Source organism: Nicotiana tabacum, chromosome 9, assembly GCF_000715075.1.
Source record: "Nicotiana tabacum cultivar K326 chromosome 9, ASM71507v2, whole genome shotgun sequence".
NCBI classification, from domain to species: Eukaryota; Viridiplantae; Streptophyta; class Magnoliopsida; order Solanales; family Solanaceae; genus Nicotiana; species Nicotiana tabacum.
The window spans coordinates 77,286,054-77,358,142 of NC_134088.1; the positions used below are offsets into that span (position 1 = coordinate 77,286,054).

The 72,089-nt window shown below is 38.1% G+C and overlaps 1 non-coding gene across 1 annotated transcript; it reads right to left on the minus strand.

The window, feature by feature from the left end:
• Positions 1 to 34,856: 34,856 nt before the first annotated feature.
• On the minus strand, positions 34,857 to 34,963 carry LOC142164425 (small nucleolar RNA R71). Its single transcript, XR_012695196.1, has one exon. It is a non-coding gene; the product is annotated as a small nucleolar RNA R71 (small nucleolar RNA).
• Positions 34,964 to 72,089: the final 37,126 nt, after the last annotated feature.

A 72,089-nucleotide genomic window follows, 5' to 3' on the forward strand; every position in this document is an offset into this window, starting at 1 on the left:
TGCCGCAAATCTTGATACATTTTGGCGATACCTGGATGAATAGAATACCTGGAACTGTGTGCCTCTTCAAGAATTAATTCACAAAGCCCATCCACATTAGGCACACAAATACGATCCTGCATTTGCAGAACTCCATCTTTCCCCACAGCAACCTGTTTGGAATCAACGTGCCACACCATGTCCTTAAGGACAAGTAAACAAGGATCATCATACTGCCTCTCTCTGATGCGCTCATATAAAGAAGACCGAGCGACTGTGCAAGCTAGAACCCGACTGGGTTCTGAAACATCTAACCTCACAAACTGATTAGCCAAAGTCTGAACATCTGCAGCTAATGGCCTCTCACCAACCGGGATATACGCAAGACTACTCATACTCACAACCTTTCTACTCAAAACATCGGCCACCACATTGGCCTTTCTGGGGTGATACAAAATGTTGATATCATAGTCTTTCAACAACTCCAACCATCTTCTCTGCCTCGAATTAAGATCCTTTTGTTTGAACAGATACTGAAGGCTACGATGATTAGTAAATACCTCGCACGAGACAATTGTAGAGGTAATGCCTCCAAATTTTCAGTGCATGAACAATGTCTGCCAATTCTAAGTCATGAACAGGATAATTCTTCTCGTGAACTTTCAATTGCCGCAACGCATATGCAATTACCTTGCCATCTTGCATTAATACTGCACCAAGACCAATGTGAGAGGTGTCACAATATACCGTATACGATCATGAACCTGTGGGTAATATCAACACTAGCGTTATAGTCAAAGCGGTCTTGAGCTTCTGAAAGCTCAACTCATACTCGTCTAACCATCTAAATAGGGCACCCTTCTGGGTCAATCTGGTCTTAATAGTTGTTCATAATCAATTACAGAATCGTCAATTAACTTCATGTTAACAAAAATCTCATTTCAAACCTTCCCAATACTAATAACGAGATGCGAGGCAAGAAGACCTCATAATTATTTACCCAAATTAACGAGTCACATTTAACGCCACCTGGGCGGGCACTACCTCGTAGGTTACAACTCAATATTACAACACGAATTTGGCAAGTGTGGACAGAGAATTTCATAGAAATATTTTTAAATACGCCTAGCAGGCATGACTCCCTATTAGTACTATCGTACAAATTTAATTTCACAAGGGAGAATTTAAACACAAGAATTTTTTATCATAAGGATCCCATCCTTATATAACTTCCACCGCAGCTCATAGCCCGGTTTAAACATATCAATTTATTTTAAAATACGAGGACCTCAGCCTCAGTTCTGAATCACGAGTAATATGCACATCTTGCCAATAGAAACTTTCCATTTTCTCCTTTTAAAAAACTTTCGTTAAACGAAATCATAACACATAATGAACCCCATACTGGTAGGGCATATAATTCACAATTTGTAATTAATTATCTGGAAATACATTAAAACATACCGAAATAAGTACGAGAAAGGCACCTTTAGCCTCACAGATCTTATTAGAGAGTCCATCATGGAATGATAGGTGTAGTTATCTCCATAAAACCTCCCAACAGAAGTAAACACATAAGTAGATTATAGAATTACGAAGCTCACTCATAAGTGGAGCACAATAGGAGAACTCATCTTGATACTCAGAACCGAATCAAGTTAAGGAAATTATTCCTTTATTTTAAATCGAGGTCGTACCTATAACGACACCATCTGATGTAACGACCTCCACCATACCATAAAACAAATATAACAAAGGTTGGGTCTCCACCTCTATGATGCCTTCTACCCACATGTCCTCCACCCTTAACTGATCGTGTAGGTGGTGTAGTAACTGCAATGGGGCACGTAGCCTGAGTGCTTTGATGAAATATGCCTCTCCCAAGTTTGGGACAATTTTCTCATGATGTGCCTATTATCGATGTATTCATAACAACCCCTTTGCGGATTTGGCTGCTCATATTGAGTATGTGTCAGATAACTGGAATAATCATTGTAGGAAACTCATGTCAGTGGTGCATTAAAAGAACTTACTGGAGCACCTCGATTAATCCGATGTGCGAACTGGGCTGGCCGACTACCCGAGCCCCCACCATAATGATTTATACTCACAGAGTAGAATCCACTGAATCCCCAGAACATCAAGACGTCTTTGTCTCCTTAGTTTCCTTCCTCACCCCGAACACGTTCTAATATCTTGGCAATTTCTACCACTAGTGGAAATGAAGTATCAGTCTGTAGCTCCCGAGTCATACAAAATTTTACGATCATAATTAAGTCCTTTAATGAGTCTGTGGACTCGCTCTCTGGCTGTAGGAAGCAAAGTAGGAATATGACGGGCTAACTTATTGAACCTGATGGCATATTATGACACCGTCATGGTGACCTGACGCAATCGTTCAAACCCTATGCGCCATGCATTACGGAGAGTCCGGGAAACAAACTCTTTCAAAAGTATTTCTGAGAACCGAGCCTAGTGGGTAGTGTTGTATTGACTGGTCTGCCCTCTTCATAGGCTTGCCACGGACACCTGTGGAGAATTATCTCTCCCAAGGCCAATTTCTTCTTTTGTTATGATGACTCAACACTGTTGAGCTGACCCATTTCTTAACATACTCTTCGATTCTTCTCAGAGGTAACCCTTACCCCTATTTATACACAACGATTACAAAAGTAGAGCTCCATACAGACAAATCTTGGCACAAACCACATAGTCTAGAATCTCGTCAACCACTGTACTTCCTCAAAAGCATACCAAAATCTGGAACCATGACGTCCACGCTGAGTAGACCTTCTGTAAATTTAATGTTGTTTCTCTAACTCATTTGGTACTGAAGTATAAGATTATTAAGTAGGCGGACATACCGTAAGTACCAACCTTATCCTCTATAAAATCTCAGGCCTTAAACATGTGTAAATCCTTGGGGAACCTTTCAGTACCACATATATACATTTCAGGCAAAAACTTATATAACACATGACTCGCAATCCATTCATTGATAGTGGACTCCCCCGCTCGGCGCGAAGTCATAGTTCACCACGTCCAATGGTCCACAATACTAACCTTCACAACTCATAAAAATCAACCAGATGCCAAGGTACGTTGTACCCCTCACATTACTCACTGGGTGATCTCTTTATATGTCCGCATCTTCAGTCGGAATCACACGTTGAGGCATTGTTTAAGCATATCTGGCTCCCTCGTAGTTCACTTGCGACATCACGAACCGTCGACGTACAACTGATACTGAGTGCACAATGTTATACATGAGTAGATACAAAGGAATACGAAATATAGGTTTCAAGCAAAAAGCAATGCCACACGATAAGGAATGAAAGAAGTGATATTGTTCCTAAACTTCATAGCCTCTGAGAGATAAGTACAGACGTCTCCGTACCGATCTTTCAGACTCTACTAAGCTTGCTCGTGACTCGTGTGACCTATGTAACCTAGTACTCTGATACCAACTGTCACGACCCGAAATTTCCCACTGACGGGACTGTGATGGCGCCTAACATTTCACTTGCTAGGCAAGCTAATGTTAGAAAATCGTTAAACCAATTCCTTATTTCCATTCAGTAAATAACAATGATTAACTAAGATGAAGTATAAGAGGTGCGGAGTTTTATAAAACTGTATTAATTACTACCACACGGATCTGGAGTCACGATTCACGAGCATTCTAGAATTTACTACAAGTAATAGTTTGAAAGAAATACAACTGTCTAAATGAAAGAAAACAACAGTGACATAAAAGGAAGACGGGGACTTCAAAGTTTGTGAATGCCGACAGATCTACCTTGAGTCTCCGGACGGCAGACCAATAGAAAAATATCGATCAACCTGAGCCGGTATCGAAGTCTGCACAGAAAGTGCAGAGTGCAGCATCAGTACAACCGACCCCATGTACTGGTAAGTGTCGAGCCTAACCTCGGTGAAGTAGTGACGAGGCTAGGACAAGACACCCACATATAACCTGAACAGTATAATCATGCTAGTGGCAACAACAGTAAATAAAGAAATAACGCCGAAATAATGGGAAGGGAACAAACAGTGGGGGAATACAACTTAAAGAGTGAGAACAATGAAAAGACACAATTAAACCGAAAATCCTTAAGTGAATTGAGCAATTAAAACAACAAGGAAAACTGCACGGCATCACCCTTCGTGCTTTTACTCTCAACCTCACCAAATAAAGAAATAGAACGGCACGGCATCACCCTTCGTGCATTTACTCTCAACCTCACCGTATAAATAAATAGAACGGCACGGCATCACCCATCGTGCATTAAACCTCTCATAACATACACGGCATCACCCTTCGTGCTTTAAATCTCTCATAATATACACGGCATCACCCTTCGTGCTTTACACTCTTTGTCACAATATAAATAATGCATGCACGGCATCACCCTTCGTTCTTTACACTCCTCCTCACCAATCACAGAATCAATAACAATGGATAGAGAGAAGTTTCACAAAGAAATTAATATTTCATCACTGATTACTTTCACAATTTAACATCTCAAACTTGAATCAATATTCATAATTTTATCAACCTTGGTAAAACCGGATACAAGTCTCCCAACATTTTAACAACAACAATAAGTATGGATAACAAGATTTAAGACTACAAATTCGCAAGAATGGAATTTCACTCGCATGCTATGACTCGACCACAACGCATAGATGCTCGTCACCTCCACTATACATTGTATTCAACAACGAAACACGTAGAAAATACTCACACAATACCTATTCCCTCAAGCCAAAGTTAAACACGACACTTACCTTGCTCCGAAGGCCACTTAATTCTCAATCACAGCTTTTCCTTTGGAATTCACCTCCAAACCGCTCGTATCTATTCAAAAATGACTCAATAATATCAAATATTGCTAAAGGAATCAAATATATTTCATAAATTAAATTTCCCAAATTCTTCCTCCAAAAAGTCGAAAATTCGACCCAGGCCCGCTTGGTCAAAACCCGAGTTTCGAACCAAAATCCTCTTACCCAATCATCCCCGATCCCAAATATATAATTAGTTTTGGAATCTGACCACAAATCGAGGTCTAAATCCCTAAATTCCCGAAATCCCTAGTTTCTACCCTAACCCCTAATTCTACCATGAAAACTCTAGCTTTTAGGTTGAAAATTCAAGAAATCTAATGGGTAATTGAAAGAAAATTGTTTAGAATCACTTACCAACAATTTAGGGAAGAAATGTCTCTTGAAAAATCGCCTCTCACCATTTGGTTTTTGAGAAAATGAATTTTTAGCTAAAATTCCGTTTTTGGATTCTGTTAGTGCTGGGAGACAGTGTTCATCGCGTTCGCGAGAGCTCTATCACGTTCAAGAAGGGTACTGGCTGCCAAACCTACGCGTTCACGAGACCCAGCTCGCGTTCGCGATGGTTACTCCCCCCTGGCCTTCGCGTTCGCGAGGCATTGCTCGCTTTCGCGATGAAGCAATGGCTGACTCCCCCTCCCCAATGCCTAACACTATGCGTTCGCAATGGACATGTCGCGTTCGCGATGGGGCTCTTCGCGTTCGCGAGAGTACCTTCGCGAACGCGAAGAAGGACATACCAGAACAGTTGTTGCAGCAAAATACCAGATTTTCAAAGTCCGAAACATCCTGTGGCCTATTCGAAACTCACCCGAACCCTCGGGGCTCCAAACCAAACATGAACACAAGTCTAAAAACATCATACGAGCTTACTCGCGCGATCAAATCACCAAAAAAATATCTAGAACTACGAATTTAGCACCAAATCAAATAAAATTCTCAAGAACACTTTAAAAATTCTATCTTCCCAACTGGACGTCTGAATCACGTCAAATCAACTTCGTTTCTCACCAAATTTCACAGACAAGTCTTAAATATCATAATGAACCTGTACCTTGCTCCGGTACCAGAATACGGACCCGGCACTAACAATGCCAAACATCAATCAATTCTTAAAAATAATTAATTTTCAGACTTTTAAATTTCATAAAAAAATTTATAACTTGAGTTAGGGACCTCCAAATTTGATTTCGGGCATACGCCCAGGTCCCATAATTCGATACGGACCCACCGGGACAGTCAAAATACGGATTCGGTCCCGTTTACCAAAAATGTTGCCCGACGTCAACTAAAATCAATTTTTAAGGTAAATATTCTTATTTTCATTAGTTTTCAACATAAAAGCTTTTCAGAAACCTGTCCGGATTGTGCACGCAAATCAAGGAGGGTAAAAATGAGATTTTTAAGGCTTAAGAGTGCAAATTCGAGTTCTAAAATATAAGATGACCTTTTGGGTCATCACAATTCTACTTATCTCACGGCAGCCTTCCGGCTCAGTTATCTATCATAGTATGACATGAAAAGATACGTTATGTTAGTACTCGGTTGGGTAAGGTACCGGGTGCCCGTCGCGGCCCATCGGTTTGGGTCGTGACAACAAGTATATAAAAGTATGGGGGGTCCTAAGTTTTTTAGCCTAAAGGATCACCCCATGCAACATAAATAATACTTTGCAACTCCCTTAGGGTAGGGGTTGCTCATATTATTCAGCGGGTGCAGACTATCATCTCCTGCTACCTAATTACTATGTTGAAGTTATTACTTAAGGCGTTCTAATTCAATTTTAAATCGTATACTATGCGTGCACTGCCCGTCCCATGCCTATGGTCCATGAGGCTTTTGACCTACTATTAGGTGGTTCTATACTTTACTTAGGCTTCTTAAAATGATAAAACTAGGAGACATTCAAAACAGATAGGACTGCACATAATAGCAATGAAAGGCTCCAGTTGACCTCCACACATAAGCACAAAAAGCAAGCGATCAGATTTTCTGCTTATGTAGTAGGAAGAATTAAGACGTATTAGAATCATTAGGTCCTATAGGCACGATTTCTATATGATTCCAATGTTACACAGGCGATGCTGCATTTTCTGGACTAACGTATATATGGATTGAAGCGTTACAAATCCTATAGGCATAATTTCTAATTTGTTTGCATAATAAGGCAGGTGACAATACCCATTGGCATGATCTCTAATAGTTGCATAATTAGGCAATGAAGTCGCTTGAAAGCATATGATTAACAACGTCGATAAAAATCCTATAGGCATTATTTCTAACACTTGACAATTAGACTTGATGTTATAACACTTTATCCCTATAGGCATGCTATCTAAGTGAGGCAGTACAAAAGCAGCATAAAGCAGTTGATCAATTATTAAACCTTATAGACATGGTATCTAGATTAGCAAAGGTATTGTATTATTGTAACCTATAGGCATATTATCTAAAAGCGTTGAATAGTAGACATGGAAACAAGTGTATCATATTTGACAAGTTAAGTGAAGCGTGTGCGTGATTCCTATTGGCATGATTTCTATGAGGGTGAAGAATAGGAGCATGTAGGATAAAGTAGAAAACAAATCATGTAAACCCCTATAGGCATGCTCTCTACCCGTTTATATGAAGATTAAAGGATACATGTTCCCCATTCCACTAATTCCCGAACTGCCTTCTTTACAAATTATTACAGGCCCAAAATAATGAATATGAGTATAAATGTTACACACTGAACAACTGTTGGCCCAAGGGCAGGCCCAAATAAAGGTAACCCAAAACTGCCTGGGCCTTCAACGGGTTGATTCCCACTCGAATAGTAGAGCCAGATCCAAATGCATCTAGAATAGGAGAGTGTGTCATTTGTACAACCAAGGGCCACGCATGAATTCATACCAAACCCAGTAATAGAGATAAACCACTTACCCATATAAGCTAACGAATCACACATAGCAATCAATTGAATAGCCTTGACGTAATACCTCATATGATATTGAACAGGATTCACATGAAAGCATATTGGCATTTGCATTTTAGAAGATAGGGTGACAGGATTGGTCAAACAAGGGCTTAAACATGAAACTAGGAGAACTAGTAAAACTTAGTCTCCACATGACATGAAAAAAACTAACAACATAGGTTCATAACAAGTGAAAGAGTATAGCATGGGCAACATTAGTAGAGTTGGAGAGGCATATCACTTAGGTTAACATGGTAAGCATATATACATACTTAGTTTTTCAGAACAACAAGTTTATAGTAAAGCATGAGCCAAAGTTATCCTAAAGAGGACTCAGAAACTAAGAGTCTAAGGAATGAAGGTCTGATAGAGTCATAGTCAGAGAATGGAAATTACACATAATAAACATACAAGTGCACATGGTCTACGATAGTCAACAGGCAGCCTAACATGCTGAGTATAACACAAAGATTCCAAGGTCTAAAGAATTCATGGTGAATATGAAAGTCAAGTGACACTTGAGAGGGTTAGAATTCACAAAACGCAAAGATTAGATTGTCACATAAAGGCTAGATGCTGCATTTAATTTTATAGACTATAAGTAGTATCAAACAACATAGGATTGAACCAAACATGGAATACACATTAAGCTCACAATTGGATGTCACCACAATTAGGAATTGGTCACTTTTAAAGTAATGGGACACATGAGTTGTTCTGTCGTAAGAATGCAGAACAAAGTAGGGAGAAATTCAATGTGTATAGCATGTAAAGTGCATTCGAACACACATTGGGGTAAACATGCTTGAGAGTCAGAATCAAAGTTAAAGTTAGGCAAGTTCAACTACCCGGGAAAGATAGAGCTTTGAGAATAACATCAAAACAGACAAGGATAGAAGTAACAACATGCTGATTCACATAAGTTTCAAGGATATAAAATACAAAACAAGACTTCAAGCAAACAAGGAATGAAATTGCGAGGGCTAAAGATACTTACCACTTACTAATTGCCAAGCGAGTAAACAAAGAACAATTTCAGCAATATTTCGAATGTTAATAGTAAATGAATAGTAGAACCCAGAATCTTAGTGCGTCAAGTTCCCAAGGGTTTAGGATAAACCCCGGGCAGTGCTCGTACTGACAAAGGTCGAATAATCTAATTTTAGTGGCCTTGGCTTTCAACCGGCCAAGAGCTTAAGTTTCAAAATAGTATAGGACGAGTGAGAGTAAAAATACTGTGATTAAGGTCTGTCCAAAGGGAATTTGGGGAGGAGTTTATATAGTAGTAAAATTTAAACGAACAAATAAGGAAACACGGTCAACCAAACATAATAAAGGAAATAATAGTATACAGAATCGACTTAGAATCGGATTAAGAGAAAAATTAGGAAAACCCTAGTCAAGATGGAGAACCAAATAGTTAAAAAATTCTCACTAAATCGAACCCATATAACCTGGTGGTGAATTTATCATGTCAAGAACATGGCGATAATACAGAATCGGAGTCGAAAGAACGCATGTCGATGAACTTCCATAAATAACTCAGTACCAAACATATTGTAATGTTTAGGAGATGGTAAGAATCTCCGTGTGTGCAAGAAAGGAAAGGAAACATGGAAGATTTCCATGTGATATTGGATTGGGGTTGTTATTTGAGTGAGGCGGCTGGGGTTTGTGAAGTGAGGGGAGGGTTTGAGAGAGTATAGAGGCTATTGTTGAGGGGAAATGGGATTAGGTTTTGGGTGAGAGGATATAAGGAAAGGGGTTGGTTTATGGGCCATTGATCATTTGAGATCAACGGTCAAGATAAAAAGGGAGCAGTGTGGTTCGTTTAAACAGGTCGCGACCGGGTTGGTCACATGGGTTGTTTGGATTGGGCTAGCATTACTGGGCCAAGGGTTTTGGGGTATTTGGGCTGCCTGTTCGGTCCGAAAATTGGCTTGAGGATTGGGCTACAAATTAAATACACAAAATTGTTTAAATAAAAATAACTATTAAATAATAACATATTACTTATGCAATAAAACGATTGAAAATAATAACTTAACATTATAAAAATATAAAAATACTATTTTAGCATGAATAATGTAAATAAAATGTAGTTATGTATAGCATATAGGCTATTATTACAAAATTATGTAAATAGCTTAAAATGCAAATATAATTATATGAAATGAAGTAAAATATTATGAAACATATATATGGATGCAAATAATAAATTTGGATGTTGACTTATGTGTAAATGACTTCGAAATGGAGTTTTGATGGTTTTATTAGTTCTGTTGGGTGATTTTGGACTTAGGAGCGTATCCGACCAGTGATTCGGAGGTCCATAGTTGATTTAGGCTTGAAATGGCAAAAGTTATAAATTTAGAAGTTTGACCGAGAGTGAACTTTGTGGTTACCGGGCTCAGATTGGGGTTCCGGGAGTTAGAGTAGGTCTGTTGTGTTATTTGTGACTTATGTGCAAAATTTGAGGTCAATCAGATGTGATTTGATAGGTTTCGGCATCGAATGTAGAAGTTAGAAGTTCAAAAGTTCATTAGGCTTCAATCGATGCGCGAATTGTGGTTTTAGCGATGTTTGATGTGATTTGAAGGCTCGACTAAGTTCATATCGTGTTTTAGGACTTGTGGTTGAGATCCTGGGGTCCTCAAGTTAATTTCGGATGGTTAACGGATCGAATTTGGAGTTTGAAAGATTGCTGAAGCACCAGGTCTGGTGCAATCGCACCTGCGAAGGTTTTGATCGCAGGTGCAAAGCCGCCTGTGCACACCAGCCATTGCAGAAGCGGTCAAGAGTGGAGCTGGGCAGTGCTCGCAAGTGCGAAAAGTTTTCCCGCATATACGAGGTCACAGGTGCAAAGTGATGAACGCAGAAGCGGAAATGGGAAAGGGAGTTGGCTCCGCAGGACTTAGTATTTTCTTATGGAATTGATTCTTTTAGCTCATGTTGATTGTATCGAACTATTTGTGTTAAGATTCGAGGCATTCAGGGGTCGTTTTGCGAGGCAAGGGCATGTTTGATTAGATATTTGCATGGTTTGAGGTAAGTAACACTTCTAAACTTGGTCCTGAGGGTATGAAACCCCGAATTATGTGCTATGTGCTTGATGTTGAGGTGGCGCGCATGCTTGGCGATGAGTGTGTGGGTGTGCACCATAGAAATTGTGATTTAGTCGTTCCCCTGAAAGTGCGTAGGCATTTTATCTGAACATTTTTTTTGTACTCTATGTGTTAGAGCACTTGAGCTGTGATTAATGCTAAGAATCATGTTTAGGCTATATGTTGGTACTATTGGGACCCCCGGTGATCGTTCTTTACTGTTGAGTTTTCTGTTTAATTGTAGTTGTGTATTCTGTCAGATTCATCATTTCGTGTTATATCTCAGTCTCTGTTATATATATAGTCACATCTCGTATCATTGATTAGGGCTGCGTAGCATAAGTGTGGTGAGCCCGAGAGACTAGAGATATTGGTGACTAAGTTGGGGCCTGAGTGCCGTACTGTGAGTAATATCTATATATATGTGGATCGAGTTATATGCTGCAACGAGCCTTATGTCTATATATATGTGGATCGGGTTGCACACTGCAACGAGCCTTATGGCTATATATATGTGGATCGGGTTGCACGCCACAAAAAGCCTTATGGCTATATATTTGTGGATTAGGTTGCACTTCGCAACGAGCCTTATGGCTATATGTATATGTGGATAGGGTTGCACACCGCAACAAGCCTTATGGCTATATACTGTGCTGAGTTACTAAGCGTGGCGAGCGAGGATAGAGATGGGTAGATTGAGTGCTCTGAGAGTGTGAGTACTTGGGATTTCACTGTGTTGTATCACATATGATATTCATCTTGGCATGTAGATATAGAGATGACATACTCTTCTTATCAGTCACACTTGTCCTATTTTACCTGTGCTGAACTTAATTGTTGAACCTAGAAGCATGTCTACTTTTCTGTATGTTAAACTCTGTATTTTTACTGTATTGTTTCAGCTCGTCACTACTTTCAGACCATGGGTTAGACTTGTTACTTTTTGAGTTAGTTGTACTCACGCTACACCCTGCACTTCGTGTGCAGATCCAGGTATTTCTTGGCACGGCGGTTGCTGATTCCTGGCGTACATCAGTTCGGAGATCATCGAGGTAATTGCCTTGGCATCCGCAGACCTTGACTCTCCTCTTTTGTCTTTTAGTCTTGTTTATACTATTCTACTTTCCTAGCCAGTGTTCCATTGGTTAGACCGTGTTATTATGTAGATGCTCATGTACTCTGTGACACCCAGATCTTTTGGGAGAACTTTTGTACTGAGTTTCGATGTTTATCCAGTTTTTACGAGATTCTTAATTATTTAAACTTATTTCCGCATATTTGGGCTTTAAAATTTTGGTATGTGTGAGATGTCGGCTTGCCTAGTACCATGATAGGCGCCATCACGATAGGTCAAGTTTTGGGTCGTGATAAGTTGGTATCAGATCCTAGGTTACATAGGTCTCACGATTCATGAGAAGGTTTAGTAGAGTCTTGCGGATCGGTACAGAGACGTCTGTACTTATTTTCGAAAGGATGCTGAACCTTTAGGAAAACTTCACATTCTTGTATTCTTGTCGTGCACATTTGTTGATTTCATGAACTAAACTTTTGTATTCGATTCTCTCATAGATGGTAAGGGCACGTGCTACCGGATAGGACATACAGCCACCAGTACGACTGGCTAAGGCCATGAGAGTCCTGGGTCGCGGTAGTGGCCGTGGTAGGGGCAAAGGTACAACTCGTACAGAGGCTAGAGCAGCACCTGTAGATCCACCAGTTTCCCCATCTTAGGAGCAGGTTTAAGATGTGGTTTAGCCGGTGGAACCTGCAAAGGCACCAGCTGTGCCTATTGTGATTCCAGGCCTACAGGAGTTTGTGGCCCAGATATTGACTGTTTGCACTAGCCTTGCTCAAGTAGTCTCAGTACCGGCCGCAATAGCCACTTCTCAGGCCGGGGGAGGTACTCAGACTCCCGCCGCCCGTACTCCAGAGCAAGTGATGCAGGGACTTCAGACACCAGGGGTAATACCATCCTAGTCGGTTGCAATTTCTCAGGCCCTAGTGGGTCCCGTTATGACTAATGATTAGCAAAAAAGACTAGAGGGGTTTGGGAGGCTCTAGCCTCCATCATTCAATAGGGTTGAGTTTGAGGATGCCAAGGACTTCTTGGATAGATGCCAGCGGATTCTTCACACGACGGGTTTTCTAGAGAACAGTGGGGTCTCATTCACTACTTTTCAGTTTATTGGGGCAACCTTCAGATGGTGGGAGGCTTATGAGAGGCGCATGCCAGTCGTTGCAGCACAACTTACCTGACATAAGTTCTCCATTCTCTTCTTGGAGAAGTTCGTGCCACAGTCTCACAAGGAGGAGCTACGCAGACAGTTTGAGCAGCTACGTTAGGACAGCATGTCTGTGACCCAGTATGAGATGAGGTTTTCAGAGTTGGCTTGTCACGCAGTTTGGTTGGTTTCCACTGAGAGGAATAGGATTAGGAGGTTCCTTGATGGCCTCGCCTATAAGTGTCGGTTGATTATAACTCGGGAGAGGGTATTCGGTGCTACATTCAACGAGGTCATTGATATTGCTCTGTAGATAGATATGGTCCGTAGTCAGGAGCGTGAGGAGATGGAGGACAAGAGGCCTCATGGTTTGGGTGGTTTTGGTGGTGTTCCTTTTGAAGGCAGTTCCACCACAACAGGGGTCATCCTTATAGGACCGCTTAGATGACTCATCCAGTTCATCGTGGTGCATCATCTAGCCAAGATTCATATAGTGCCCATCCGGGTCACTCATCTCTCAGTGCTCTTCCAGCTCAGAGTTTATCCCGTGCTCCTTAAATTCAGGCTTCATCAACATCGGGTTCTTTTAGCGGGTATTCCGGTTCTCGAGGCCCGATCAGTTCCCACCACCATTGTCGGATCGAGGTTGCTACGAGTGTGGGGAGCTTGGTCATATCAGGAGGCAGCATCCTCACTTCTTGGGAGGCCCAGTTCAGTAGAGGGGTCAGACTGTGACTTCAGCACCAGTTACTTCACCACTCACCCAACCAGTTTGGGGTGGGGCTCGGGTAGCTAGGGGTTCGCCCTAGAGGGGGAGACCGATTAGGTGGTAGTCAGGCCCAATTCTACGCTATTTCGATCAGGCCAGATGTAGTTGCTTCAAACACACTGATCACAGGTATTGTCTCAGTATGCCACAGGGATGCTTCTGTATTATTTGACCCTGATTCCACTTATTCATATGTATCATCGTATTTTTCTCATTATCTAGATATGCCTCATGAGCCCTTAGTTTCACCTGTTCATGTATCTACGTCGGTGGGCGATACTATTGTTATAGACCGTATATATCGGTCATGTGTAGTGGCTATTGGGGGATTGTAGACTAGAGTTGATCTCTTATTGCTTAGTATGGTCTATTTCGACGAGATCTTGAGTATGGATTGGTTTTCTCCATGTCATGCTATTCTGGATTGTCACCCTAAGACCGTGACATTGGCAATACCGGGGTTGCCAAGGATCAAATGGAGAGGTTCTCTATATTATATTGCCAGCAGGGTAATTTCTTATTTGTAGACCCAACGGATGGTTAGGAAGGGATGTATGTCATATTTGGCCTTTGTGAGGGATGTTGGTGTTGATACTCCTACTATTGATTCAGTTCCAATGGTACGAGATCTTCTAGATGTGTTTCCTGCAGACCTGTCGGGCATGTCGCCCCAACAGGGATATTGACTTTGGTATTGACTTGGTGCCGGGCATTCAGTCCATTTCTATTCCTCCGTATCGTATGGCACCAGGTGACTTGAAGGAATTGAAAGAGCGGCTTCAGGAACTTCTGGATAAGGAGCTTATTAGGCCTTATATGTAACCTTGGGGTGCACCGATTCTGTTTATAAAGAAGAATAATGATACTATGCGGATGTGCATCGACAATAGGCAGTTGAACAAAGTTACAATCAAGAGCATGTATACTTTTCCACGTATTGATAATGTATTTGATCAGCTTCAGGGAGCGAGGGCGTTCTCTAAGATTGATTTGCTGTCTGGGTATCACCAACTGAAGATTTGAGACTCGGATATTCTAAATACAGCATTCAGGACTCATTATGGTCATTATGAGTTCCTTGTAATGTCTTTTGGGCTGACCAATGCCCCAACAACATTCATGCATCTGTTAAACAATGTATTTCGGCCTTATCTTGACTCGTTTGTCATAGTATTCATTGACGATATCCTGGTGTACTGTCGTAGCCAGGAGGACCATGCCCAATATTTAAGGATTGTGTTGTAGCGGTTGAGGGAGGAGAAGCTTTATACCAAGTTCTCCAAGTTTGGGTTTTGGCTTAGTTCGGTGGAGTTCTTGGGGCACGTGGTGTCCAGTGAGAGGATTAAGGTGGATCCAAAGAAGATAGAGGCGGTTCAGAGTTGGCCTGGCCGTCCTCAGCCACAAAGATTAGGAGCTTTCTCGGCTTGGCTGGTTATTATCGTCGCTTCGTGGAGGGCTTCTCGTCTATTGCATCGCCTTGACCAAATTGACCCAGAAGGGTGCTCCATTCAGGTGGTCGGATGAGTGTGAGGAGAGCTTTCAGAAGCTCAAGACTTCCTTGACCACAACTCCAGTTCTAGTGTTTCCTTCAACTTCAGGCTCTTATACAGTGTATTGTGATGCTTCTCGGATTGGTATTGGGTATGTCTTAATGCAGTGGGGTAGGGTAATTGCTTATGATCCGCTTCAGTTGAAGCTCCATGATAAGAACTACCATGTTAATGATTTGGAGTTGGCTGCCATCATTCATGCATTGAAGATTTGGAGGCACTATCTCTATGGTGTGTCTTGTGAGGTATTTACAGATCATCGGACTCTCCAGCACTTGTTCAAGCAAAAGGATCTAAATTTGAGGCAACAGAGTTGGTTGGAGCTACTGAAGGACTATGATATTACTATTCTGTATCATACCGGGAAGGCCAATGTGGTAGACGATGCCTTGAGTAGAAAGGCGGTGTGTATGGGTATCCTTGCATTCATTCATGTTGGTGAGATACCTTTTGCAGTTGATGTTCTGGCCTTGGCCAACCAGTTTGTGAGATTAAATATTTCGGAGCCCAACGGGGTTCTAGCTTGTGTGGTTTCTCGGTCTTTCTTATTTGATCGCATCAGAGAGGAATTGATTCCTTCCAACCGGATTCGTGAGATACTTAGTATTTTCTTATGGAATTGATTTCTTTAGCTCGTGTTTATTGTATCGAACTGTTTGTGGCTAGATTCGAGGCATTCGTAGACCGTTTCGCGAGGCAAGGGCGTGTTGAAGTAGAGATTTGCACAGTTTGAGGTAAGTAACACTTCTAAAGTTGGTCCAGAGGGTATGAAACCCCAAATTACGTGCAATGTTCTTGATGTTGAGGTGACGCGCATGCTAGGTGACGGGCGTGTGGGCGTGCACTATAGAAATTGTGATTTAGCCGTTTCCCTTGAATTGTGCAGCCATTTTATCTGAACATTTTTTTTGTACTCTATGTGTTAGAGCACTTGAGATGTGATTCATGCTAGGAATCATGTTTAGTCTATATGTTAGTACTATTGGGAAATATAGTGGTCGCTCTTTACTATTGAGTTATCTATTTGCAGTTGTGTACTCAGTCAAATTCATCATTTCGTGTTATATCTCAGTCTCTGTTATATATATAGTCACATCTCGTATCATTGATTAGGGCTGCTTAGCATGAGTGTGGTGATCCCGAGAGACTGGAGAGATTAGTGACTAAGTTGGGGCATGAGTGTCGTACTGTGAGAGATATCTATATATGTGTGGATCAGGTTTCTCGCCACAACGAGCCTTATGGCTTATATATATGTGGATCGGGTTATATATATATATATATATATATATATATATATATATATATATATATATATATATATATATATATATATATATGTGTGTGTGTGTGTGTGTGTGTGTGTGTGTGTGTGTGTGTGTGTGTGTGTGTGTGTGTGTGTGTGTGTGTGTGTGTGGCTATATATGTGTGGATCGGGTTGCACACCGCAACGAGCCTTATGGCTATATATATATATATATATATATATATATATATATATATATATATATATATATATATATATATATGTGTGTGTGTGTGTGTGTGTGTGAATCGGGTTGCACGTCACAACAAGCCTTTCTGGCTATATATAGTGTTGAGTGACTGAGCGTGGCGAGCGGGGATTGAGATGGGTAGATTGAGTGCTCAGAGAGTGTGAATACTTGGGATTTCACTGTGTTGCATCACATACGGTATTCATCTTGTCATGTAGATATATAGATGACATACTCTTCTTATCAGTCACAATTGGCCTATTTTACATGTGTTGAACTTAACTGTTGAACCTAGACGCATGTCCACTTTTCTGTATTGTTAAAATGTGTATTTTTACTGTATTTTTGAGATCGTCACTGCTTTCAGACCACGGGTTGGACTTGTTACATATTGATTTGATGGTACTCATGCTACACCTTGCACTTCGTGTGCAAATCCAGGTGTTTCTGGGCACGGCGGTTGCTGATTCCTGGCGTACATTAGTTCGGAGATCATTGAGGTAATTGCCTTGGCATCCGCAAATCTTGACTCTCCTCTTTTATCTTTTAGTCTTGTTTATATTTTTCTACTTTCCTAGACAGTGTTCCATTGGTTAAACCGTGTTATGTAGATGCTCATGTACTCCGTGACACCCAGATCTTTTGGGAGAATTTTGTACTGAGTTTCGATGTTTATATCCAGTTTTTACCAAATTCTTAATTATTTAAAATTATTTCCGCATATTTGGGCTTTAAATATTTTGGTATGTGTGAGATGTCGGCTTTCCTAGTACCATGATAGGCGCCATCACGATAGGTCGAGTTTTGGGTCATGACAGTGCACTACTAAAACATCGGCCAATTTCCGAGCGAAATATTCTGACCTGAAAAAGTAGTCAAAAATTTCCAACGGAATCGGTCAGAAATTGCATAAAAATATATTTTTCAATTTTTAATAATAATTACGACAGATATTTCATCCATATCCATCGCAAAATTTGGCAGAAAATACCGCGAAGCTGTTAGGGACCACTTCGGTCGGAAATAATAAAAAATAAATTTAAAACTTGCGACCGATTCGGTCGGAATATAATTTTAATCCCCCCCCCCGACCCCTTTCATTTTTCTTTTCCTCTATTCTTCCTTCTCTCTTCTCTCTCCCACACTCAAACCTCTCTTCTCCCTCCCCTCACCCAGCCCGTCGCTGCCATCACCGGCGATGCCGCCCCGCTGCAGCTTCGTCAACGACCCTTCACTGCCAGATAAGTTTCCCTCACCCTCCTTTGTTATTTTATTTTTTAAAAAAATACACTAATTTTGTTTAATTGCTTCTTTGGTTTGTAAAAATTGATTGGTGTTAGCTAAAGTACATCTATGACTATTGTTAGTAGCTAAATTAAAGTTATATGTTGGTAATTTAGAGTTATATGTTAAAGTTATATGTTGGTAATTTAGGGTTATATGTTAAACTTATATGCTAAAGTTATATGTTGGCACTTTAGAGTTATATGTTGCTAAATTAAAGCTATATATTAAAGTTATATGTTGGTAAATTACCTACTAATTTGGGGATAACATTACCAAGTTGGGAATAATTTTACTAAATAATTTTTCTAACTAATTTGTAGAGTTTTTACATATATAGCAATTCATCTCATTTGATTATATTGGGGAGGGTACTAATTTTAAGAGGAGAAAGCATGAAGAATCTATTAAAACTCTTAGTGCTAGTTGACTACTTTTGACAATATGTATTACTCCTAACTTTTCTAATATCTTTTGACTGTCATGGAATTATGCTTAATTGAAATCTATTAACATTTTCTTCCATTAAATTATTAAATTATTGTTGTAGATTAGTCAATTATTTTTGCATAATTGTTATTGTAGATCTCAAATATTTGAATTCCTTTTACTTTATATTAAACAATTATACTCTTTAAATTAAATGCCTTGATTTATATATTCTATTTGAATTCTTTAATTTTTATATGTTGAAATAGTTTAAATAATTGTTAATTACGACTATTTCTTTTGTTTGATAACAATGAAGTCTGTGGGTAAACTTATGAAATGTGATGTAGCTAGTATGATTTTAACAATAGTAAAGTAAACGATTGTAAAATTAAAGTTGGTTAAATATAAGAAATTCATTAGTTTGAAATTGATTTAAGTTTAAGGTTGCCTTTTAGTTTACTAATAAATTTGGATAAATGCAAAATCCCTTTTTAGATTACTAACTAAGATATATAAATAGCATATTACACTAAAATATATTATAAAACTATATAGATAAGTAACATTTGAATAATATAATAAAACTTATTAGTTAATGTAAATAACATCAATATATTTCAACTTCTAATTCTCTTCTATGTGTATATAGAATTTGGGCATCGTAGATGGATGTACGATAGGAATCATCCGAATCGTACGGGCTTGCGGGATGAATTTATAGAAGGGGTTGCTAGCTTTATTGCTAAGGAAAAGACACTTGATGATTTTCTTATCGAAGGGACGATAAAGTTCCCCTGTGTGAAATGCAAGTATCTTAAGTTATTGGATCCCAATAATCTTCTATGCATTTCGAAAACAACCTCATCTTTTATTCTTGATTTTGTCACTCCGCAAGCATTTATGACCAAACTGCAATTTGAGAGTATTAGCGTTGATCCGATATTTAAGGCCCTAAAATGTAATGACTCGGCCGGTCGTTTTGAGAGTATTAGCCCCAATCCCCTATTTATTGCTTCATTTGTTTCATTTTATGCTTGCTTGACTTATGGGGGTGCTTGGTGTCGTATTCGAAAGAATTTCGGAGTGGAATGGGACACATAGTCCCTAAGTTTGAATTTTGAGCTGTAAGAGTTGACCGTAATTTTACCTCTATGAAGACAACTCCGGAATGGAGTTTCGTCGGCTCCAATAGCTCTATATGGTGATTTTGGTCTTAGGAACGTGTTCGAATGTTGATTTGGAGGTCCGTAGGTGATTTCGGCGTTAATTGGCGAAAGTTGAAAAATTGGACGGATTTTGGGAAGTTTGATCGGGAGTGGACATTTTGATATCGGGGTCGGATTTTGATTCCAGAAATTGGAGTAGGTCTGTAATGTCAAATATGACTTGTGTGCAAATTTTGAGGTCAAACGGGCGTGATTGGATAGGTTTCGGCATCGTTGGTAGAAGTTTGAAATTCTTTAATTTTAATAGGCTTGAATTGGGGTACGATTCGTATTTTTGATGTTGTTTAATGTGATTTGAGGGCTCAAGTAAGTTCGTATCGTGTTTTAGGATTTGTTGATATATTTGGTTGAGATCTCGAGGACCTCGGGTGGATTTCGGATGGTTAACATTTAAAGTTTGGAACTTAGAGAATGGTTGAAGTGCACCAATTCTGGTGCAATCGCACCTGGGCAAGTTTGACCGCAGGTACGAGCTTGCAGAAGCGAGAGGGAAAGCGCAAAAGCGGAAATGGGCAGTCCAGGCAGGACTCGCAGGTGCGGAGAAGTTTTTGCAGAAGCAGCTTCGCTTCTGCGGTGAAGTGATGCGCAGGAGCGACTGGGTCGTAGGTGCGACACGTTAGGTCGCATGCGCGCACACGCAGGTGCGGCCCTTTGCTCGCAAAAGCGGACCCGGGGGACTTAAGTGAAGTCCGCACCTGCAATGGAAATTCCATAGGTGCGGTGCCGCAAATGCGGCTGTGGGTTCGCAGATGCGAAGTCGCTGGGCATAAAAGGCCTAAGTCCGAGGGTTTGATTTCATTATTCATTTTTTGACCTTGTGAGCTCGGATTGAGGCGAGAATTTGACGGATTTTGAGTGGAAAGAATTTGGTAAAGATTCTTGACTCATTTTTGGTTATATTCCACTAATCTATCATTAATTTCTTCATTTAATTAAGGATTTGGGTTGTAAAATTGGGGGAAATAGGTGTAAGGTTATTAGACCGAATTTTGAGGTTTTGATCGAGGTTTTGGTATCGGATTTGAGTAATTTTGGTATGGGTGAACTCGTGGTTGAATGGGTATTCAGATTTTGTGACTTTTACCCGATTTCAAGACGTGGGCTCGGGTCGACTTTTTGGGACAATTTTCTAATTTCTTGTTAAAGTCATGATTTCATTAATTAGATTAGTTTCTTATAGTTATATTTATAGTATGTAATTGCTTTTGGCTAGATTTTGGTCGTTCGGAGTCGGAAAGTTGAGGGAAAGACATTCTTATTGACTGTTTGAGCTTGGTTTGAGGTAAATGACTTGTCTAACCTTGTGTGGGGAAAATTTCCTTAGGATTTGGTATTGTTGTAATAATTTGTGATATGTGAGTGTCGTGTACACGAGGTGACGAGTGCGTACACGGGTTAAATATTGAAATTTTGGTTCTTGCTAAGTATTTTCCTTTTTTATGCATTAATTGAGTTATTCTAGCACGTGTAGCAATCATGTTTAGCTAAATTTGACATGTCTACGTGCCTCATCTCTAAATTGCAATTTGCACAACATGCTTAGTTGAATTACCTGCTTCCTTGATTCTGTATTCGTTCTTTAACTGTAGGATTCATTGCTTGTATTATTATTATTTCATTTACTACGTGTTGATTTTTGTGATTCTTATTGTGATGACTTTTTGATTGTGGCATGAGGTTTCTTCCGTGCGGAGTATTATTGGCACGAGGTTTCTTCCGTGAGGAGTGTGATTGGCACGAGGTTTCTTCCGTGCGAAGTGTGATTGGCACGAGGTTTCTTCTGTGCGGAGGGTGATTGGCACGAGGTTTCTTCCGTGTGGAGTGTGATTGGCACGAGGTTTCTTCTGTGCGTAATGTGATTGGCATAAGGTTTCTTCCGTGCGGAGTGTGATTTGGCACGAGGTTTCTTTCGTGCGGAGTGAGATTGTGGCACGAGGTTTCTGCCGCACGGTTACTGTTTTTCCTCCTTTGCTGTGTTGTCTATTGTTGTTGTTGTTCCTTAACTTGTAAAATGTTCGTTTCCTTACGTGTTGTAATTGTCTTTTTGTTTTCCCGTGCTATTGCTTTTCCGTACATTCTTATTGTTCATTAACCTGCCATTATTGTTATCATTTCGCGTTCTGCCTTATTTCTTATATTCCAATAGGGCCCTGATCTGACCTCGTCACTACTCTACCGAGGTTAGGCTTGTCACTTACTGGGCACCGTTGTGGTGTACTTATACTACGCTTCTGCACATATTTTTGTGCAAACCCAGGTAAATCTTACCAGCCTCGATAGTAAAGAGTGTGTGCTGCTGCTTGGAGACTCCATGGTATATCTGCCAGCGTCTGCAGACCTCGGAGTCCCTCTCTATCCTATTATGTTGTCTTTTCTCTATTCTCTTAGACGTTGATGTATAGAGACATTTAGTACTCCCTTAGAGTTTGTGACTTGTAACTACCGAGTTTTGGGAGTGTCTTTCTCTGAGTTGAAATTTTACTTGTACGACAGTTTTTCAGTTATATATTTACCTATTGATGTTGAGATTTAGTCATTATTTCAATTCCTTTCCGTAATCGTTAGGCTTACCTAGTCTTAGAGACTAGGTACTGTCACGACATCCTATAGAGGAAAAACTTGGGTCGTGACAAGTTGGTATCACAGCTCTAGGTTCATAGGTGTTATGAGTCACAAGCAGGTTTAGTCACATATTTTGTTGGGGTTCCACTTGTATAATCTTCGAATTGCAACACCGATTGCTAGAGTTGTTTTGTATTTTAGTTGGGGGTGTTTTTGTCCCAAAAATTTTACTTGTGGAAGGAGTTGAAATAAAAATGACTTTTTTAAATACCGACTAAACTCTAACAGTAAGAGTAAGAGGTAAAAGTAACTATTTCTAATTTCTTCCATATTTTAAAGATTGGATCAAGTTGTACTGCTTGAGCTAATTAACTAACGATTAAAACAATATGAAAATTGAGCGAGAACTGTTAATAATAGGAATACCACTGCGACTAAGAAAAAATGACGATATGTTTTTAAATACTGGGACAGACTATTATTTTGCATCAATTGTAGCTTCATCTCAATGACTTTTCAAAAGTTCTCGCTACCCTCAAGCAATGTTTGCCTAAAAAAAGCTTAAACGATGTTAAAAATAGTTCGAAAGACGTTTGTTCTTCATTTTTATCAAGTCCGTGGTAGTTGCAGCTTTCTTGGGTATTACTCGATGAAATTTCAAGGATTGTGTTTAGATTCTTTACACACGGTCCTTTACTTCAGCCAAGTCTCAATTCTTTACACACGGTCCTTACAACACATGAATTGAGTCAGCAGAGGACTATAGTACGAGGGGACGAGCATTAAAAAAACAAATATTTACAAATTGTGTTAACTATAATTAGTACTGTGTTTAAAAAAGATTGACATTATTTCTTTATTAGTCTGTTTCAAAAAGATTATCAATTACCAATATTTCTTTAATAGAAGAAATTTATAGCCACACAAATACTATGACAGGTTTCAGACCACAAGTTTCAAAAATTTTATAGCTACATACATGATATGACTTATTTAAGACCACATATCTCAAAAGTCTTCACTTCTTTATTAAGTTTGTGCCAAATCAAAATATAGTCTTTATATATTGTCGGTTGGACAAATAATGCCAAACTTTAGAACACTTATTCGTCAACTTGTCGATCATCATCCGCGTACATTAATTTTCCACATTGACTTGTCAACATATCATCATTTCTCTACCTCATGTGGGCTTGGAGTTCTAACATAAGCGCTCTAAATTATTTAGATCAGCTGATTTTTCATGCTACCTTAAGATCATTCAAAAGAAGTTGTGATATGGAGGCCAGGTTTTTTTATTTTACAATCCACTCCGCTAGTAACCTCCGAGATGTTCGAAAATTTGGTAGAATGGAAGTTTATGCGAAGGTTTCAGTGGCAGGAACGACCAAGTGCACAGATGTGGATTGTGTGAACGAGACGAATCCTGAGTGGAATACGACGCTTTGCTTTACTGTGCCTAAGCATGACATCAAACAAGCAGGGGGCAAATAAAATTGAGCTGTTCTGCCGGAGGAAGGTCTTAGATGATAAATATGTTGGCGAGGTCAACCTCACTCTATGTGAAAAATCATGTAAAGAAGTATGTACTTCTACAGTGGACATGAGTGGTTCAAATAAGAGTTCATGTTTTGGAACTTTGAAGTATTCACGTGTTTTAGTACCGGAGACATCATCCTCAGTGGATTACGATCGCATAATTGAGCTACTTAAAGCTGGAGCATCTCTACTGAATGCAATGGCTACAGTGTTCAATTGAAATTGCAATATTTTGAAATCTCTTTTAACGTATTTTGCAAGTGAAATCACATTGCATATGTTTACTTTTACGAAGCAAAATTTAATAAAAGAATTTGTAATTTAAGGTTTGATATATGGATTTGAGTATAGAAATGATGTTGACATAGTGATGAGTTTATTGCTTACGGTGGGATTCACTATAAGGTTTTCTGCTATTTTCTTGTTATTATTATTCTTCTTCTTCTTTATTACTCCATCCGTTTCAATTTATGTGAATCTATTTAACTGGGCACGAAGTTTAAAAAAAGAGAGAAGACTTTTGAACTTGTGGTATAAAATAAGTCAGATATATTTTGTATGGCTATAAATCATTGTATAAAGGTAAATTATTTTCAAATAGAAAAAATAATTATTCTTTTTGACACGAACTAAAAAAAAAATAAAAATAATATGTTCATATTTAAAGAAGGATCCATTTGTACTGCAGATGTTCGAGAATTTAACCAAGGATTGAATGAATATGAAAATTGAGACACTCAGCTTCTAGGAATTAGGAAAAAGCACAAGTGTAAAGCCCCATGCCCCATATATTTCAATACGTACTTAATTTGACCTGTCATGTCCCTGCAGTTTATATGTTCAAATTTCTGATTTCTGATCTCCTCTTTAAACATGCCGTATCTCCTTTAATACCAACAAATACACAAGGTTTTTGGCCAAGCTTATTTTTGGGCCAAAAGTGAGGTGTTTGGCCAAATTTTTGGAAGAAAAAAAAATATTTTTGGGAAGAAGCAAAATCAGTTTTTGAGAAACAGGAAAAAGTAATTTTTCTCCAAAAGCACTTTTCTAACAAGCACATTGAGAAAAATACACTTAGAAGCAGTTTTCAAAAGCTTGGTCAAACATTAATTACTGCTTAAAAGCGTTTTTTAAATTAATTAACCAAACATAAACTGTTTCTCACCAAAAATACTTTTAAAAAAAGTACTTTTGAGAAAAATATTTTTCAAAATAAGCTAATTTTAGAAGTTTGGCCAAAACAGGCTATAAGTCGGCTTCCACCCTAACTTTAGCTAAATGAGGTATTGTTCTAGCAATTGTGGCTATGTCTACTCTCATGGGAGTATCAATTTGTTCCATAACTTGTCTTACGTAGTCCCATCTGAACACATGGAAAGGTAATTTAGGTAGTAAGACCCAAATTGGGATACGAGAAACAATTTGGGTCAAAATAAAGGGACCATTTGAACATTCTCATCAGGGATTTGGAGAATCGCTAAAAATATATATAATTGAAATCAGATTCACGGCTGAATAAATGAAAACCTGTCTATTATCGTACGCCCCAATTCTTACCTTCCCTTTCAGAGGAGTTTGTTCTAGGAATTTTGCCCTAATTGTTTCGTTTTTGGGTCTTCCCATAGTGAACTTTCCGACGAGGGTCCATTTACAGTCCTCAGCCATCACCATAGTAATCTGAAGATTTAAGGATTACTAGTGGCTTTCCATCGTGCATTGTTTGTTTGGCGATTGCAGTGATGAAAATTGGCTGATTGCTCCAGTGACAACAATAGTGTTGGCATCTTTTTGTTTTTTAATTAAACCATCAACCGAGGCTTTTACTCCTGTGGTGATGGGAGTTTGGTATTGACCCTATCTTGTTTATTTATTAATAATCAAAGAAAGTACTTTCTCCGTTCCAATTTATGTGAACTTATTTGACTGGGCACGGAGTTTAAGAAAAAATGAAGACTTTTGGAATTTGTGGTCCTAAACAAGTCAAAAAGGAGCCCGAAGTATTTGTGTGATTATAAAAGCTTCTCATTAAGGGTAAAATTATAAGTTTACGCTAAATTGTTTTCAAATTTAAAAATGAGTCATTCTTTTTAGAACGAACAAAAAAGAAAATAAGTTCGTAGTACTTAAGAGCGGGACATAAAACCAAAAGTGCCGAAAATACAAGCAACTGAAATAAGGCATTAGACCTTACCCAGTACATAAAACAGATCAATAGTGTTTGCATTTATTGTATATGCAAATAGTGTTTAATTTCAATAAGTTCACCTATTTTTTAAGTAGTGTTATGTTCATTATTTCAATCTTGTTCTAGTTGGATTAGGAAGGAATTTGGCCCTTTAGATATAAGGCTGTCTGAGCACCAATGAGTGTCAGCTAGGGTTTCTCTCTTATTATTAAAAAAATAGTGGTGAATATAGATTGGTTCCACTGTTTTGCATTATGTTTGAGACGGTAGGTGGTCGCATGAATACCGTTATGTTATTATGGTTAGACCAAGATAATTCAACAATATGTTACTTAAAGAAAGGTGACCGCATGATTTCAAGCCCAAATTACGTATGTTATGTTCAGGTCCAGGATGGAGGATTATTTAACTATAACTAAATTGGATAATGATCAACGAATTCTAGGTAGGTGTTTTATACAAGCTGTAAACATGTTAATCAAACTAGGGTTTGCTAATGTTGTATCTAGTCTTACAAAGGCTATTTTTGGACGTCTTTCATTTATTAGACCATGTGGCTTAAGAAAACCGAAGCATAACATATTATAGTTGTTAAAATTTAAAACAACCAATCCAACCAGCTCCTAACCTTTTTAGCTGATTTCACGACCTCGTTGAAATCTCCACCTAAAATCTAAGGACAAGTATATAATTCTGAAATTGCAACATAACTGGTAGTCTGCTGATTATTAATTGGTGTCTTGGTGGTTATGGGATCTGGTTCTTGGATTAATTAATATGTTTTGAAGCCAAATGTTATACTAAGAAAGCAAATTTTAAGGGCTGTTAATAATAAAGAATACTAGTGCGCAGTGGCGAAGCCAAAATTTGCTCAATGGTGTTCAAATTTGAAAGAAGTAAAAAAGAAATTCCCGACAAAGAGTGTTCAATATATGTAATGTACCTCTAAAATATGATATTTACTAATATATGCAATGTAATTTCTCTTCCCGATAAGGGTGGTAGTTGACCACCCTTACCAATGTGTAGCTTCGCCACTGCTAGTGCGACTAGGATAAAATTATGACAAGCATTTGGATAGTGGGGACAGACTATTTTGCATCAGTTGTAGCTTCATCTCAAGGACTTTCCAGAAGTTCTCCTTACCCTTTAAATTATAACACCCACTTTGCCTAAACATATATAGTGTTAGGCTAGAAAATTAATTTTAAAAACAGTTCAGAGAAGTAAGCTCAAACAAAGTGGTTAAACGGACCTAAAACTAAACAGCTTAAACAATGTCAAAAATAGTTCAAAGAAGAATAATCTTCAACTTTCTTTTAATTTAATTAATTTAAGTTCATTGGTAAATACAGTGTACTTGTTTGTACTCCTAACTCTTTCGGAGTATTGAACGACTTATGTCTTACGAGTCTTACCCTCTTCTCTCTTCACTCGCCTTTGCTTCAGTCAAGTCTCTCTTTATGTGGGCCGTAGAGCACATGGAAGGGATGAAGAGAGAAGAGGGCCGTAGAGCACATGTAAATTATTTTCGTCAACTTGTTAATAATCATCCGCGTAAAATTAAATTTCCACATTGACTTGATCAATATATCATCATTTAACTAGGTTTTGTGGCCAGTAGCTTGTGTGGTCCTCATAGATAAGTTCTAATATCAGCTTTATAAATTATAGCGCTATTACATTGCTATTTCAAACTCATAATTAATAGTACCAACAAACATGGAGGCCAGATGTTTCTATTTTACCGTCCATTCTGCTAGTAACCTCCGTGATGTTCGAGAATTCGGTCGAATGAAAGTTTATGCAAAGGTTTCAATGATTGGAAAGAGCAAGTACACAGAAGTGGATCTTGTGAACGAGACGAATCCTGAGTGGAATACCACGCTTTGCTTCGTTATCCCTGAGAAATACATCATACAAGGGAGTATTTCTGCTAAGATTGAGCTGTTTTGCAAAAGGACCTTGTCACATGACAAGTATGTTGGGGAGCTATTCCTTACTCTAGCTCCTCGTTATAAAGGAGAATGTACTTTTCCAGTGTGCAGAAATGATTCAAATAAGAGTGGGTCTAATGAATGCAATAGCTACAGCGCTCAGTTGACTCATCATTCTTAGATGGTTAATATCTATGTTTAAGTAATGTATTTAGTTTTGCTTGAAATATTTTGAACTCTATGTTAACATATATATTGCTGCTGAAATTGCACTAGTGTACTTTCACGAAGCAAAATGTGTAACAACAAATTTCGCGTCTACAAAAATCAAAGACAAGAAAAATGCAAGAAGTTCTAGGAATTTAATTTTCAAATGCAATGTGTAGTACAATCGTTCTGATTTCTTGAAGCCTAGAAGCAGTATCCTGTGATTCTTGAATTCAACTGTTAGCTCAACGGGTTGATATTTTGTTTATCTTCCTTGATCTTTTTTTTTAATTGGGTTCTTACCTAATTTTCGGTATTCGCTTTGGGGCACGACTAATCATTATGGTAATTACTCCAACATTTTTATCAAAAGGCATCGAATTCGAACCCTGAGTATGGTGTCGCTTTAGGTAAGGAGTGCTTTAACTCGAAATAAATGGTCCGTTAGTTACCCAAAACGCTAGCTCACACCTATATCCAGATTCACTCATTCATTTTTGGAGCACCATGGTACAAGTCATAACTAGAAGAAGCTTATTTGGTTGAAACACAATTTAGTGGATTAGTTCAATATAGTAGAAAATTCTAGAGAGAAAATAAAATCACTAGATATTATGAAACCAATTAACCAAAAACCATTCACGATATGTACATCATGTTTTGTGGTGTAGCCATGACTTTTGGTAAGAATGTTCAATCATTAATTCAAAAAAGTAAAGAATTAATGGGTGCACCGAAATTTTAGTGTATGTACTAAAATTCTTAAATCAAATTATCTAAATCATAAAGACACTTGTAGTAGAATTAAAATTAATTAACGTAAAGAACTTAACAAAAGAAACTCTACAAGTGAAAATAATTCAAATATATTATTAGTACAATTGAACCTGATAAGGTTTATCTCTTTAAATATTAATTTTTATAATATTACTTATAGGTATTATCCCCCAATTCTAATTAAAAAGAAAATGTCAAAGAGGTTCGGTATGATTTGTTTTATAAAATAGGATTTGTTTATTAGTTACTTGGTTATTGCTCCTCTTTTAATTAAAATAAAAAAAAAATCAGAAAAAATGCTGCATAGGAATGGTGAACCTAAAGCAATAAAACTAAGTTCGCATGTAACAAACGAGAAGTTCACACAGATTGGTCCAAACCGGCGGCTTTTCAGGTTATTTTGGAACACCCTTCAAGCCTTCACCACCACTGGAGCGAATTGTTTTAAGGGCTCTCAAATTATAATATTTAAATACTATTTAACTATATACACAATTTTGATTCTTCAAAGAAGGGATGTTTTCCTGATTACAATTTTAACTATATACACAATTATATACACAGAAGTAAAATTACCATCAATTTGAACTAAACATTATACGTGTCACAATGCGATTGAAAATTTAAAACTATTACAATTAGGACTAACATAATTATTAACCAATTAAATGAAAAACTTAAATTAAGGAGAGCTACGACAACATTTATGTCCCTATTAATTCACAGCAGTATCACCTGAGTTCTTACCAAGGTGCCACGTCCTTCATTTTATTACACATACATTTGAACTATAAGTAATTTAGCATTATTTGTGATTTTATTATTTATAAATTAGGCAGTAGTCTGGGCGGTGTTGTATACAAAATAGAACAAGAGGGACCAAGCTTAACCTCAAAGTTACACACGAGATTGAACAATGTCAATCTTCTAAAAATGTGCAGGAAAAGAATTAGTTGCTCTGTGGTTGCATAAATTATTTAAAAATATTTTAAATAAAGTAGTTGTGATTTAATCACTCTCTATATATTTAGCTCCCGCAACAATTGGTATCAGAGTCAAGGTTCTATCTGAGTATGCTCTGTGGTTGCAGCATAGTCTGAACTTCCACATCAAAAAAGAATTAGTTTGGAGTTCTGTAGTGTCAGCAAATAAATAGTATCTGTAGCAAAAATGGGAGACAAGAAAAATGAAGAGTCCACATCGAGTGTCAGTAATACGTCGTTGGCTACTTCGCGTATGGCAAGAATTATGTCAAATGCGAAATTTGCAGTTGAAATTTTTGACGGGTCAAGACATTTTGGGATGTGGCAAACTGAGGTTCTTGATGTCCTTTTTAAACAAGCGCTACATATTGCCATAGTAGAAAAGAAAGCAGACAATATCAGAGAAGACGATTGGAAGATTATCAACCGCATTGCTTGTGGTACCATTCGATCTTACCTCGCAAGAGAATAGAAGTATCCATACACAAAGAAACTTCTGCAAGTAAATTGTGGAATGCATTGGAGGATAAATTCTTGAAGAAAAATAGTCAAAATAAACTTTACATGAAAAAGACTGTTACGCTTCACCTATGTTCTTGATACTACAATGAATGATCATATCACCAGCTTTAATAAGTTGGCGACAGATTTGCAGAATATGGACGTGACTTTTAGTGATGGAGATATGGCCTTAATGTTATTAAGTTCACTTCCCGATGAGTACGAGCACCTCGAAATTACTCTACTTCATGGGAATGATATGAAGTATCTCTCAAAGAAGTTTATTCTACCTTGTACAACTATGAACAAAGAAAGAGAGAAAAGCAAAAGAGTGGAGAAGGAGAAGCACTGACTGTGAGAGGTCGTTCTCAAAACCAAATGAGAACGAAGAAAGGAAGATCGAAGTCAAGATCCATACCTAGCAAAGATAAATGCGCCTTTTGCCGAGAAAAGGGGCACTGGAAGAAAGACTGTCCAAAGTTGAAAAACAAGGCCAAACCTAACAATGGGAAGGATGTCATGGATTCAAATGTAGCTGATTCTGACGACTCTGATTTCTCACTAGTTACAACTGAGCCATTTAAACCATGTGACATATGGTTGATGGATTCAGCTTGTAGCTATTATATGTGTCCTAACCGGGACTGGTTCGTTGATTTTCAAAAAGGAAAATGTAAAGTTATTCACACCGCAAATAAAAATCCTCTTAACTCATATGGTATTGGTTCAATACGATTAAGAAACCATGATGGATTGATCAGAACATTAACAGATGTTCGATACGTACCGGAATTGAAGAAAAATCTCATTTTTGTAGGAGTCCTAGAGTCAAAGGGGGTTCAAAGTTGTTACAGAAATCGGGATAATGAGAATATGCTCTGGTGCACTAGTGGTAATGAAGAAAATTCAGAGAAATAATAACACGTACCACTATCACGGTAGTACAGTTATTAGGAAAAAAACAGTGACATCCAGTGATGACAAGGAGGTAGAAGCAACTAAGCTATGGCACATGCGCTTGGGACATACTGGAGGAAAATATTTGAAACTTTTATCAGATCAAGGATTCTTAAAAGGAGTAAAGACTTGCAATTTGGAGTTTTGTGAGCATTGTCTCAAGGGGAAATAGACATGAATTAAATTTGGAATAACTATCCATAATACTAAAGGTATTTTAGATTATGTTCACTCTGATATTTGGGGTGCTTCCAAAACACCTTTATTAGGTGGGAAACACTATTTTGTAACCCTTCCGGAGAATGTGGGTGTATACTATGAAAACTAAAGATGAGGTGCTGGGAACTTTTTTCAAATGGAAGGCGATGATAGAGACTCAAACAAGAAGAAAGAAAAAGTGTCTTCACACAGATAACGGTGGAGAATACAAAAATGATCTTTACAATAAGATTTGTAAAGATGATGTCATTTTGAGACATTTCACCATCAGAAATACACCACAACAGAATGGAGTGGCAGAAAGTATAAACCAGACTTTGCTGGAGAAGGTTCGGTGTATGTTGTCAAATACTGGCTTGGGCAAAGAACTTTCGGCTGAGACAATAACATATGCATGCCACCTCATGAATCGTTTACCATCTGCCGCTATTGGTGGCAAAACATCATTTGAAAAATGGTATGTAAAACCTGCTGAAGAGTATAATATTTTGCATATGTTTGGCTCAACTGCATACTATCATGTGAAAGAGTCAAAATTGGATCCGAGAGAAAAGAAAGTTATATTTATGATGATTACTTCTAGAGTCAAAGGATACCAATTATTTTGTCCAGAGACAAGAAAAATTATATTCAGCAGAGATGTTACCTTTGATGAATCTTCCATAATAGATAAGGTAACAATTAAAGATGTTAAACAAACTGACGGTGCTTCAAAACAGGTGGAGTTTGAGGGAAAATTAATTTTTCCAACACAGGGAGAAAACTAGGAAACAATAGAAGATTTTACCCTCGAAGAAGAGTCAGCAGAGAGGGAGATTCGAATTTAGGAACCTCAACAACAACTAGAATCAATAGCAACCAGCAAGCCTAAAAGAACAATAAAGAAACATGTTCATCTCACAGAGACGGTGGCTTGTGCAGCCTCTATTTGTAGCTGATGGTGTTCCTACTACTTATAAAGATGCAGTCCAAAGTTCAGAAGAAGATAAGTGGAGGATTGTTTGAATGAAGAAATGCAGTCCCTTCATCAGAATCGTAGATGAAAATTGGCCAATCTCCCGAAGGGCAATGATGTGTGGCTATAATTCCATATTTTAGTACATTATTTGCCTTGCATTTTGTATGCTTTAATGATAAACTATACTTTATTTGCACGTAATGGAGTTTATTTTATATGTAGGTAAATTGGAGATGAAAGTAGAGCAAAAGGAATAATTAAAGTCTAAAGCGCGCTCGAAAACAGTTGAAAAGAAGAAAGAAAGAAGTGAGCATCAGATAAATGAGAAAGTTGGCTGGGCGAGCCTTTTAGCTCATGTGGGAGCAGGCTAGGCGAGGTAGGAGGCGAGGTCCACCTCGCATTAAGGCTGGCGACGCCAGGTCTGGGGCGAGGTCCTGCTCGCGTGAAGCGTCGCGAGGCGAGGTCTGAGGCGCACACACTCCGAACTTTGAAGGCTTATTTCATCTCCTGGTTTGACTAGAACTTGGCCTATGTCATTTAGGTATTTTCCTACATATATAAATAGACATAAAATTCCACTTTTGAAGGAGTTGTGCAACGGGAGGCAAGGATATCTCGTGAAACAACCGTTGGGAGTTAACATCATTGATTTCTACATCCTTTCATCTTTACTTTGTAATTTAATTATGCAAAATATCTAGGATATTGTTACTATGAGTATGAGTAGCTAAACTCCTAATCTAAGGTTTTGATGGAACCTATTGGAGGATGATTTTCCTGTTACGTTAATATAGATTTGCCCTTAGTAGTTTCTCTATTTGTTTAACTATATTATTAATGTTGTTGATTGAAGGGCCCTCCATCGACTGTGCCTATTTAGTGTATATTACTCAGGAGAGAGTGCATATTTAGGTAATTATTGAACAACATCACTCCTAACGTATATGAGGGATCAATACAGAGGGTTTAAAGGTGGCATTTTGGGATAACGAAACTTTGGTGCGATTAGAGTGAGCCGTACTTAATGACAACTAGCATAATTTGGGAGAATATGTCTAGTAAATTGTGGTAGTTACTTGGGAGAGAATTACAACACTCAGAGCGTCCATGATCGGTAGAGAAGACTTAGGCAAATTTATATAAAACGTAGCGGAAAGGATTCCGACAATAGGAGAAATCATAACCTTAGATCATTCCAATTCTTGTCTACAACTCGTTCGTAGTTAGTTATTAATTATTGCATTTTCATTAGGTTATATTTAGTTAGTAAAGATCAAATTTGTTACTTAAATAATTCTGAAGATTGATTGCGTGAATTTGTGCGAGTCTAGTAGCTGTGTTTAATAGGTTAATTCCATGTGGGATTCGACTCTAGACTTATTAACCAGAATATATTTTCAACGATCGCTAAGTCCTTTTTACAAGGCATAGTTGGGCGTGATCAAATTTTGACGCCCTTGCCGGGGAATTTAACGGTGTTATTAATTGCAGCTAAAAAAATTGATAGAATTCTTAGTGTAGTCAATTTTCTTCATTTTAAACCAAATACATTGAAATTCTAACATTTGTAGTCTTGGGTGTTGCAGGTGCATGCCTAGAAACTGCTCAAGAATTGGTGAATTGTTCGAAGCATTATCAGATCCTGAGAAAGTTTTCAAGGCACTGAATCGTGCAAACAACAATAGAACTCAACAGAACAAATCGAACCGGACATGGATGACGGAGTAGAAAATCAAAACAACAGAAATAATGAGAATGACCAGAACAATCAGGGTGTGGTGCCTCTTGTGCCAGAAGCAGCATTGTATGAATGGGCACAACCCACCGCCGAAAATCTGGCAACCGCAATTGCAGTCCCTCAGCTACAAGTGGAATCATTTCAAATCACAAACAACATGCTACATTTGTTGCAGAACAAGGGACTATTCTCAGGGTCATACATTGAAGATCCTCAGCTGCATCTGCAGAATTTCCTATCGAAATGTGTCATGCAAAGGCAACCTAATGTGACACCAGAAGCAATAAAGCTGTTATTATTTCCATTCTCGGTGACAGGAGAAGCTCAGACTTGGCTTAATTCACTCCCCATAAACTCCATCACTACTTGGGAGGAATTAGTCAAGCAATTTTTGAACAAGTTCTACCCACCCAATAAGACTGCCAAACAAATTGATGATATATTGAGCTTCAGGCAGAGACCAACAGAAACACTACAAGAAACGTGGGAGAGGTTCAAGGGAATGCTGGTTAAATGTCCACATCATGGCATTCCAGATCAGATGTTGGGGCAGAGGTTCTATATAGGACTGGCAGACGGCTTAAAGGCCAATGTTGATGCTTCAGCAGGTGGAGCATTTTTGAGCAAAACATTCAGAGAATGCAAGATCCTACTTGACAAAATGACCCAAAACTCAGGATGGATGAAAAGAGACTCTACGATCACTCCTGTAGTTCATTCAGTAGCTTTGGACCCAAACAACTCCATAGCTGGAAATATGGCCACTCTAATGACGCAAATGAGTATCCTCACCAAAAAGATCGATAAATCAGGCCAGAAGCAACAGGTACACATAGTTGACGCAACTAATGGGGGCTTATGTACACCATGTATTAACAAACCATATGTATGCTCGTGAAGTGCGGAAGGTGAAAACTAGCACTATCATGAAGATATGAACTATCTGGCCAATTATGGGGGACAGAGGCAAGGTGGTCAAAATTGGGGGCAGCAGAATCAACAATATAGGCCAGCACAATAGCAGTACAATAACAACAACAATCCTGGAGCTATGCAACCACAGGGTCAAGTTGTGCCTTACCAAAGGCAACAGGGTTACAACCAGCAAAATCAACAGCTAGCCTATCAACAGCCCAACAACAACAGATAGTGAGACAAAATGATGGGTTTGCTGAACTTAAAGGAATGCTGCAACAACTGATTGGGTCTAATGAAAAAATGCAATAGAGAGTGGACTCACATAAATCAGCGATAAAGGGCATTGAGATTCAATTAGGATAGATTTCGATGGTTCTAAATAATCGTCCCCGAGGAACATTAACTGCAGACACACAAGTCAATCCAAAAGAGTAGGGCCCGAAATAGCTTATGGCAGTGAGTCTAAGAAATGGTAGAGACCTAGATCTGGAGCAAGAAATTGCTCGCGAAAGCTGAATTACAAAAATACTTGTACCAGTACCCATTGAGATAGATGATTCAACAGGGTTAACTGAGGTGACGGTACAACATGCACAAGAGAGCACAAGCAAAGAAAAAGAGGTTGCAAAGGAGACTGAGGTAGCACAAGAAATGACAATAGAAGCAGTGCCTGAGTAAGATAAAACTCAAATCACAGGACAGAAGCGACCTCCAACACCATTCCCACAGAGATTGGCCAAATATCAGAAGGATGAGCAGTATAAGAAATTCATGGAGATGTTGAAACAAATCCAGGTGAACATTTCACTAATTGACACTTTGCGGGAGATGCCTGGGTATGCCAAAACGATGAAAGATTTAATGTCTCCCAAATTCAACTTCCAAGATTTGTCCATTGTTACATTGACCCAGACCTGTAGTGCAGTCGTGACGAGACCCATAACTGAGAAGTTATCAGACCCAAGGAGTTTCACAATCCCATGCACGATAGGCAGCTATGCTTTTGCTAAAGCATTGTATGATTTGGGGGCAAGCATAAACTTGATGCCCTTGGCTATCTACAAAAGGTTAGGCATTGGAAGAGCAAGACACACATCCATGCTACTACAGCTAGCCGACCGGACAGTGAAGAGGCCATCAAGAATCCTTGATGATGTATTAGTACAGGTTTGGGAGGTTTGTGTTCCCAACAGATTTTGTCATTCTGGATTGCCGGGTTAAAGAGGAGATTCCCATAATTTTGGGAAGATCATTCTTGGCCGCTAGGAGAGCTTTAATTGATTGTGAAACTGGATAACTAAAGATGAGACTAAATGATTAAGAGATAACATTCAATGTGCATAAATCTATGCGGTGACCAAGTGAATTTGCTAACTGCTCTCTCATAGAAGTTGTGGATGTAATTTTGGAAGAGGAAGATGAGACCTTGAACGCTAAAGACCCTCTAGCAGCATGTCTCATGAACTTAGATGAAGCAAATGAAGAGAACTTGGCGGAGTGGGTACTGGCTCTTGAAGGCCAAGGGTTTTGGAAAAGAGAGCTAGAATTTGAGCCTTTGCACTTAGAAGAAAGGAAAACTTCTCCAGCTAAGCCATCGATGGAAGAGCCACTAAAGTTGGAACTGAAGCCACTAACACCTCATCTAAAGTATGCTTTCTTGGGACCTAACTCAACTTTACATGTTATTATCTCATCTGGTTTGTTAGATGTGCAGAAAGAACAACTTTTGCAGGTATTGATTGAGTGCAAAACTGCAATTGGTTGGACCATTGTAGACATTAAGGATATCAGCCCGGCTTTCTGTATGCATAAGATTCTACTAGAATATGGCCACAAACCTTCCAAAGAACATCAAAGAAGGTTGAACCCCAACATGAAGGAAGTTGTGAAAAAGGAGGTGATAAAGTGTTTAGATGTGGGGATCATTTTCCCCATCTCTGATACCAACTGGATCAACCCAGTACAATGTGTGCCAAAGAAAAGTGGGATGATTGTAGTGCAAAACGATGTTGATATCAACAAGAACAGTCACGGGATGACGAATTTGTATGGACTACAGAAGATTGAACAAGGCCACCCGAAAAGACCACTTTCCCTTGTCGTTCATTGATCAAATGCTAGATAGACTGGCCGGGATGTCCCACTTTTGCTTTCTGAATGGATACTCGGGGTATAGTCAGATCTCCATTGCTCTGGAAGATAGAGAGAAAATGTCATTCACCTGTCCATATGGCGTCTACACTTTTCGGAGAATGTCGTTCGGCCTATGCAATGCACCCGCCACATTTCAAAGGTTCATGTCACGACCCAAATCGATAGGCCGCGATGAGTGCCCGAGTCCTACCTATCGAACACCCTTAAGCATGTAACTAAGATATAAACATGAATAATATCCGCTGAATTACGAGAATAACATGCGTGAGGAAAACCTGTCCAAAATACATATATACATATACGTGCGAAATACAGTGGGCAAGCTGGCAAGGCTGCTATAGACAACTATATACCCAAAACTGAAAGCTGACAAGGCCACATACTATCCAACTATACATAACTGTCTACATACCTTTAATAGAAATACAACTGTACAAATACGGGACTGAGCCACATCATACCCATATATGTATACAAGCATTTCTCACCAAAATCAAAAGCGGCTCCGGATCAAGTGGAGCACGCCAACTTTCGCTGATCAAGGATCCTAAGAAGGGGACCGTTAGCTTGCCTAACTGCAACTGCGGGCATGAAACGCAGTCCCCAAGAAATAGGACGTCAGTACCAATAATGTACTGAGTATGTAAGGCATGAAAATTAGTACATGAAAGACATAGATGAAACATGGAGTAAAGAAATCTATCTATAAGTCTGAATAACTTTGTGAATTCTAAAACATTTATAATGTCATGCACGTGCATAAAAATGTTGTGTCATGCATAGGTATAGGTGTACATAACATCATCAAGTCTTTGAGGTCATCCCGTCATATCGTCTCGGCTACTGTGGGCAACATCATCAATATATACCAACTAATCAGGTGGTGGTGCGTATATAACGCTGTAATCTTTTCCCATATCCCATATACATATAAGTACACATATATAAGTACACATATATAAGTACACACACACATGTATATATATATATATATATATGCGTATATAACGCTATCTGGTCATGGGTCAATATACATGTATAAATGAATGAATTGCATAAAAATATGTTACTAAGCTCAATATACCTTTCGGATAAACTTTATCAACTACGTATTTTTCTGGGACCCATGAACAGAAGATGTGATAATAAGATACATTGGAATTCAAGAACATAGGCACCTCTAATCCTCTTATGAATAGAGTCATTTATGGAAGTTTTGCATTTGCTCGTTTTGTTTATATCGTATGGATCATGCCAAAAGAAAGGAGGGCTTAGCCTTAACATACCTGGAGTAGGGAAAAATCCGTATGATATTCTTGCTCGAATTCTCGTTGAAGCCGAAATACCACGTTATAATTAAGGAGGATGACTCCTCTGTACAGTTAGCGTCGCCAAAACTTTTGCAGAAAATTAAGTAGAAGAGTACTACTCCTTTTTACAGTGTATCTTACAAAAAGATAAAATGCAATGATTTGATTATCTAGGTTTGGACAATCCTGTGGTGTGGATTCTAATTGTAGTGTTCTTTAATTATCAAGTACTGGCTAACGTTTTTGACTGTAAAAATGCCTAATGTTTTGTTTGTAGGAATGGCTAATGTTTTGATTGTAGGAAGTGCTAACGTTTTTATTATGAAGTGTTGTATCCAAAATACTTTTACAAGACTTGTTATTCAAAAAGTGAGAATGAAGTGTCTTCTAGTTGTTAATTAGGTGCCACCTAATCCCAAAATGACTAAGAGTCATTCTTTTAATATGTGGTTTGCTGCCACATTTTTTTGGGGGGGGGGGGCTTAATCTTATCTTATGATTTTTATTAATTAACTAAGTAATGTCCCGTTAACCGATAATTAACCAATTACCTACATAATTAGGAATTATCTAAAACTACTTAAAATACTACTCATTTTAATATACTTTATACATCATACTATCGTGGTCATATGGTACCTTGTATGGTACTAGTCCATAAATATCGGGTATTATAGCTCGAACTGTATTTTATCCCAAATCGACAACCTTCAACGAAACTCATTTTCTTTAATTCGTGTATCCTACATCCTTCATGGAACTTACTTATCGCTTGTTATAAATAGCATAAATACGTTAACCTCAAGATAATCGTATCCCCGAGTCTACATCGCTTAACTGAAGACGAAACTTTAATGCACGAAACGTTAGATGTAACAGTTCAAGACGGTCATCTTCACAGATATGGTAGAGGAAATAATGGAGGTCTTTATGGATTATTTCTCAGTGGTGGGAGACTCATTCGGTGATTGCCTAAAGAATTTTAAAAGAGTACTGAAAAGATGTGTGGAGACTAATCTGGTACTCAACTGGGAAAAATATCATTTCATGGTACATGAAGGTATAGTCTCGGGGCACCTAGTGTCGAGTAAGGGCATTGAGGTAGATCGTGCAAAGTTTTATGTGATAGAAAAGCTTCCACCACCCACTTCTGTCAAAGCAATAAGAAGTTTCCTTGGCCATGCCTGTTTCTATAAACGGGTTATAAAAGACTTCTCCAAAATTGCTAACCCCTTGTATAAATTGCTTGAAAAAAATCACCCTTTTGTGTTTTTTGATGACTGCAGGGTAGCTTTTGAGGAATTGAAGAAGAGGCTGGTGATAGCACCTATCATAGTTACACCCAACTGGGGGAAACTATTTGAGTTGATGTGTGATGTGAGCGACTATGTTGTGGGAGAAGTTCTTAGGCAGCGAAAAGATAAAGTCATGCATCCAATATACTACTCAAGTAGAACTTTGAGTGGTGCCCAACTAAATTACATAGTGACCGAGAAGGAGATGCTGGCAGTGGTGTTCGCATTTGACAAATTTAGGTCATACCTGATAGGCTTGAAGGTAATTATTTATACTGACCATGCTGCTCTCAGGTAACTAATTGAGAAGAAGGAGTCAAAGCCGCGCCTGATTTGATGGGTGCTACTGTTGCAAGAATTTGACATGGAAATCCATGACCGAAAGGGAACAAAGAACCAAGTGGCTGATCACTTGTCTAGGCTAGAAGGAGCCGAGAAGAAGGTTGAGGTGGAAGAGATTGTGGAGACTTTCCCGGATGAAGAACTCTTAGCAATGAGCCTCGATGCTACACCATGGTATGTAGATATTGCAAATTACCTGGCAAGCGGTATTGTTCCTTATGACTTGTCTTCTGTGCAAAAGAAAAAGTTTTTTTGTGATTGTCGCATGTATTTATGGGATGAACCATATCTGTTTAGGATTTATCTTGATAACATGAACCGAAGATGCATTCCCGAGATAGATCAATCTTTTGTTTTGCAGGCATGTCATGCTTCACCATATGGAGGACATTTTGGGGGTATAAGGACAGCGGCTAAAGTGTTGGAGTTAGGTTTTTATTGGCCGACGCTGTTTAAAGATGCACACTTCTGGGTGAAAAATTGTGATGAGTGCCAAAGGACAGGGAATATTTCCCGTCGACATGAGATGCATATGAACCCGATCCAAGAGGTAGAGGTGTTTGATGTGTGGGGAATTGACTTTATGGGACCATTTGTTAGCTCATACAATAACAAGTACATACTTGTAGCGGTGGACTATGTTTCGAAATGGGTAGAAGCCATCGCACTTCCTACAAATGAAGCGAAGGCAGTTATTATTTTCCTGAGAAAGAACATCTTCACCCGATTTGGCACTCCAAGAGCTATCATCAGGGATGGGGGTACCCATTTCTGCAACCGAGCCTTTGAAAAGCTATTGGAGAAATATGGCGTTCTCCACAAAGTTGCCACTCCGTATCACCCACAAATGAGTGGACAAGTCGAGGTGTCAAACAAAGAAATCAAGAGTGTTTTGACCAAAACTGTAAATGCTACTCGGATTGATTGGGCAAGAAAATTAGATGATGTGCTATGGGCTTACCGCACTGCATTCAAAACTCCGATTGGAATATCGCCGTATAAATTGGTGTTTGGAAATGCATGTCACTTGCCGGTGGAGTTAGAGCATAAAGCCTTCTGGGCGTTGCGACAATTAAATCTAGACGTGGAGGCCGCTGGAACTAGTAGAGTCACAGAGTTGCATGAACTTGACATGTTTTGGTACCATGCTTTTGAGAGTACAAGGTTATACAAGGAAAGAATGAAACTGGTGCACGACAAAAATATTCTTGAGAAAACTTTTAACCGGGAGACAGGGTATTATTATTCTATTCGAGATTGAGGTTGTTTCCGGGCAAATTGAAGTCAATATGGTCAGGACCATTTCGTGTGGTAGAGATTCACCCCACCGGAGTCGTAGAGATTACTGCAGAAAATGACTCTCGCACGTTCAGAGTCAATGGCCACAGGTTAAAACATTATTTGGGCATGGATTACACGAAAGTAGTATAGGTGACTCATTTGCTCGAGCCACCAATGTTGAGCGAGCCTTAAGTGCGATTACCTGCGTCGTGCTGCGACGTTAAATCAGGCGATTCATGGGAGGCAACCCATTGTAATATTGTATTCGTCATGTCGTGACGTTAACTAAGGTGCTCGTTGGGAGGAAACCCAATTCGTAGTTGATTTTTAGTGTAGTTAGAATTTTTCTTTTCGTTTTTTTGAACTAACATATTTGCAGGTGATTTTGGCAAGTCGTACGCAGTATCTCATGCTGCCTGGTCTCCAGCGAGCTGGTCTAGGCATTAATCCATGCGGCACAAGGTATTGAGCTCGGTAAGGAGCTCGCCTCGCATGGGTTATAGCGAGACACATCTCGCGGAATCCCTTGTATCGCCTGCCTATGAGCTCGCCTCGCCAGGTATGTCGCTCGCCTGAGAGCTCACGTCGCAAGGTTAGTTTTTTTGCTTTTATTATCTTTTTGTTTTGTTTTCCTTTAATTCCCCCTCTTAAAAAACCCAACTTAAAACACCCACGCCTAAAAGAAAACATACTGCACACCCCAAATTTCCTCTTCTCCTCCCACACAAACCCCACCGCTCACAAAACACACCCCCACACACTCACGTAGAACACTGCCAAACCCTTCCCCTCATAACTCCATTGAAGACAAGCAATCTTCTGCTATTTGCTTCACTTGTAACAACAATTCAAAGGCAAATCCTTTCTCTTAAACATCTAAGGTATGGTTTCTATCTCCATTCTTTAGCAATTTTGAGTTGGGTGAATGCATGACATTGGACACAAATATTTGCTGTTGTTCTTCATTGTAACCATGTGTTTGTGTATCCCAACCCCATGAACCCCATAAGAATGGTGTTTCTATTGTGTGAACAAGTGGTGGTACGGAACTCCCAAGCAGATTTGGGAGGATGAGGCAATCCCTCACCCCTACAAGCACTCCCATGGTACTAGTGTATGCTAAGTGTTTTTTATAATGCCACAAAGGCATTCTTTGTCCCCGTTAGAGCCCGAGTCTCCGGGATTATAAGACTAGTGCTATGTAGTTGTGCACCACTTTAAAATCTTAATTGTGGGGTGGCTCACTGGTAGCCTGATGCTTCAAATGTGGAAGAAGCACCCATGTGTCATTGCTTGATTCTTATGCTAAGAAACGACGAGGTAAAGTCTGAGTAACCTCGGAAACTATTATTAATCATGTGTTAAACTCTAAGTGTGGGTGGAAAGACTATGTTTTGAGAGGTTTCAATACCTCTTAAACTGATTTATGCTCACTTGTGTAGGTACAAATGTGCCTCCAAGAAAAGACAACGGTAAAGGAAAAGCCACATCCACTGCTCCGTCTAAGGCTAAACCTACTTCCGCATCTCCCTAGAAGAATAGAAAGGGGGGGGGGAAGCTACTTCCAGTCAAGGTGAAGGAATGAGAGCAATTGCAGCTATTACATCCAGCAGTCCACAACCTCAGGGCCAATGGGAATTTGGAATCAAAATCATACCCCCACATGTTAAGGATTGGTACAAGCATTGTAGGCCAAAACATATACATCAAAAAGCTGTTATTCATGAGCGTCGCTTGAAAGCCAAGTACCGCGCTATTTGGAGAGGCATCAATGAGTTGGGGTTGAGCTATGTGTTCTGAAACTCTAGAGAGATCAACGTCAATCTTGTGAGGGAATTTTATGCTCGGTTTGATCCAGAGGATCCTGAACAGCTGGTTCCGATTCGTGGAAGGTTGATAGATTTTTCAGCCTCAGCAATATGCAATTTCTTAGGTGCTCCAGATGTTCCTGGGGAACCCTTGGACCACTTCATAGTCTGTCCTACTTATTGAGAGCTAATACACACTCTTTGTGGTGTCAACTCTATGGTGTCTTGGGTGCGGGATAAGAAAACCAACCGCCATAGGAAGTTCCCAAAGAAGAATATGAAGGCAGAAGCGTAAGTATGGTTGAAGTTGATCAATTCACGGCTCCTACTATGCAGCCATGACACTCTCATTAGCCGTGAGAGGACTTGTATGTTGTATTTCTTAATGACAGGCCAAAGGGTGAATATGGGCCACTTGATCCGTTATAAGATGACCCAAGTGCGAACTACAAGAAAATTGACCGAATGCCCTTTGCAAACATGCTAACTTAGTACTTGCGGCAAGAAGAAGTGAAGGAGGAGAAGGAGATAGATAACATCATTGCTCCAACCATAAGACCAACGGACCTCACAAATGTCCGGGTTAAGGAGGAGAACACCACAACTTCACTGATAAGGGCTGAGCGCAATGCACGCGATTACAGCTTCATGGCCCATTTATATGGGATGATTGACTTGCAGCTTCGGATAGGGGGACGGTCGGCCACTACAGAGAAGAGGGCCATATTGGAGCAGCGGTACACGCTCAATGCTCATGCCCGACAACTGGTTGGGATAGGTGATGGATACAGACTCCCTGAGGACGAGGATGTTAACATACCTGAGCAGTCCGAGGCCGAGCTGGAACAGTCAGATGATGAGGATGATGATGAGGAGGAGGAGGAAGCACAAGACGAGGAGTGGGTAGCCTCAGAGAATGAGGGCGAGGACGCAGCTTGATCGGGGAGTTTTTCCTAATTAAGTCTACAGAAAAAACACCAAAAAGATTTTCTTGTAGGTAGTGTAGTAATTCCCCCTTTGTTTTTCTTTGGGCCGCGGTTCTTTTCCAAGGGTTTTATTTGAACCGGGTGTAGTTAGTTTTAATTTTTAGGAGTAGAAATCACTGGGCTATGAATTGAATTGCAGCGATATCTCTTAACTTTGTTATACCTTGAGAATAGTTAGTACTCTGGTTGTGACACTTATGCTCAGTTTTTAACTCTAGTATAAGTACCTTAAATCATAGATTCTTACATTTTCTTGACAACTTTAACTGAAGTGTCGTGATAAAACCAATCCTGAGTGAGTTATGTGCCATGTCTGTGTGAGGTTTGTATGTATTTAGTGTATTGCATTTGATGTCTAGAACTTGCCCTGTGTGTGCAAAGCAAAATGGTAGTCTTGTTCCGTTTGGGAAGTGATATAGACGTTTCTTTGTTGACCCAGATATATAGAGTTTACCCGCCCGAATGTCATATAACATAGTTAACCCCTTTGAGCCTATAATCCTATTTCTTTAGTAACCACATTACAAGCCGTACCCCTTTGTTTGAATCGACCATATATTTGAACCTTGTCACCTCTCATGAGCACTTGAATTGTGATGAATTATGTAAAAGTTAAAGTGTGGGGTGGTGGTTTGGCTTATGAGTGGAACAAATGAAATAAGGAGAAATGTGCACCGTTTGAAATAAAGAGAAAAAATATGTCAATAAAAGTCACTTGGATTGAAAGAAAAAAAGAAGAAGAAGAAAACAAAAATAGTTGTATTGTATGAAAAATAATTCTTGATGGTGGTGGCTAGTTATATACTTGTGCTTAAAGAAGTATGGGGTAATATAAATTGAAGTGAATTTAGAATTATGGTTTAATATAAGTATGGGCTGTAGTATTAAAGTATATGTATTAAACTGCTTAAGGGAGGTGTAGTCACTCATATCCAAATGTATCCTACCCGACCCGCAGCCTACAGTACAACCAATTGACGTCCTACTTGATCCTAGACTGAATGAGCTCGATTAGTAGAGTATTACACTACGGGCAAGCCTATGGTGCATGATTTGTGGCATATGAATGTTATTTCTGAGAGCGAGTGAATTTTTCCTATATTGAGTTCCTACGTTCTTAAAATTCATTGTGGGTGGAACTAAGCACTTTGTTGGGTGAAGGCACATGATTCATAAAGGAAAGGAAATGTCATTGACCTCCATGTTAGAGTAACTAAGTGAATTGTGAATAAGGCATGATATTTATGAGTCAAATCATGAGGTGAGGATGTTACACCTTTGTGCTTAGACTATTTTAAAGATTCTTGGTGTGATGGGTTAAGGGAATTGCGTAAAAAGGTTGTGTCTATAAGTGTAGTTTGATTACTCGAAGACGGGCAATATTTTAGGTGTGGGGTAGTGATGTGTGGCTATAATTCCATATTTTAGTACATTATTTTGCTTGAATTTTGTATGCTTTAATGATAAACTACACTTTATTTGCGCGTAATGGAATCTATTTTATATATAGATGAATTGGAGATGAAAGTAGAGCAAAAGGAATAAGTACAGTCTAAAGCATGCTCGAAAATAGTTGAAAAGAAGAAAGAAAGAAGTGAGCAGCGGATAAATGAGAAAGCTAGCTGGGCAAGCCTTTTAGCTCGCGTGGGAGCAGGCTAGGCGAGGTCCACCTCGCGTTAAGGCTGGCGACGCTAGGTCTGGGGCGAGGTCCTTCTCGCGTGAAGCCTCGCGAGGTGAGGTTTGAGGCGCGCACACTTCAAACTTTGAAGGATTATTTCATCTCCTGGTTTGACTAGGGCTTGGCCTATGTCGTTTAGATCTTTTCCTACACATATAAATAAACATAAAATGCCACTTTTGAATGAGTTTTGCAACCGGAGGCAAGGATAGCTCATGAAATAACCGTTGGGAGTTAGAATCATTGATTTCTACATCCTTTCATCTTTACTTTATAATTTATTATGCAAAACATCTGGGATACTGTTACTTTGAGTATGAGTAGCTAAACTCCTAATCTAGAGTTTTGATGGAACCTATTGGAGGATGATTTTTCTGTTACGTTAATATAGATTTGTCGTAGTATTTTCTCTATTTGTTTGAGTATATTATTATTGTTGTTGATTGAAGGGCCCTCAATCGACTGTACCTATTTAGTGTGTATTACTCAGGAGAGAGTGCATATTTAGGTAATTGTTGAACAACATCACTCCTAACGTATATGAGGGATCAATAGAGAGGGTTTGAAGGTGGGATTAGGGATAACGAAACCTTGGTGCGATCCGAGTGAGCCGTACTTAATACCAGCTAGCGTAATTCGAGAGAATATGTCTAGTAAATTGTGGTAGTTACTCTAGAGAGAATTACAACACTCAGAGCATTCATGATCGGTAGAGAAGACTTAGGCAAATTTATAGAAAACGTAGCGGAAAGTATTCCGACAATAGGGAAAATCATAACCATAGATCATTCCAATTCTTGTCTACAACCAGTTCATAGTTAGTTATTAATTATTGCATTTTCATTACGTGATATTTACTTAGTAAACATCAAATTTGTTACTTAAATATTTTTGAAGATTGATTGCGTGAATTTGTGCGAGTCTAGTAGCTGTGTTTAATAGGTTAATTCCCTATGAGATTCGACTCCGAACTTATTAATCGGAATATATTTGCAACGACCGCTAATTTATTTTTACAAGGCATAGTTGGGCGTGATCAGTCAAGAAAGCAATTGGGTGCAAATGGGTATTTACAAAGAATGAAGGATTTCTTAACCAAGAAGATGTTCACTACAAAGCAAGATTTGTGGCCAAAGGGTATGCTCAAAAGGAGGGAATTGATTACAATAAAGTATTTTATCCAGTCGTGAAACACTCCTCCATTAGAGTTTTGTTGGCTTTGGTAGCACAGTTGAATTTGGAAATAGTTCAGTTAGATGTAAAAACTGTATTTTTACATGGAGACTTGGAAGAGGAAATCTATATGACTCAGCTAGAAGGATTCAAAGTTGATGGAAAAGAAAATATGGTGTGCAAACTTGAAAAATAGTTGTACGGATTGAAACAATCTTCTAGATAATGGTACGAACGATTTGATAAGTTTATGTTGCGGCAGAAGTACAAAAGAAACAAATACGATCATTGTGTGTATTTGCGCAAGATTGAAGACGGATCCTTCATATATCTTCTCCTATAGGTTAATGATATGTTGATAGCTTCAAAAAGTCAAGAGGAAATTGATAAGTTGAAGATTCAACTAAGAAAGGAGTTTGAGATGAAGGATTTGGGTGAGGCGAAGAAAGTTCTTCGCATGGTGATAAAAAGAGATAGAAATTCAAACAAACTCTATCCATCTCAGAAAGAATACTTGAAAAGAGTAATAGATCGATTTGGCATGAATGAGAACACAAAGTTGGTTAGCACTCACTTGCTCTTCACTTTAAGCTTAGTGCTGCTATGTCACCGAAAAATGAAGCTGAACGAGAGTATATGTCAAGAGTACCATATGTGAATGTCGTTGGTAGCTTGATGTATGTAATGGTTTGCACAAGACCTGATATTTCACATGCTATCGGAGTTGTAAGCAGGTATATGCATGATCCAGGAAAGAAGCATTGGCAAGCTATGAAATGGATTCTATGGTATATTCGCAATACTTTAGATGTTGGATTGATTTTTGAGTAGGAAGATAGTCAGTATCTAATTGGATATTGTGACTCATATTATACGGATGATTTGGACAAGCGTAGATCAACTATTGGTTATGTTTTTACTTTTGCAAATGCACCGATTAGTTAGAAGTTTACTTTGCAGTCAACGGTTGCTTTGTCTACTACTGAGGCAGAGTACATGAAAATTACGGAGTCTGTAAAGGAGGCAATTTGGCTTCAAGGGTTGCTTAGAGAGCTTGGTATTGGTCAAGAAACTATTACACTATTTTGTGATAGTCAAGGTGCTATTCAATTAGTAAAGAACCAAGTTTATCATGCAAGGACGAAGCACATTGATGTTCGATATCACTTTATACGAGATATTATAGAAGAAGGTGGAGTCACATTACAGAAAATTCGGACTACAGACTACCCTGCCGATATGCTAACAAAAGTAGTGACTACGATCATGTTTTAATATTGTTTGAACTTGATCAATATTATTGAACTTTGAAGATTGAAGTTGAAGACAATCAAAATTTATCGGAGAGAGAAAATTGAAAGAGTAAAATCTTGCCAAGGTGGAGATTTGTTGAATTTGACAAGATTAATGTGAACCTAGTGTGAACATTTGGAAGCCTCCTTTTAGGAGAAAATTGGTAGATGCATTTTTTTATGCCTTTACATTGCATGATTACACTTAATGTGATGTCATCCCTGACATTATTAAGGCCATTTTCCTAATATAAATAGCAAGAGTTTTGTTCATTTGTAAACATCACTCACTTGCCTTCTTATCTCCTAAGGCATTTGAATCTTCTTTCTCTCTTGCAGTATTTCACTTGTAGTTTTGGAGTGAAATAAAGTTTGAGTTGATTGTGTCCGAGGACTAGGCAAAAAATAAAATTTGCCGAACCTCGTAAACTTCTGGTGTTCTTTTTATTATTGTCTCACTTACTATTTATTAGCTACCTTTAAATATAGTAGTTGTGATTTAATCAATATTTATATATTCGGCTTCCGCAACAGTTCTAGTTATTAGGAAGGAATTTTATTCCTCATATATAAGACTTTGTGAGCACCAATGAGTCGCTACAACATTATGTATATACAACTATGGATTCTTAGCTACCAACATAAAAATTATGGCTAGTACCTAACAATAGTCACAAAAATTAAAGTTTCATGACTATTTACAATCTCGTAAAAATATTTAGCCAAAAAATTCAATTGGCAAAACTTTCTTAATTTTTGCTAGTCTACCCACTACAAGAAAGTAATGATACGACGATATTTATTTAGTGATTTTTAAAATAAATATCGAAAAAATTGAATTTCCCGGCATTTATGACAAAATGTAGTAAAAATAATGACATTTTTGACAAAATGTAGTAAAAATAACGACATTTGTAACAAAATGTAGTAAAAGTAACGACATTTGAATCAAAGTGTTGTAAAAATAGTGACATTTGATACAAAAATAACGTAAAAACAATGACATTTTGTATCAAATGTCATAAAAACAATAACATTTGATACAAAATATCAAAAAGATTGTGACTTTTATTTAAATGTCATATTATTAGTCGTTAATTGCCAACATTTACATTAATGTTGGAAATTTTCCTATATTTTCTATTAGTAAATCATTCTTTGTCGAGAAGCAAAAAAATATATTATTTTTATTTAATACTATATGTTTTTAGTATTGTGATAAGTACCCACGGAATAGATGAGTTCTCTTATTGTTAATCAATATTTTAAAAGTTTTTTCTGTACTCGCCGGCCTTTGGGCGCGATACTTGTAAAATGGCATGAGATTCATGTGTATAATTTAATTTTGTGAGGCTTACGCTCCAAGTAACTAATTGTACCCTATTGTTCAACCAAATAGTTCCTATGCAAATTATGCATTAAATTTCTTAATTATTACTATTATTGACCCTCAAGAATACTTTAACAAATGAATGATAAAGTTCTATTGATATTTTTTAACAAGATGAAGATTGAGATTAACTCAAATAACATAGTCATGAGTATTTCATATTTTCTAAGTGAGAACATCATAGTGAATATTATTTTAACATTTCTTCTGAAAATATATATATATATACGAAATATATATCTTCACTTACAATTGGTCTCCATTTCTTAGTTTTGTATCTTTAAAAATATTAGACTTTTATTATTTTATAATTTGAAACTAATTATGTATTTATTTATGAAGGAGTAAAAATTTAAATTACTATAATATAATTTATTGATTATTATTTAACTTTAGAAAGGTAATTGTGTATAGTTGATAATATTCTTAAAATTATTATTTATTTAAAAGTTAAGATATTATATTTGATTTGTATCTCACAATAATTTTAACACCATTGCATTATTTATACTTGCAAAAATATGTTAGACATTTTATTTTCTATGGGGGTTTTTTAATCTTTTTAAAATTTTACGCTTTTAATGTCCTTTCTATTGTTCTCATTATTATACTATTTTGTAAATTAAAAAATTAAAATATTACATTTAGTCAATAATATTACAAGTACTTGTTAAAAGTTGAATTTAAAAATAGAGTAAACAAAATTAAAACAATCTATAAACGGAGACCAAAAGTCAGCAAATTGGTAAGACCCCCAAACGGCCAAAGACCTAAGATGTTGGGGATTCTCAAATTGGCTCAATATTTTAGCAAACCAATTATAATTTTAGTCAAATTTGATTTCTATCTCCGCAATATATTCCTCCTCTACAAATTGTGGCTCCGAAAAAAGCTATGTATGGAGAGTATGGGAGATTTAGAAGGAAAAGATTTTGGCAGTAAGAATTTTCGGCTTCCCTCCTCCTAATTCTAAAATTATAGTTTCCTTTATTAGTTAGAATTCTTCAGACAACCTTATTTTGCATTAGGCTTTGGCAATTTAATTGGAGATTTAAGAAAACGGGGAAAGAAAGGCAAGCTATTGGAAGAATATTGATATAGGGTTCAGACTCTTGGTGAGGCTTTTGCAGGTTCTTATCTATCTTCTGTTTAATTTAATACTATGTAAATCTTATTCTTTGTACTGTGATAGTTAAAAGAAAGTATTTTTGTGTTTTAAAGCGCGTACTAGATTTTCTACTTTTCTAGTTATTTAGGCTCTTTTAAGTTTATTTGTAGAGTATATTTGAACTTTATGTAAAAACTCTTTACACTATCGTAAATCTTATCTGAAGTTCCAAGTGTATCTACTGATGGTGTAAAACATATTCACACTAGATTAAGTTAAAGGAGAATTACTGAAGTTGATTCTTTGTTGCTATATGTATTGATTATATTCTTAATGGATAAGAGTTGGATAAACATATTGAATAGGAACGATCCTTTATATGAGATCGGAGCCAAAGAGTTTATTTAGTTTGCGTCATTGGATAGGCATAATGCATCTGAAATCTTGTGTCCATGTCGAAAGTGTCGTAATATGAAATTTGTGTCAAAAGATTTGATTGTCGAACACATAGTGGTTGATGGGTTTCTAACTAGTTACACTACTTGGATTTTTCATGGTGTGATATCATATTCATCAATGTCTATTAATCAATCAGATAAAGGTGATGAAATACAAGCCTTGGTACATGATGCTTTTGGAGTTCCTCCTACTAGTGACTTTGTTGATATGGACACTAGTGGTGATGGAATTGGTGGGTCAAATTAACATAGGAAGGGGTTTGATAACAAGACTGAAATATTTTTTAACTTACTAAAAGAAGCTGAGTGTGAATTATACCCTGAAAGCAAATATTCACTGCTTTCTTTTCTTGTTCGTCTATTGCATCTAAAGTGTCTCAATGAGTGGAGTAACAATTCATTTTTCATGTTGCTAGAGTTGCTAAAAGATGTGTTTCGTGAAGGTGAAATATTACCCAAAGTCCTTTATAGAAGTTGCTGCATTTTGGGGATACATAAGCTTTGTCTTGTTGATTGTATCTTGTACTCTACACTCAGTTTTGAATTCTAGAAACTATCAACGTAACCTTTCTAATATTTTTTCTCAGGTTAACAAAATTAAGAAGACCGAAACTAATGAACTTGGGACCAAAAAAAAAGAAGTGGGTAAGTTTGGAAAACATGCAAGACACTTCAATATTTTCAGTTTTTTTACATAGTTGTGATTCTATTTTATGTGATTCTTTTGCAGAGCTTCTAAAGAATATAAGATCAATTATTGGAAAGGAATGCTTGACTAGTGGAAAGATGGATCCATAAAGCCTTGTTGCAGAATTTATTCTAGAAGTTAAAATTACTTTATCTTTTATGATTTAGTTTGTCACGACCCAATTTCACCTATAGGCCGTGATGGCGCCCAACACTACAGCTAGGCAAGCCAACTTAGTAATTTAAACAAACATCAATTATTTTCAGAATAATTTTTAAGTAATTTTTATTATTTTATTAGCAATATTAAAGAATATATAAAAGATACCGATTAATTTAAATCCAAGATAAATAATCAACTCCCAATTCTACCAATGTGTGTGTGCCAAGACCTGGTGTCACAAGTGTATGGGCATCTAGTAGATTATACAAAATCTCAAATACTATCTGAAATAAAAATAGACAGAATCAAAAATACAAGGGAGACATTGGTAGCTGCAGATCGGCTCAGAATGGCAGTTCACCACTATGCCCCTGGATAACGTGGGTGTAAGACGATAGGCCCCCCATTAGTACTTGCCTCAGGTCCTACACAAAAAGTGCAGCAAGTGTAGTATGAGTATGTAAATAATGTGTACCCAGTAAGTATCAGCCTAATCTCGAAGTGGTAGAGACGAGATGGCCGACTTTGACACTCACTATGGGTCAATAATAATAATTGAAATAAAACTAGAATATCTAAATCAACATGATTCACAGAATTTACAATAATTTATATAACCAGCAGAAATAATTAAATTCCTTCAAATGCAATAATTCTCAATATATTAATTAAATTCCTTCAATTGCAATAAATTTCCAATTTATCAATTAGTCTCATTTACAAGAATAACAATAGTTCCTTAACAAGCAGGAATAATAATTTTATAAATTCCAAAGATTTCTAATTTAACAATTAGTTTCGCAAGCTGCAATAAACTATCAAAGTATCGTAGAATTATTATTATTAAGCACGATTTCTGTCAAGGTCGTACGACCCGATCCAGAGTGTTGTGTACACTGCCAAGGGACGTGCGGCACGTTCCATAGATGCATCTATCCTGCCGAGGCATTCGGTCCGCTCCACAAGAAAGGAAGACATTTTCTTATGTACCTCCGGAAGGAGAGTATATTTATTATAAGATCAATTCGAGAGGATGAACAATTTCTTTTAACAATTAATTAATTTAAACAGAAAATTAAGCATATGATATTTTCATCTTTAATATTATTTTCTAACAATTCACCATATATATATATATATATATATATATATATATATATATATCTACGCACAGACTCTCGTCACCTCGTGCGTACGTAGTCCCCACAATTAACAATAATTAAAGTGTGTGTATATATATATATATATATATATATATATATATATATACACACTCACGGACTCTCGTCACCTCGTGCGTACGTAGTCCCCACAATTAGCAATAATTAAAGTGTGTGTGTATATATATATATATATATATATATATATATATATATATATATATATATATATATATATATATATATATATATATATATATATATATATACTCACGGACTCTCGTCACCTCGTGCGTACGTAGCCCCCACAATTAGCAATAATTATTACTTTAATTACCTATAGAGTAATTTTCCCCTCACAAGATTAGACAAGAGACTTACCTTGTCTCGAAGTCCACTTTTCGATCAAAATATCGCGTAAAAAGCTCAATTCGATGCCGAAAAATTCGAAACTATCCAAAAGTTATATAAAATAATTAATACATATTAATAATTCGAATTTAGGCTATTAAATAATTTACCTTAACCAAAATAGTAAAATTCTTAAAATTCACCCCGGGTCCACGAGCCCGGATTCAGAAAATATTCGGATGAAAACGTTACCCATAATCTCTAGAACTCAAATATATAATTTCTATCCAATTTCATAACCATTTTCGTGGTTAAAAACTCATTTTTATAAAAAAAATTAGGTTTTTCATCTAAACCTTTGATTTCTAAGATTTACTAGTTATAATCTACCCATAATCTATGTATTTAACTCAAGGTGTGTAGAATTAACTTACCTCCAAGTTGCTAGTTGAAATTCCCTTTCAAAAGCTCTGAAATCGCCCAACAATGGAAGAAAAACGGAATAAAAATGGACCGAACTTCGTCCGTTTTAAGGTTCTGCCCAACAGTGATTTCCGCACCTGCAGAGGCTTAGCTGCACCTGCGGTTCCGCATCTGTGGAAAAGAGCCTCGCAGGTGCGAGATTCCCCTCTCAAACTGGCTCCGCACTTGCGCCCAAAGGACCGCACCTGCGCGTCCGCTTCTGCGCTCACTCCTTCGCACCTGCGGAAATTGTCAAGCTACTGCCGCACCTGCGAGTGTCGCACCTGTGGCTGGCCAAGAGCAGGTGCGATTCTGACAGTAGTTAGGAGCTTCAGTTTTGGCTTCCAATTTCTAACTTGGTCCGAGCCTCATTCGATTGACACTCGGGGCCTTCTGGACCCCGCCCGCACATACCAACAATTTTGGAATCATGAAACAGACTCACTCGAACCCTCAGAATGTGTAAAACAACATCAAAACTAAGAATCACACCTCAAACCAAACTGATTCAACTTATAAATTTTAAATTCTTCAAACTTACTCCGAATGCGCCGAAATATACTTATACTACTCGGAATGACACCAAATTTTGCGTGCAAGTCTTAAAACACTATACGGAGCTATTCCCAAACTCGAAAATCAAAATGGATCTCGATTACTATAAAACCTATTCCAAACCAAATTTAAAGAACTTTAAACCTTAAAATAGTTAAATTTTACTATTAAGCACCAAAAACGCTCCCGGTTTATCCAAAACTCGATTCGAACATACGCCCAAGTCCGAAATCCTCATACGAACCTATTGGAACCGTCAAATCCCGATTCCGGGGTCGTTTTCCCAAAATGTTGACCGAAATCAAACTTGGCCTTTTAAGGCTAACTTAAGGAACCAAGTGTTCCGATTTCAACCCAAACACTTTCAAATCCCGAACCAACTATCGCCGTAAGTCATAAATCATTAAAAGCACAGAGTTTTATTTTAGGGGACGAGGTTCTAAAAGTTAAAATGACAAGTTGGGTTATTACATTCTCCACCTCTTAAGCAAATATTCGTCCTCGAACGGGTTTAGATTAATACCTGGAGTGCTAAATAAGTGTAGATATTTGCTCCGCATGTCCTCCTCGGCCTCTCAAGTCGATTCCTCGACTGGTTGGCCCCTCAACTGGACTTTTACTGCATAAATCCTCTTGGACATCAACTAGCGAACCTGTTTATCAACAATGGCAACTGGCTCCTCTTCATAACCCAAGCTATTATCTAGCTGAACTGTGCTGAAATCTAACACATGTGATAGGTCGGCATGATATTTTCGGAGCATAGATACATGGAAAACCGGATGAATTTCCGATAGACTGGGAGGCAATGCAAGCTCATAAGAAACCTCCCCAACTCGTCTCAACACCTCAAATGAGCCTATAAACCTTGGGCTCAACTTGCCTTTCTTCCCGAATCTCATGATTCCCTTCATCGGCGAATCCTTCAAGAGGACTTTTTCACCCATCATAAATGATAAATCACGCACTTTCTGATCTGCGTAACATTTCTGTTTGGACTGCGCCGTACGAAGTCGCTCTTAAATCAACTTTATGTTCACCGAGGCATCTTTCACCAAATCAGTACCATATAACTTGGACTCACCAGGCTCAAACCATCCGATGGGCGAATGGCATCGCCGACCATATAAAGCCTCAAATGGAGCCATCTCGATGCTGGAATGATTACTGTTATTATAAGCAAACTTGGCCAAAGGCAAGAAACGATCCTACTGACCTCCAAAGTCAATCACACATGCCCTTAGCATATCCTCTAAAATCTGAATTGTCCGCTCTGACTGCCCCGTCGTTCTGCGGATGAAAGTTTGTGCTAAGATCTACACGGGTCCCCAATTCACTCTGTACTGCTCTCCAAAAATGTTAGGTAAACTGAGGGTCTCTATCTGATATGATAGAAATTAGCACACCGTGCAACCGAACTATCTCCTAAATATATATCTGGTCTAACCTCTCTAAAGTATACGTAGTCACAACAGGAATAAAGTTTGCCGACTTGGTCAACCTATCGACAAAGACCCAAACTGCATCAAACTTCCGCAAGGTACGCTGCAACCCAACTACAAAGTCCATAGTGATGCGTTCCCATTTCCACTCTGGTATAGTCATCTACTGAAGTAGGCCACCTGGCCTTTGGTGCTCATATTTAACTTGCTGTCAATTTAGAAACCTAGCTACATACTTAACTATGTCCTTTTTCATTCACCTCCACCAATAATGCTGCCTCAAATCACGATACATCTTCGTAGCACCTGGATGAATAGAATACCGGGAACTGTGTGCTTCTTCTAGGATCTTTTTCCTCAGTCCTCCACATTAGGAACTCATAGATGATCCTGGAGTCGCAGAACACCATCCGCTCCAATAGTAACTTCCTTGGCACCACCCCGCATTACCATTTCTCGAAGAACCATTAAGTGTGGATCATCATACTGGCGAGCCTTGATCTGTTCAAATAGTGAAGACTGAGCTACAACACATGCAAGAACTCGTCTGGGCTCTGAAATATCCAGCCACACAAGTCTGTTGGCCAATGACTGAATATCCAAAGCTAATGGCCTCTCCTCTGCTGAAATGAAAGCCAAACTACCCATACTCTCCGCCATTCTACTCAAGGCGTCTGCAACCACATTTGCCTTGCCCGGATGATATAGGATAGTAATATCATAATCTTTCAGTAACTCCCGCCATCTACGATGCCTCAAATTTTGGTCCTTCTACTTGAACAAATGTTGCAAACTATGATGATCACTGTAAACTTCACAAGACACCCCATAGAGATAATGCCTCCAAATCTTTAGAGCGTGAACAATCGCAGCTAATTCCAAATCATGTACCGGATAATTCTTCTTGTGGGGCTTCAATTGACGTGAAGCATATGCAATAATTCGCCATTTCCTGCATCAATACACAACCCAAGCCAATGCGTGAAGCATCGCAATACATTGTATACATCCCCGAACCGGAAGGCAACACTAACACTGGTGCTGTAGTCAATACTATCTTGAGCTTCTGAAAGCTCACCTCACAATTATCGGACCATCGGAACGGAGCACCCTTCTAGGTTAATTTGGTAAAAGGTGCTGCAATAGATGAAAAACCTTCTACAAATCGACGATAATAACATGCTAAACCCAGAAAACTCGTGATCTCGGTCGCCGAAGTGGGACGATGCTAATTTTGAACTGCCTCAATCTTTTTGGGATCAACCTTAATACCATCGCCCGATACAATATGCCCCAAAAATGCTACAGACTCTAGCGAGAACTCACATTTAGAGAACTTAGCATATAGCTTTTGTTCCCGCAACGTCTGAAGCACTACTCTTATATGCTGCTCATGCTCCTCTTTACTGCGCGAGTAGATCAAAATGTCATCAATGAAGACAATGACAAACGGATCAATATATGGCCTAAATACCCTATTCATCATATCCATAAACGTTGTTGGGGCATTAGTCAAATCGAAGGACATTACCAGAAAATCATAATGACCATATCTAGTCCGAAAAGCAGTCTTCGGAACATCCAGATCCCGAATCTTCAACTAATGGAACCCCGACCTCAAGTCGATCTTAGAGAACACCCTAGTACCCTGCAACTGGTCAAATAGATCATCAATACACGGCAACAGTTACTTGTTCTTAATAGTGACTTTGTTCAATTGGCGATAATCAATACACATCCGCATTGTTCCATCCTTTTTCTTCACAAATAATATCGGTGCACCCCAAGGAGATACACTCGGTTTGACGAACCCTTTGGCTAGTAACTCCTCAAGCTGTTCTTTCAATTATTTAAATTCTTTCGAGCCATGCGATCCGGTGGGATAGATATAGGCTGGGTATCTGGAGCCAAGTCAATACAGAAATCAATATCACGATCAGGTGGCATACCTGAAAGTTCTGAAAGAAATACATCGGAGAACTACCGAACTACAGGCACTGAATCAATAGCTGGAGTCTCAGCAGTAGTATCCCGAACATAGGCTAGATAAGCCAAACAACCCCTCTCAACCATGTATTGAGCCTTTATAAAAGAAATAACTCGATTCAATGAACTAACAGACGAATCCTTCCACTCCAGCTTAGGCAATGCTGGAATAGCCAAGGTAACAATCTTGGCATGACAATCTAAATTAGCATGATGTGGAGATAACCAGTCCATGCCCAGAATAATTTCAAAATTGGCCATCTCAAGTAATAGGAGATCTGCTCTAGTTTTATAACCACAGAATGTAATAATACAGGATTGGTAGATCTAGTTCACAATAACAGAATCATCCACAAGAGTGGACACATAAACAAGAGTACTTAAGGACTCATGAGAAAGACCCAAGAATGTAGCAAATAGAGATGACACATATAAATACGTAGATCCTGGATCAAATGATAATGAGGCATCTTTACCGCAAACGAAAATAATACCTGTAATCACAGCATATGAGGCCTCTACATCTGGTCGGGCCGAAAAATCATAGAACTGAGCTGGAGCGCCAACTAGCTGGCCTCTACCTCTAGGACGACCCCTACCCACCTGTCCTCCACCTCTTGGTGGTCGGACAACTGGTGGAGCAACTGGTTCGGTAATCATAGGTTGTTGACCCTGTTGCACTAACTTACCCCGAAGCCTAGGGTAAAATCTCGGTATGTGACTGGGATCCCCGCACTCATAACAACACTTTGGTGCGATGGGCTGCTGACTAAGAGTCTGGCCCTGGGGAACTGAATACCCACTGGGAGGACCCTGAATAGCTGGTGGGCGATAAGAACTCTCTGGTATAACACTGAGATAGGATCGCACTGGAGCACCTCGAAGAGGCAGTGGTGCTAGATATGAGGGCCTGTTGGACTGCCCTCTCACGAACTGACCTTTGCCCCCAGATGGAGCACCTCTGAACTCTCTAGAATACTTATACCGCTTATCTCTAGTAAATTGGTCTCGACTACGCTAACATACACCCTCAATCCTTCAGGCTATCTTCTCGACTAGCTCATAAGAAGTACCCATCTCAACCTCTCTAGCCATAGTGGCCTGAATGCCAGTATGTAAACCCGCAACAAAGCTCTGCACTATCTCCGCCTCAGTAGGGAGTATCATAAGTGCATGGCGAGATAACTCAAAAAACCTCGCCTCATAATCGGTCACTGACATCTGACCATGTTGGAGCTGCTCAAACTAAAACCTCAACTCTTCCTTCTCGGACGGTGGAATATACCTGTCCAGGAAGATACGGGTGAACCTGTCCCAAGTCATAGGAGGAGAATTTACTAGTCTTCCAAGAACAAAAGACTGCCACCATCTATGGGCTTTACCCTTTAGCTGAAAAGTAGCAAAGTCTACCCCATGAGACTCCAATATCCTCATGTTGTAGAGTCTATCCTTGCACCGATCAATGAAATCCTGGGGATCCTCATGTCGCTCACCTCCTAAGACAGGAGGATGTAGTCTAGTCCATCTGTCCAATAGTTTCTGAGGATCAGCGGCTGCAGCTGGCCTGGGCTCAGGTGTAGCTGCTACTACTGGCTGGGCTCCACCCACGGGTAGTGCACCCTGGGTCTGATATACAGCAGCTGCCTGTCCATAAGCCTGTGCGGTAGTGGTCTGTGCTCCTCCGCCCGTCTGGGATGTGGTTGGGTCTACCGAAAATAAACCGGCCTGAGTCATATTGTCCATGAACCGCAGCATACGACCCATAACATCCTGGAATCCCGGTGCAGATGTGAAATCCACCAGAGCTAGCTCTGCCACAAGTACCTCACCCTGTTCTTCAATAATGAGATTCTCTGCTGGACCCACTGGCGGCATAACTGGAACAGTCCTGGGACGTCCTCGCCCTCTACCACGGGCTGGAGCCCTCCCTCGGCCTCTGCCTCGCCCTCTAGCAATTGGGGGAGTAGCTCTTCCCTGGTCTGGAACCTCATTAGAGCGCGTTCTCACCATCTGTGAGAGAATAAGATAAAGGATACTTAGTACTACATCAATTGCACGATGGAATATGAAGAAAGGAAGTTTCCTAACACCCTATAGCCTCTCGAAGATAAGTACAGACGTCTCCGTACCGATCCGCAAGACTCTATTACGTCTTCTCATAACTTGTGAGTCCTACGTGGACCTAGTGTTCTGATACCATGTTTGTCATAACTCAATTTCACCTATAGGTCGTGATGGCACCCAACACTACAGCTAGGCAAGCCAACTTAGTAATTTAAACATACATCAATTATTTTCAGAATAATTTTCTAAGTAATTTTTATTATTTATTAGAAATATTAAAGAATATATAAAAATACCGATTAATTTAAATCCAAGATAAATAATCAACTCCCAATTCTACCAATGTGTGTGTGCCAACACCTGGTGTCATAAGTGTATGAGCATTTAGTAGATTATACAAAACCTCAAATACTGTCTGAAATAAAAATAGACAGAATGAAAAATACAAGGGAAACACTGGTAGCTGTAGAACGACTCAAAAAGGCAGCTCACCACTATGCCCCTAGATAACGTGGGTGTAAGACGATTGGTCCCCCACTAGTACGTGCCTTATGTTCTGCACAAAAAGTGCAGCAAGTGTAGTATGAGTATGTAAACAACGTGTACCCAGTAAGTATCAAGCCTAATCTCGAAGTGGTAGAGAAGAGATGACCGACTTTGACACTCACTATGGGTCAATAAGAATAATTGAAATAAAACTGTAATATCTAAATCATCATGATTCACAGAATTCACAATAATTTATTTAACCAACTGAAATAATTAAATTCCATCAAATGCAACAATTCTCAATATATTAATTAAATTCCTTCAATTCCAAAAAATTTCCAATTTATCAATTAGTCTCATTTATAGGAATAACAATAATTCCTTAACAAACAAGAATAATAATTCTTTAAATTCCAAAGATTTTTAATTTATCAATTAGTTTCGCAAGTTGCAATAAACTATCAAAGTATCGTGTAATTATTATTATTAAGCACGATTTCTGCCGAGGTCGTATGACCCGATCCAGAGTGTTGTGTACACTGTCGAGGGACGTGCGACGCGATCCATAGATGCATCTATCCCGCCGATGCATTTGGCCCGCTCCACAAGAAAGGAGGACATTTTCTTATGTACCTCCTGAAGGAGAGTATATTTATTATAAGATCAATTCGAGAGGATGAACAATTTCTTTTAACAATTAATTAATTTAAAAAGAAAATTAAGCATATGAGATTTTCATCTTTAATATTATTGCCTAACAATATTATTATACTTATATATATATATATATATATATATATATATATATATATATATATATATATATATATATATATATATCTTATGTACCTCCGGAAGGAGAGTATATTTATTAAGATCAATTCGAGATGATGAACAATTTCTTTTAATAATTAATTAATTTAAACAAAAAATTAAATATATGCGATATTCATCTTTAATATTATTGCCTAACAATATTATTATACTTATATATATATATATATATATATATATATATATATATATATATATATATATATATATATATATATATATATATATCATATTATTTTAGTTAAACAAAGAATACAATTTGCACAAGTAATTCATGTTGTGGGTCCTAAACTACCCAAACTTTTGCATTAATAGTAGCTACGCATGGACTCTCGTCACCTCGTGCGTACGTAGCCCCCACAATTAGTAATAATTATTACTTTAATTACCTATGGGGTAAATTTTCCCTCATAAGATTAGATAAGAGACTTACCTTGTCTCGAAGTCCACTTTCCGATCAAAATATCACGTAAAAACCTCAATTCGATGCCGAAAAATCCGAAACTATCCAAAAGTTATATAAAATAATTAATACATGTTAATAATTCGAATTTAGGCTATTAAATAATGTACCCTAACCAAAACAGTAAAATTCCTAAAATTCATCCCGGGCTCACGTGCCTGGATTCTGGAAATGTTTGGATGAAAACGTTACCCATAATCTCTAGAACTCAAATATATAATTCTATCCAATTCCTTGACCATTTTCGTAGTTAAAAACTCGTTTTTATAAAAATCTAGGTTTTTCATCTAAACCTTTAATTTTTAAGATTTACTAGTTATAATCTACCCATAATCTATGTATTTAACTCAAGGTGTGCAGAATTAACTTACCTCCAAGTTGCGAGTTGAAATCCCCTTTTAAAAGCTCTGAAATCGCCCAACAATGGAAGAAAAATGGACTAAAAATGGACTGAGCTTTGTCCGTTTTAAGGTTCTGCCCAACAGTGATTTTTGCACCTGCGGAGGCTTAGCCGCACCTACGGTTCCGCATCTGCAGAAAAGAGCCTCACAGGTGCGAGATTCCCCTCCAAGACTGGCTCCGCAACTGCGCCCAAAGGACTGCACCTGCGCGTCCGCTTCTGCGCCCTCTCTTTCGCACCTGCAGAAATTGTATGCTTTTGCGAGCTATTGCCGCACCTACGGCTGGCCAAGAGCAGGTGCGATTTTGACATTAACTGGGAGCTTCAGTTTTGGCTCCCAATTTCCAACTTGGTCCGAGCCTCGTCTGATTGACACTCGGGGCCCTTCGGACCCTGCCGAACATACCAACAAGTTTGGAATCATGAAACGGACTCGCTTGAACCCTCGGAACGTGTAAAACAACATCAAAACTAAGAATCACACCTCAAACTAAACTGATTCAACTTAGAAATTTTAAATTCTTCAAACTTACTCCGAATGCGCCGAAATATACTTATACTACTCGGAATGACACCAAATTTTGCGTGTAAGTCTTAAATCACTATACAGAGCTATTCCCAGACTTGAAAATTAAAACGGGCCTCGATTACTCCAAAACTTATTCCAAACAAAATTTAAAGAACTTTAAACCCTCAAATAGTTGATTTTTACTATTAAGCGCCAAAATGCTCCCGGGTTATCCAAAACCCGATTTAAATATACGCCCAAGTCCGAAATCATCATACGAACCTATTAGAACCGTCAAATCCCGATTCCGGGGTCGTTTTCTCAAAATGTTGACCGAAGTCAAACTTGGCCTTTTAAGGCTAACTTAAGGAACCAAGTGTTCCGATTTCAACCCAAACACTTCCAAATCCCGAACCAACCATCCCCGCAAGTCATAAATCATTAAAAGCACATTTGGGAAGTTTTTTTAGGGAACGGGGTTCTAAAAGTTAAAATGACCGATTGGGTCATTACATAGTAAATTTTATTTGAGATATAACAGGTCATTTGATTTGTACGTCTAACTTTTAAGGAGAGCCTCTATTATCTCAGTACTATGTTCTTTGAATACAACGTCTAAAGATATTTTCTATTTCATATTTGTTACATTGTGTATGAATGTACAAATTAAATATATGTTTGAGTCATGACGAAAAGTTAAATAAAAGACTATTATTATTATATTAGAAAATTTGATATGGAAATTTTAATGTAATATTTCACAAGATTTTAAAAAATGTCACTAAATTACTTGACATTCAATTAAATGTCATAAAACTCTTATTGACATTTACCAAAATGTCACAAATTATAATGTGACTTTTTTAAAAAGCATTAAATAAATGTCATAATTTATTAACCAAAATTACTTTAAATGTTAGCAATTTATGTGACCTTTCTAAAAATGTCAAAAATAAATGTCATAAATTTTTTCCCGATATTTATTTAAATGTTGGAAATTTCCCGACCCCAAAATTTACGACATTTGATACAAATATAAATTAAATGTCGGTAAATGAATTTGTGACATTTACGCAGCATTATATGACATTTATTTAACGTCGTCGTATCCTTACTGTGATGATCCAAAAGGGTCATCTTGTGAATTAAGACTCTATTTCGGGCCCGTTAGCCTTAAAAACCTTAATTTTATTCATCTCGATTTACGTGTGCAGTCCGAGCGTAAATCTGGAAAGCCTTTATGTGGAAATTTAAGAAGTAATAATTTTTGGGATCTAAAATTAATTTTTAGTTGACTTTGGTCAACATTTTGAGTAAAGGGACTTGGATCCCGGAAGGTCCGTAGTAAAATATGGGACTTGGGCGTATGCCCAAAATCGAATTCTGAGGTCCCTAGCTCGAGAAATGAATTTTTGATGAAAATTGTAAGACTGAAATTCTATGGATTTAAAGAAATTAATTAATGTTTGATCTCATTGGTATCGGGCCCTTATTTTGTTTCCAGCGCCCGGTACAGGTTTAATATAATATATAAGTCATGTCTGTGAAATTTGGTAGAAATCAGAGTTGATTTGACGTGATTCGGACATCCAGTTGAGATGATAGTGGTTTTGAAATGTTCTTGAGTAATTCATGAGTTTTGGTGCTAAATCCATAATTTTAGATGTTATTTTTGTGATTTGATCACCCGAACAAGTTCCTATGATATTTTTAGACTTGCGTGCATGTTTGGTTTGCAGCCCCGAGGGCTCGGGTGAGTTTCAGATACGCTACACAGTGATTTTAGAACTTAGAAAATTGCTGGTGTAACTGGTATCTGTAGCATGCCTCTTATCTCGCAATTGTGAGATCAGGCTTCGCAAATGCGAACCAAGCAGGTATGGAAATTGCGAGGTTTTTATCACAATTGCGAAGAATGCCTAGGCCAGCAATTCTCGCAATTGCGAGTTTATCTTAGCAATTGCGAAGGGCCAATTGTCGCAAATGCGACATACTCTTCGCATTTACGAAGGCAGCAAAAATGTGAAGGTTCTCGCATTTGCGATGACCCCTTCGCATTTGCGAGATTCGCAATTGCGAAGCTCAAGTCGCAAATGCGACATCCACAGCTGATAACTTTGGACTTAGACGGGATTTTTCATTAATTCTTCAATTTTTCGAACCCTAAACCTCAAGAGGTGATTTTTGGGAGATTTTCAAGGAAAAAAATTGGGGTAAGTATTTCTTATCCTATATTGATTATATTTCATTATTTCATACTCATTTATATCATGAATCCGTGAATTTATGGAAGAAAAATTAAATTTTTATAAATTCTTCCAAAAATGAAAATTTAAGATTTGAAGGTCCATTTGATATCGGAATGGGTGTTCGAATTTCGTAAGTTTTTCCAAGATTTGAGACGTGGGTCCCACTGCCAAATATTTTAATGTATTTCGGATTTTATCCAAAAAAATTAGTAAATTCATATGGAATTAATTCTTATGATTCGTATTGAGTATATTGAATTGTTTGTGAATAAATTTGAAGCTTTTGGAGATAAATTTAAAAGGAAAAGTTGTGGTTGAGTAATTGATTGGAATTTGCAAAACGAGGTAAGTATCGTGGTTAACCTTGACTTGAGGAAATAGAACCCTTAAATTAATTATTATGTGAATTGCATGTGAACAACGTATATGCAAGGTGATGAGTGTCTATACATCGTCAAATTAATTATTTTCCTGCTTACTTGAAAAATCATAAATTGTTTTAAATCATGACTTAAATATTATAATAATTATTTCTCTCCTATTCTTTGTCAAATATTAATTCTTGAATTCCTGCATTAATTGTTACATGCTATTTGAATTATATGCCTTAATTGTTATTTGACATTTTGTCACGACCCAAAATCCCACCACAGGCTTCGTGATAGCACATAATCTCTAAAACTAGGTAAGCTGATTTTTATTACATTTTGAAGCTATTTTTTTAATTAAATAAGTAACCAAAACTAACAGCGGAATAAATATGAATATACAACCTCCCAATACTGGTAGTACTGAGTCACGAACTATAACTGAATACATGGAATGATCACGAGGACCGAATATACAATACTGTTTGATTACAAATTAACAGTACAATGAAATGAAAAGACTCCAATGGGCTACGACGAGCAAGAAGCTCTACCTTGAATCCTTACGATCCCGCTTTAACTCTGCTCAAGTCCGATATCTCCAATACCTGACTCTGCACAAAAATGTGCAGAAGTGTAGTATGAGTACACCACGGTCGGTACCCAGTAAGTATCGAGACTAACCTCAACGGAGTAGAGATGAGGTACAGTCAAGACACTCACTAGTCTAATAACCTGTGCAATATAATATACAGAATAATAGGAAGCAATAACAATAAAGGCTGGATAAAACAACCAGTGATATGCACAACAGAACCCAAGAATATCATTAATATCACTCAACAATTAAAAAATATAATTACACCCAATTAAATCAAGCTCTTCAAATAAATGTCTTTCACATATAATTCCTCAAGATAACTCTCCTTCAGATATAATTTTCTCAAATAATTACTTTTCAAATATAATTCTTTCAATAAATCTTTTCAAATATAATTTTTTCAAATAAATATCTTTCAAATACAATTCTTTCATATAATTCTTTTTGAATAAAAATCCTTCAAATTAAATATTTTAAATATAATTATTTCAATTAAAAAGTAACCATGTGACACCTCATTTCATAATCATAAAAAACATACATGTCTCAGCCCATTTTCATATTTCCACGGCACCTCGTGCCCAAAATTAAATCATCACATTTTTCCGACACCTCGTGCCCTCATTTCATATCATAACTGCACGTACAGGTCACACGCCAATTATCATTATACTTTCATCACAGCACCTCGTGCCCACACTTCATATCACAATTGCACGGACAATTCACGTGTCAAATATCCTCATTATTTACTCACGGCACCTCGTACCACATTTCATTTTATAATCCACCTCGCAATGGCCACAAGCTCTCACGTTAAACATAAATTAGAATGTTATCAATTTACCAACAACAAGACAAATTGCACAAGGTATAAAAATAAACACAAGAAAATCACAATATCACATGAAAATTATCAACACCAGAACCCCACATCATCACATATCGTCCCTGACAAATAGCCACCCTTATCACTCTTATTGCCGCCCTTATCGCTCCTCTAGCCACCCTTATCACTCCGCCCAGACAATATCAATAGCCACTCATATCGCTCCTATAGGCACCTTTATCGCTCTGCCCAGACAATATTATAATAAACACAATAACAGTGAAATGTCACCCTTATACCCACATAATATCAACGGTGAAATGCCGCCCTTATCTCCCCAAATAATAACTCACACAACAGAACAATTTCTCAAAATAATAACTCACACAATACAACAATTTACATGAAAAATGATCACGGCAACATGACAAAAATCAGTTCATATCACAATTTTCCCAATGGCCACAACCAAATTCCAAAGATATAACAAAATCAATTAATTTTACAACAAATAGCCCAAGGCTCCACACAATGTATATAACACCCAAAAATAATTAATAGAGATGTAAATTACTCAACATAAAGCAAAATCTTTATTAACTCTAAATTTTTCAATAATTATATAATCACCTCTTCTTAAGCTCATTTAATTAATTAATTGCAGTGGAAAGAATCCAAAATAAAATTAAATTCCAATAATTATCAAACCAGTAAATTCACAGAATTTCATAAATAATTAAATAACAATCACATCAAATTGTCATATAACAACAAATTCAACAACAAGGATTTATGTACGACAAATAGATGATTAAATATATGCCAACAATTATCTAATTTACTATACAATATGTTCAAGAATTTAACTCAATAAAATTTACACATATAAACCAATTACGTACTCGTCACCTCGCGTACATGGATTTCAATTACACAAATTATACATCAGACTCAATGCCTAAGGAGAAATTCCCCAACTCGATGTTAAGCAAGACACTTACCTTTTTGAAGTGAGGCCGATATTCCAAAATAGCCTTCTTGCTTGAATTGGCATCCGGACAGCTCAATTCCCAACCAAGCTTGTGAAAAATCCCTCCAGAATCGCCCAAATCCGAGATCCAAAAATCCTAAAACGAAAATGGCAAAATGACCAATTTTTGGTCCTTAACATTCTGCCCAAATTCGCACCCGCGGTTACTGTTCACGCACCTGCGAATCACTCTTCATGTTGCTGCCCAGAAAATTCCAGCAGCTTATCTTCATGTCCGAATTGATCCGTTAACCTTCCGAAATCAACCCGAGGCCCTCGGAACCTCAACCAAATATACCAACACGTCCCAAAATACAATACAAACTTAGTCGAGGCTTCAAACCATGTCAAACAATGCCGAAATTACGAATCGCGCATCGAATCGAATTATAAGTTTTCAAATCTTCCAACTTCTATATTTTGCGCCGAAACGTATCAAATCAATCCGGAATGACTTCAAATTTTGCACACAAGTCATAATTGACTTAATGGAACTATTCCCATTTCCGGAATAGAAATCCGACCTCATTATCACAAATTCACCCTTCAGTTGGACTTTTCCAAAATCTTATATTTTCCAACTTTCGCCAAAATGTGTCGAATTGTCCTACGGACTTCCAAATCCAAATCCGAATATACTCCTAAGTCCGAAATCATCATACGAAGCTATTTCCATCCTCAAAATTCTATTCCGGGGTCGTTTGCTCAAAAGTCAACTCTCCGGTCAACTCTTTCCATTTAAACTTCTAAATAAGAATTGCTCTTTTAATTAATTTTCGAATCTTCAGTAAATCAATCTCGACCACACCCGCATGTCATAATACATATTACGAAGCTTTTTGAGACCTTAATCCACTGAACGGGGCGTTAATTCTTAAAATGACAAGTCGGGTCGTTACATTCTCCACCTCTTAAACAAACGTTCATCCTCGAACGTTCTACGAATTATTCTGAGGTTACCAAATGGATGATTTTACTTTTACACATATACTCATGGTTGATTCCATGTTACCGCATTTGAGATAAGCCCGACAACATCATCTCATTTGAGATTATTTCTTTTATCCATATTTGTAGACTTTATGATTAATTTCTTATACTCCAACATTTGAATAGGTCTGATTTTTTACAACAATGCACAGTATTAGTTTCAACTGGCTATAGCAACTCGTGCCTACGCACTCATTAATTTTCTTGATAGTGTTGAAGTACTTCAAAAATTTTCTGGGGTGTTACATTCTCCCCCGCTTAGGATCATTCTCCCTCAAACACATAACATAACTTATCTCTTCCTTTGCAAATCTCAATCCTCCAAATTTTACTAACTCCCAAATTTTTCAGAAATTTCGGTAGAGTCTCCCCTGTAATTGGGCTTATCCACCTGCCAGAGTACCACCAAAATAACTCCTAACAACACATCCACAACCCAACACAATACCACAAGGTATATATCAATAACACCAATCTCAGCATTACAAGCACTGCATTATCGTAATGATATCAGGACATGAAGCACATCATATGTATGTTCATTACCACATCTCTGGTTTTAAAAGCTGTTCATAATTAATTTCAGCATCATCAATTAATCTCATATTAACCACCACCTCATTTCGAATTTTTCACAACACTTACAAGTGAGGCATGAAGACCTCATGATTGCTTACTCGGATTAATGAGTCACATTTAACGCCACCTGGGCACTCATCTCATAGGTTAAAATTCAATGTTTACAACACCAAAATGGCTGAATATGCACAGAAAAATATACAAGAATTATCAAATAAACCTAACAGGCATGACTCCCTATTAATAATATTGTACAATTAAATTTCACAAAGAAAAAATTTTAAACTCATAAATATTTCACCACAAGGACCTCGTCCTTACATAACTTCCATCGCGGCTTGCAACCTCTTTTAAATATTTTACATCATGTAAAAATGCGAGGATCTCGTCCTTAACTCCGAATCACAAGTATGTTGCACATTGTGCCAACTGAAATTTTCAATTTCCTTTCTTTCTTCTTTTCAATATATTTCATAAATAATTTTCACAACATATAATGAACCCTCCTACCGGTAGGGCATATAACTCATAAAAATTGGAATCAATTATTCCGAAACACATTAAACCCGTTATAATGAATAATAAAAAACTACTTTTGGGCTTATAGACCTCAATGGTGTACCAAAAATAAAATGACATACACAGGCTCACATCATTAAATCTCCCGACAGGGATAAACATATAAGTGAGTCACAAATTTACGAAGCTCACCCATAAGTGGAGCATAATAGGAGGACTCACCTAAATATTCAGAAGCGAATCAAATTAAGGGAAAATATCCTTTTATAATAAAAATCAGGATCGTACCTGTAACGACACCATCTGGTGTATTTGCCTCAGCCAAATCATAGTGATTAAATCAACGGGTCGGCCTCCACCTCTTAGGCGCCTACTACCCGCTTGTCCTCCACCTCTAGCTGACTATGAACGTGGAGTATCAACTGGAATAAATCTTGTAGTTGGAGTGTTATGATGAAACCCACCCCTCCCAAGTCTGGAACAATCTCTCATGATATGCCTAGTATCACCACACTCATAACAACCCCTCTGAGGTCGCGGCTGCTCGTATTAAGTCTTTGCTGGATAACTAGAATAACCACTGTAAGAATCTCATGTCGGTGGTGCATTGTAAACTGGAGCACTCCGAATAATCTGATGTGCAGACTGAGCTGACCGACCGCTCGAGCCTCCGCTATAATGGGTTCCAGTTGAAGAGTAAAATCCACCGAACCCTCCAGATATTCGAGACCTTTTGGCCTCCTTAGACTCCCTTTCCTCGCCTAAAACACCCTTAATCTTCCTTGCAATCTCCACTAATTGTTGAAATGGAGTATCAATTTTCAATTCTCGAGCCATACATATTTTAATATCATAATCGAGCCCCTCAATAAATCTGTGGACCCGTTCTATGATTGTCGAAACTAAGATAGGTGCATGACAGGCTAACTCATTGAACCTGATAGCATATTCTGACACTACCATAGTGCCTTGACGCAATCGTTCAAAATCTGTGCGCCACGCATCTCTGAGAGTCTGGGGAACAAACTCTTTCAAAAACATTTCTGAAAATTGATCCCAAATTGGTGGTGTGGCATCGACCGGTCTACCTTCTTCATAGATTTGCCACCATCGATACGCTGCGCCTGATAGTTGAAATGTAGTAAAGGCAACTCCGCTCACCTCCACAATACCCATGGTACGGAGAATATGGTGACAATTCTTCTAGAAATTCTTGGGCATCCTCTATAGCTGTGCCACTGAAAGTAGGTGGACTATACCTCTTAAACCTTTCAAGCCTCTTTTGTTCTTCTTCTGATGCCTCGGGCCTGACCTCAGGCCGAACCGGAATAATAGGTTGTACCGATGCTACACCGGGAACCTGACCAACGTGAACCTGCTGCTCTGGAGTTGTGGTAGGAGTTAGAGCTACTCCCCCAATCTGTGGAATATTTGGTGCTATAGAAATCAATCCTGCCTGAGTTGACATACCAAAAATACTCAGGAACTGTGCTAAAGTCTCCTGAAGTCCGGGGGTAACAACAGGTGCTTTTGGTACCTGTCCCCTAACTGGAACTATTAGTGGCTCCTCAACTGTTGTTCTGACAGGTGCTCTAGTCGCAGCACGTGCCCTTCCTCGACCTCTACCTCGGCATCTACCTCGACCTCTAACTCGGCCCTGGCCTCTTGCAGCCCGAGCAGTATGTGTGGATGCCTGCTCAGCTAACCCAGTAGCACGTGTCCTCACCATATGTGA